The sequence below is a fragment of the Loxodonta africana genome, chromosome 21, assembly GCF_030014295.1.
Source record: "Loxodonta africana isolate mLoxAfr1 chromosome 21, mLoxAfr1.hap2, whole genome shotgun sequence".
Lineage (NCBI taxonomy): Eukaryota > Metazoa > Chordata > Mammalia > Proboscidea > Elephantidae > Loxodonta > Loxodonta africana.
The window spans coordinates 62,708,430-62,780,518 of record NC_087362.1 but is presented as its reverse complement, the minus strand read 5'-3'; positions in this window follow the sequence as shown (position 1 = coordinate 62,780,518).

The following is a 72,089-nucleotide window of genomic DNA, read 5'->3' as shown; positions in this document are numbered from 1 at the left end:
AGGATTGACCTGGATGTAAAGGAACAACTCAGGATACGGTTCTTCCATCAAGACAGCTTCTTCTCAGCTGCTGCTGCCAGGCCCTCCCTCTTGGCATGGGCCCTCACTCAGGCAAGTGTTACAAAGCTCTTTAGCTCTACCAATAAGTGTGCATAGGCACCCTACTCCACCAGCAAACCTGCTGCCCTAAGGTTCTCAATTCTCTCACTCCATGGGTCGGCACGCCTAGCTTCACCAGCAAGTGCCCAGAGGCACCTCACTCTGCCTGCAAGCCTCCTAGCTGAAGGTGCTCAGCTCTCTTGTTCCATTTGTTGGCGAGACCACTGTAGCTGCCTTGTTCCGCGGGCTTGGAAGCCTACCACATCATCTTTCACCAGTCTCCTGGTTCTGCTGCTGCTGTTTCTCTGCCACTGGACTCTGTTGTGCTTGCCACCATTTCTTGCCATCCCACACTGTCTCCAGTGTTACAGCTCTTTCTGGCCTCTGGGTCTAGGAGGTTCTCAGCACAGGAACCCTGGGTCTAAAGGACGCACACCTCTCCTGGCTTTTCTTCTTGACGGTAGTGAGGTCCCCCTTCAGCCTCAGAATTGGCTCATTTTAAGCCTTGCAGGGTGGTAAAACTGACCAATCCCCTTGCTAGGGTTCCATGCACCTTATATGCAAGGTCCTGCCCCTGCAGGGATTCCATACATGTTATTTACATTAGCAAAACTGTCCAATTCCCTTGGTGGGCTAAAAGCACCTTATTTGCATAGTCCCACCCAATCATTTCATGGAAGTTATGGCTAAAAGGGCTATATTAAGTAATTATTGCTCCACAAAGAAATAAATTAATTTTTTAAAACATGAAATAGCGAATACAAGGAAGGCGTCGCATGAACTAGTATCAGAGGCCAGAAATCCAAGTTTGTCTACTGAAGTATGCATCTCCCTGTGGCACACACAGGCCTTGGAACCTGGAAATAGCTGAAATCAGCTGCCCTGGAGGGCTGTGAGGAACATACCCCACTCTGCCAAATCTCCGCCCAGACAACATCTGCTGGCAAAGCAGAGGAATCAATGTTCGCAGTGAGTTGGACTTTATCTCCTGGCTACTTGCTTACGTCCTACCCATATCGGCCCTGAGGAGCAAAAAACCAGGAAGTCTCCATAGGACTCTGGATGCTGCCAGAGCTGCCCTGAGTGGCCCAGCCTCAGTTTCCCAATGAGGACTCTTGGGAACTTGGAATTACCACTGTGAACCAGGCCCAAGGTCCTCAAGGGGATTGCTCCTGTCCACACCCCTTCCACCGTTGTCCACAATAGCCTCGTGTGAACCCCACCGGGATTCCTCTGAATGACCGGGTGGCGCCTTCATTATCCTGCCCAATATGTCAGCTAGGGCTGTTTACAAATCCAAGGATTCTCTTGCCAAATGTACAGCCTGTTCCCTAGTCTTTCATGTTATAATGAAATGAATAACAAGCAAGACATCTTAATATCCTATTCTGCTGGAAAGTGAGGGTCTTTCTCTCTCTCTACTAACAGATAAATTAATGTCATCACACACTCTGAAAAGATCCTTTACAAAAACATCTCTCTTGCCAAAAAAAAAAAAAAAAGGCAAAAAACCAAAAAACAAAGTTGTCTTAGAAAATTGGAGAGATTTGTTGCAACTTGTTAAAAGCTCTATTCTCAGCTATAAATTCAGTTCCCTTTTCCCCCCCTTCAATTAATTTCACACTAATCCATTTCTTTATCAGGCGTTGGAGTGAATGCGTACGAATTGAGTGATGAGGATGAGGGGGCAATGGAGGTGTTTGGCTCTGTAATTTCATCCTTGAATTTTGTGATTACTAACAGGACAACTTTTTTAATTTGCTCTTTTGTCTGGATTCCCTGGCTGACAATCTGCTCGGTGAGCTGGGTTTTTTAATCAATCACCTAGATAATCAAATGTCACTGGCTATCTGCTCCGTGTAATTACTTTTGCAATTAAAAATCAACCTCAAGTTGCCTCATCTAATTAGAGGGATGGGCAGATTTTCATCTAGATTGATTTTTTAATAAATATTGACTTAAAATGCCATAATCTCATCATATTCTTTCATTTTCTTTGTACCAAAAATCAAACAAATGGAAGAATTAGCAAGCAGACGGAATCGTGGGACTTCAAAAGCTTCTGCTAGTTCAGACACACAAAACTATGCTGCACAGAAGCCCAGCTTCGCTGGCCTAATAACAGCACTCAATACCTTCCACCTTTCACTGGAAAAAAGAACAAAGCAATTCAATGATTATACTTCTCACTAACATTGTTGCAAGTCCACAATTCTAAGAGCGTCCAGTTTTATCTATCATGCTGCCAGGGACAATCCTTTCTATTAATGTTATTATTTCTTTTAAAGCAATCCCATAGAGGCTGCTTGAATTTTTAGCATTGGCAGGAAATACAGATGCTTCGTGCTGGAACCTCCCCAACTCAAGAGTTTTCTTAAACATACAAATGCCATTACAGGCAGATCGTTTCCTCGTCTTTGCTACCTTGTACCTTTTATGCATTGTAATTAAAACATTGTCAATAACACAGTTCATTGCTTTTCGGTTGTAGAGGCTGATGTTAAACACGGAAAATCCACAATCTGGTAAAGGATTACCTATAGGAAAATAACACACTTTGCTAGGAAATAAATTGTCCCAAAATGAAATGTAAAGGTATCTGGTGTGCCGGTTAAAAAAAAAAAAAAAGAATCATGTCAGTATCCCAGATGGAATTCCATTTAAACCTCATCTGACTGGGGTGATGATGAAGTAATAATACTTCTAGCTAGCACCCCTGCTTTATTCTGGCAGACAGAGAGGACTCATGCCTTCCTGTGAATTCACACCACTAGGGAAGAATGGCGAATTAGTCGCATTTGACTGCCCACTTCACATTAAGAACAGAGAAGAAAAGAAAAGTGGTAACCAAAGCAAGTTAAAATTTTGGTTCTTACTGGTGGCAAAACAAATACAGGAGCAAGGACAGACGGAAACTAAACAGAGAATGGTAAGAAAGAAAGCAACGAGTCCACCCCACACTTCCCTGGAGGAGGCAGAGAAGTTTGCATCTGTCCAGATGCTTCATCTGAGATTCCAGACACATTACCAGCTTGGGGTCCAATTCATCATTTCCCAAAAGGATATTCCATGGGCCCCATAAAATGCTGCTCCAAAAAATTGGGGCTTTTTGGGTTCAAATTACTTTGGAAAACACCATTCTCTACTTCCTTGCTGGAGAGAAACTACACACATTATCCTATAAAGTCTCTGAGAAGTCCTGCAACAGAGAAGCCTGTATGGCTCAGGATATATCAGATGTATCTGTTCATCTATCATCTTATTTAAATAATTAATTAAATTTAGGGAGGACTGTTGAGACTTTTCATGATGCTGAATGGGTTTCAGCAGTGTTTCCAGACTAAGACTAGGAATAAAGGCCTGGTGATCTACTTCCAAAAACCAGCCATGGAAAACCCTCTGGATCACAATCCTCCAATCCACAATCAATCACGGGGAGAGGCACAGGACTGGATTGCACTTTCTTCCACTGGGCATGTGGTCGCCATGAGCTGGGGGCTGATTACATGCAACTAACAGCAGCAACGATGATACAGAAATACCCTCGTAGTACTTATTTTGAAAAATACTGTTAGTCACACTAGACGAGGAATCTCATTTTTTTCTGCACTGTCTGGGGGACAAACCTTGTCTTCTGGAGTTGTCATTGATCATGTTTTTTAATTGCAAAGTAATGTCTAATTCTCTGAGTATGTTTTTGGGAATTATCAGTGACATATTGAAAATGAGAAAGGTAGTGGGGGACCCCAGCTTCTGGTAACTAGGTGCTGCTCGTAGTTCTTGCCAGAGGAAATTCTCCAAGTATGAGGTCTGGCATGATGGAGCATCAGGTAGGTTGAAAGAGTTGCCTGGGTGCCCACTGCTGTGCAGAAGAAGGAAGGAAACTCTACCAAGAGTTTGAGGAATTACTAGAAAGAGGAAAGGGGAAGGGATGAAAGTGTTAGTAGTTGATATTTATTGAACACTTTGTGGCAGGCACTGCGCTAAATACTCTACCTGCCTTTTTTTAGTCTAACCCTCACAACAACTCTATCAAAAAGGCATTGTTGATATTATTAATAACACCATTATACAGATGAGAAAACTGGGGCATCAAGAAATGCAGTGCTTACTGAAGGTCACAAAATTGGTAATTGGCAGAGTTAAAACTCAGACCCATGTCTGAAAGACACCAAATACTTTGGGCCCTGAACTGCTTCTGTCTTCTAGGAACGAGCCTGGGGATGAGAGGTGGGGTCGGCTGACATGTGGGAGATGGATGTGTTGTTGTAGAAGAAATGTCCACTGGGGCAAGGCTTATCAGTATCTGTTGCCACAATAATTCTGCACCCCAAACCACTTCAAAACTCCATGGCTTAAGCAATACGCATTTCTTGAGTTCCAAAGTCTGCAGAATGACTGGGCAGTTCTCCTAGTCTTGGATGGGCTCACTCATGAGTCTATGGTCAGCTGTGGGTTGGCTAGGGGGCTCTGCTGATGGTGGCTGGGCTCTTTCACATGTTTGGAGGTCAGCTGGCTGTTGCTGGTCTAGGTTGACCTTGGCTTGGGCAACTGGCTTGGGCTCCATTCCATGTGTCTCATCTGCCAACAGTTTGGCCTGGGTATGTTCTCCTGGAGAAGGAAGGGAGGAAGTAGAAACATGCCAGCACATTTCAAGCTCTGCTTGCCTCATGTTTGCTAACATCTTACTGACCAAAGTAAGTCACAAGACCAAGCTACAGTCAGGGGTTGGGCACTGTGAAGTTACATAGCAGAGGGCACAGATCCAGGGGAGAGGAAAGAATCTATCACAGGGGCAAGTGTCCTGGTTAGCAGAACAAAGCCATCATTTACCAGAACTTACACAGAAAGCCTCATGTATGCTGTGTCAAGGCCCCATTCCTGTCCTTCTTCCTGGACTACTGTGGGGTGGAAGTTATGTACCAAATGGATGATGGAGTTGCTCTTCCAGAAAGGCCATTCAGCAGCTGGGGGCCCTCTACACCCGAGGTGAGAGAGGGTCCAAGCAGCCTACCCTGCCATTGGAGGTGGCCTTGGTGACTGGCAGTCTGCTTCTCTTACTGGCCCTCTGCTGGACCTGTGTTGTGGGCGATGCCCCAACTCCCAGGCTCAGCAACATGCTCACTCAGGAGCCAGAGTGAAGCTTTAGAGACAGTCAAAGCCCAGAGTACAAGATCAGATACCACCAGGACCGTTAAATAAATGAAGTTAAATTCTTTTGACACAGGTACGCTTTTGTTCATATACAAAATACGTAGAAATATTCTTTAATTCAACACATGAATATGCCTTCTCCTATTCTTCTTAAAATGTGGTCAGTCCTTTGTTGGTCTAGATTTTTTCCCAGTATTGTTAGAATCGTGGTTACAGACTTGTAGTCGAAGAAACACACTAGTCAACAATGCAAATGAGGATAGCTGGCCTTTTGTAGTTGGTCTTGGTGTTAAGCGTTGTGATAGGGAGTGGTGGAGACTGCGGTGAATCAGAAGCACTGAGTCCGCTTCAGCGATGCACCTGCTTCTCAGCTCCAGCCACCTCTGACTGGCTGAGAATGTGAGTGCCATCTCTCAGAAAGTAACATGCGGATCAAATGAAACACACCCCAGGGCAAGACCCAGCCCGTGGGCTACTGGTTTTCAATCTCTCATCTAGGCTAACGACTGCATTGCATAGATGGAGAAGTTGAGGCCCAGAGATGGGAAGGGCTTTGCCTGAGATCACAAATTTCAAAGATTAAACCAGAGTCCAGCTCCTCAGCATGGCTCGTAGTATGGCCTCGAATACCTTCCCAGCCTCAGTTGCCTGTGCTTCTGTCCTCTCAGTTACCCAAGTACCCTACAATCCAGCTTTACCATATTTACTTCTTTAGGTTTCATCAGACTGTTCTCTCTGCCTTGAAGGCCCTTCGAGACTCATGTTAAATGTCAGACCCTCTTGCAGACCGCCCCAGGCAAAAGAGGACCCTGGGTGGCCCAAGCATTTTGCTGTCAGCTGCTAACCTCAAGGCAGGCAGTTCAAACCCACCCAGAAGCTCCACGGAAGAAAGGCCTGGAGAAGTATTTCCATAAAGATTACAGCCAAGAAAACCCTACAGAGCAGTTCTACTCTGTAATACATGGGGTCACCATGAGTTGGAACAGAATCGATAGCAACCATCTTAGTTTTTGACTTATACATTGGTATCATAGTGTTCCCTTCTCTGCATTTTAATGGTTAGTCATTGTCCGTTAACACTAGTCTGAGCTTCTTGAGGGCAAGCAACCTAGGGATTTTATGTGGGAATCCCTAGAGCCTAGTACAGTACCTGGCACATAGTAGGTGCTCAATAAATGTCAAATAGAGACATCAATGAGAAGATAATGAACGCAGCATGTGAATGGAAAAAAAAAAATAACCTTGTTTTCCCAGCCAGTAAGGAGCCCTGGTGGCGCAATGGTTAAGCACTTACTTGCTAACTGAAAGGTTAGTGGTTCAAACCCACCAGAGGCTCTGTGGGAGAAAAGACCTGGTGATCTGCTCCCACAAAAATTACAGGCTAGGAAATCCTATGGGCAGTTCTACTCCATCACTTGGGGTCCTGTGAGTCAGAACTGACTTCACCGGCAAACAATAATAACTCTTGACCAGGCATGTTATCAACGTGAATGAGAATAATGTTGATATAGAAACAGTAAGCAGCCAAACAATGAGTCTGAGGGAAGGATGGTCCTGGGGTCAAACGCTGGCTCTATCATTTATTAGCTGTGGGGACCTTAGATGTTTAACTCTGAAGCCCAAGTTTTCTGGTCTGTAAAATGGGTTCATAATGGTACCAACATCAAGTGGGCTGCAAGGACCAAGTGGAATAATAGTTGTAAAGCACTTAGCACAGTGGACTGGCGTGTGGTAGGTGCCTAGTAAATGTTAGCTAATACTATTATTAAAAACAGAAGCTGAATGGCTCTCTTTTTTCCTTTAGTTATGCCCAGCCTGCTTCATCTCCTCCCCCAAAGGTAGACAAGCTCAACAGCTGCAGTCCCATGGGACTCAGAAGCCCCAGCAGGATGGTGATGGGAACCCAGGGCTCTGGGCCCCTAGCCAGCTTTCAGCCCTCTGTCTTTCTCTCCCCCACCCTGGCTTTGAAGTAAGACTCCCTACAAAAGCAGCAGCTTCCCCAGCAGCAGGAGACGGAGAGAAATGCAGCCATGACTTGCTCAACGAGGCTTTTCCAACATAAGCCTCGGTAAACACGTCCCCGAGAGTACCTGAACCAACACTCAATATCAGCCCAGGCCTGAGGATTAGCAGGCAGAAGGGGCTGCAGAAGTGGGATCCTTTATACGTTTTCATATCTCTCCTCTCCAGGAAAACAAACAGAGCTTCTGTTCGGTCTCGATTGTCCATTACAGTGAAGTCTGTGATCATCACAAGCAGCCAGCCAGCCCCTCTGCCACGTAAGCTGTCAAGTGCTAACGGGAGATGCTCCTGGAGACCCAGACATTATAACTCAACTGTGGGGTTTAGTTAGGAAAAAAATACTCTCTTTCTAAGTCCCATCATGGGTCTTCGATAATAATAATCGTTATCATTATCAGTATTGTTGCCGTTATTCTTATTTCCACCTTATACATAATGCAGTCCTCAAGTTTAATTTATGACCAAATAAATGGGCCCGGGAAGAATGGCCTCGCATTTTTCAGTATATTTCAGTTGCATTTGCATTTGGAGAGGATTTGTGGCGAGCTGGAGGATTAAATCCCATGAAATCATTATACAAATTTCAAAATGTCAAGTACCCTGATAGACCTTATGATTTTATCTTCTTATTTTGACAGGAAACTGTGTGTGGCCACCTCTGTCTCAGAACAAGCGAGGAGGAGAGGCCAGGGAGACCAAATAAAGATAGAGGAGCTTGCAAGCTTCCTGATCAGCTGTCTTTTTATTCTGCTCGCTTGTACGACTGAGCGTAATAGACATTTTCCTTTGCACAAAATAATAAGAGCAGTACTTATCGCACGGTGCCTCCAGCCAGTGGCGAAAGGAAATTAGAAAAGTCCAATGAAGCTGAGAAGTAATTAATCATCATACAGTGGGGCCTGTCAAATCAGAAGGGTCCTTCCTGCTGATAATGCTCCCCAACTCAATTTAGACTGATAGAAATTAGAATTTTTTTCCCCCGCTGGCAAAAACAAAAAGACTAGAGTTAGCACAAACGTGGCCAACTGTTGGCTTTCTTGACTGCCTGACCCATTTACAGCGATGTTTGCATCCAGTTTAACTCGAGCCAAAATTGAAGCAACATTGTTTACTCCTCCAGGCAAAGGGAAATCATAACTATACTGTTTTAAGACATTCCCCCACCACTGTTCCTTCACCCCTCTGTCTCCACCAAACATGTAAGCCTTAGCTATAGAAAAATTAAAGTTTGGTTCTATTGATCCAGTTGACTGATCTCCCCACAGAGCTGTGGGGAGGGAAGCACTTACTAAGGTCTGTAATGAGTCTGGACTCTTTGGAGATCAAGTGAAATAAATAAAATGGGTTCTCTAGGAGCCATTGAGGGCTTCTGGCAGAGGGAAGGAGGATAACAAGCTCCTGTCAGAGATTCTTGAGCTCTTGTGGGGGTGGGGAGGTTGGGCAGGAGAAGATGGTGTCCTCTGGAAGAAAGGGATTTTCCTGTTGGAAAAACCTACATCACTTACTCTATAGCTCAGTGCTCTACCTCCTCCAATCGCCACCAGTTTTGAATTTTGGTCTCAGAGTGCTCTAAATGTCAAACTGATACTACTATTGCTTCCTCCAAGTTCTCCCTGAAGGTGGAGGTCCTCAAAGAGGTTGGAGCAAGGATCTTAATCTCAAATACTCATAGGTAACAGCAAAAAAAAAAAAAATGAGTGAAGTCAGCAGAGAATGGACGATAGGGAGTGGTGGGGCCTGTAGCCAATTGGAGTTGATTTACCTTTCCTAAAGAGGCAGCCTCTACTTGGCTCTAGGCAATTAACGCTGAGAGGGAATTCAGGCACTGTGTTGCTAGATCTTCTGATTTGCCATGATAAGCCCCGAGTCTTCAATTCAACACAAAATCTTCCCCACTTTTTCTTTTTTTAATTTTATTGCGTTTTAGGTGAAAGTTTACAGCACAAATTAGTTTTGCATTCAAAAAATAATGCAAAAATTATTTTGTGACATTGGTTGCAATCCCTGCAATGTGTCAGCATTCTCCCCTTTCCCTTTCCACCCTGGGTTCTCCTGTCCCTTCGTGCCTTCTTGTCTTTACTTTTGGGCAGGTGTTGTCCGTTTGTTTTCTTATACTTAATTGATCTAAGAAGGACGTTCCTTGTTATTGTTTGTTTTATAGGTCTGCGTAATCTTTGGCTGAAAAGTGGATTTTGAGACTGGCCTTAGGTCTGAGTTAGCAGGATGTCTGGAGGCCATAGTCTCAGACTTTCCTCCAGTCTCTGTCAGACCAGCAAGTCTGGTCTTTTGTGTGCGTGTGCGTGAATTTGAATTTTGCTCTACATTTTTCTCCAACTCTGTCTGGGACACTCTATTGTGATCTATATCAGAGTGGTTGTTGGTGGTAGATGGGCACCATCTAGCTCTTCTCCATCTCAGGCTGGTGGAGGTTGTGTTTCATGTGGTTCATTAGTCCTTTGGACTAATATTTTCCTTGTGTCTTTGGTTTCCTTCATTCTCGTTTGCTCTGAACGTGATGGGACCAATAGATGTAGCTTAGATGGCGGCTCACAAGCCTTTAAGACCCCAGGTGCTACCCACCAAAGTAGGGTGTAGAACATTTTCTTTATGAACTATATTATGCCAATTGACCTAGGCATGCCCTGAAACCACGGTTCTCAGCCCTCAGCCCTGGTAACTTGGTCCCTCAAAGTATTTGAATGTGTCTAAGAAGCTTCTATGACTTTGCCTTGGTCAAGTTGTGCTGACTTTTCCTATATTGTGTGTTGTCTTTTCCTTCACCAAAGCTAACACTTGTCTACTATCTAATTGGTGTTTTCCCCTCCAGCCGTCTCTTCCCTCCCATCAAATATTGTTTTCTTTCTGTGTGTAAACCTTTTCTTGAGTTTTCATAATAGTGGTCTCATACAATATTTGTCCTTTTGTGATTGACTTATTTCACTCAGCATGATGCCCTCCAGATTCATCCATGTGGTGAGATGTTTCGAGGATTCATCGTTGTTCTTTATCTTTGCATAATATTCCATTGTGTATATATACCATAATTTAGTTATCCATTCATCTGTTGATGGGCACTTAGGTTGTTTCCATCTTTTTGCTATTGTAAATAATACTGCAATGAACATGGGTATGCATATGTCTATTCATGTAACAGCTCTTATTTCTCTAGGATATATTCTTAGGAGTGGGATTGCTGGACAGCATGGTATTTGTATTTCTAGCTTTTTAAGGAGGTGCCATGTCAGTTTCCACAGTGGTTATATCAATTTACATTCCCACCAGCAGTGCATAAGAGTTCCAGTCTCCCCATAGCCTCTCCAACATTTGTTATTTTCTGTTTTTTTTTTTTGATTCGTGCCCAGTAATGTCAGGGTGAGATGGCATCTCACTGTAGTTTTGATTTGCATTTGTCTAATGGCTAGTGATCCAGCATTTCCTCATGCATCTGTTAGCTGCCTAAATATCTTCTTTGGTGAAGTGCCTGTTCATACCCTTTGCCCATTTTTTAATTGGATTATTTGTCTTTTTGTTATTGAGGTGTTGAAGCATTTTATATTTTAGAAATTAGATTCTTGTCGGATATGTTTTTCCCAGTTTGTAGGTTCTCTTATTACCCTTTTGGTGAAGTCTTTTGATGAGCATATAAGTGTTTAATTTTTAAGAGCTCCCAGTTATCTAGTTTATCTTTTGGTGTTTGTGCTTTGTTAGTTATGTTTGCATTCTCTTTATGCAGAATATTAGAGCCCCTAGTGTTGTCCCTATTTTTTTCTTCCATGATCTTTACTGTTATTTAGGTTTTATATTTAGGTCTTTGATCCATTTTGAGTTAGTTTTTGTGTATGGTGTGAAGTATGGGTCCTGTTTCATTTTTTTACAGATAAGCATCCAGTTTTGCCATCACCATTTGTTGAAAAGACTGTCTTTTCCCCATTTTAATGGACTTTGGTCCCTTTTCTAAGATCAGCTGACCACAGGTGAATGGATTTATGCCTGGGTTCTTGATTTTGTTCCACTGGTCTGTCGTTGTATCAGTACCAGGCTGTTTTGACTACTGTGGTGGTATATAAGTTCTGAGGTCAGGTAGGATGAGGACTCCTACTTTGTTCTTTTTCTTCAATAATGCTTTTCTTATCTGGGGCCTTTTTCCTTCCTGTATAGAGTTGGTGATTAGTTTTTCCATCTCAAAGAATGCTGTTGATCTTTGAATCGGGAGTGCACTATACCTGTAGATTGCTTCAGGTACAATTGACATTTTCACAATGCTGAGTCTTCCTATGCATGAGCATGGTATGTTTTTCCATTTATGTAGGTCTCATTTGGTTTCTTACAATAGTGTTTTGTAGTTTTCTTTGTATAGGTCTTTTGCATCCCTGGTTAGATTTATTCCTAAGTATTTTATCTTTTTAGGGGCTACTGATATGAATGGTATTGTTTTCCTGATTTCCTTTTGAAATCTTCCAATTTTTAATTGTAGAAAATAGATGAAATTTAATAATTGATATGTGAGTGTATCTATGATTGGCTACTATTTGTGGCTTTGGTCCACAGAGGATGCAGGCGCTTAGCAGATATTGTGTTTAAGACAAGGCTTTCGGTCATGTAGACCAGGGTTTGAGTCCTGACTCCACCATTTACTACTAGTGTGCTCCAAATCAAGTTGCTCAACTTCTTGAAGTCTCCATTTCCTCATCTGTAGAAAGTGATTAATAATCGGTATTTACTGTATCAGCTGGCTAAAAATGCAGAGCACCCACTGCAGTGCCTGGCACATAATCAACATTCAAGGCAGGTGTTAATTGGATTATCACATTGCAAGGCTCGATGTACATCTATTTTAACAGACCTTCCCCCTCTACCTGTCCTACTCTGCCCGCCCTCAATACCTTATCTTCCCAGTGCTCACACATATGTTTTCATCTCCTTACTTGCAACTAGCTATTATGACACCTGGTAATTTCCTCAGTTGGCAAGCCGAACCAGGACCCCAACAAGTTGTAAGAATTTCATAGAATGTCAGGTGGCAAATATGTTGCTCAAAGGCAATCTCATATGGGAAACATAACTGTTACCTCCAAATTGACATGGCTGCCTGACCATTAAGTGGCATTATCCTGCTTATAATATGAGGTCTGTAGATAGCAATTAATTTAGGGGACAGTCTGGTGACCCAGAAGGAGATAATCTCTTCAAAGTGGCACTTGCTTAGCAGGACTTGGATGCAAAGGTCTCAGGTAAACCTGTTCCTTTCACCCACTTCAAGTCTGATGGCAGAAAACCAACAACATTAATGACAATGCTATCATCCAACAATCATTTATTGAGAGACTATGTTCTATTTTCCACTTTTGTTAACTCTAATCTGACAACAGCACTGCATGTTAAATATTTCCACCTCCTTTTTACAGATGAAGAAACTAAGGCTCAGAGAGGTTGGGTAACTTGCTGAAGGTCACACAGCTAGTACTTTCCAGAAACAAGTCGCACTGTAGCCAACGTTATATCTGTACATAGATCAAGAAGCAGTCATTCCAACAGAACAAGGGCATACTGCATGGTTTAAAGTCAGGAAAAGTGTGCGTCAGGGTTGTATACTTTCACCATACCTGTTCGATCTGTATGCTGAGCAAATAATCCTAGAAGTTGAACTGTAGGAAGAAGAACAGGGCATCAAGATTGGAGGAAGACTCATAAACAACCTGCGTTATGCACATGACACAACCTTGCATGCTGAAAGTGAAGAGGACTTGAAGCACTTACTGATGAAGATCAAAGACCACAGCCTTCAGTATGGATTATACCTCAACATAAAGAAAACAAAAATCCTCACAACTGGACCAATAAGCAACGTTATGATTAATGGTGAAAAATTTGAGGTTGGCAAGGCTTTCATTTTACTTGGATCTATAATCAACACCCATGGAAGCAGCTGTCAAGAAATCAAAAGACACATTGCATTGGGCAAATTTGCTGCAAAAGACCTCTTTAAACTGTCGAAAAGCAAAGATGTCACCTTCAGGACTAAGCCATGATGTTTTCAATCACTTCACATGCGTGTGAAAGCTGGACAATGAATAAAGAAGACCGAAGAATTGATGCCTTTGAATTCTGGGGTTCGCAAAGAATATTGAATATTGACTGCCAAAAGGACGAACAAATCTATCTTGGAATAAGTACAACCAGAATGTTCCTTAGAAGCAAGGATGGCGAGACTATTTCTCACATACGTTGGACATATTATCGGAGAGATCAGTCCCTGGAGAAGGACATCATGCTTGGTAAAGTAGAGGGTCAGCGAAAAAGAGGAAGGCCCTCAAGGTGATAGATTGACACAGTGGCTGCAACGATAGACTCAAACAAAGCAACAATTTTGAGGATGGTGCAGGACCAAGCAGTGTTTCGTTCTGTTGTGTACAAGGTCACTATAAGTCAGAACTGACTCAACGATACCTAACAACAACTACAACAGTATGTGTGTGTGTTTGTGTGTGTGTGTGTGTGTATGTGTGTATGGGGGCAGTTCTACTCTGTCCTATAGGGTCACTATGAGTCATAATTGACTCCATGGCAACAGATTTGGTTTTGGAGCCCTGATAGCATGGTGGTTAAAAGCTACTGCTGCTAACCAAAAGATCGGCAGTTGGAATCCACCAGCCATTCCTTGGAAACCCTGTGAGGTAGTTCTACCTGTCCTATAGGGTCGCTAGAGTCAAACCCACTGCCGTTGAGTTGATTCTGACTCATAGCAACCCCACAGGAGAGGATAGAACTGTCCCATAGGGTTTCCAAGGAGCAACTGGTAGATTCCAGCCACCAATGTTTTTGGTTAGCAGTTGACCTCTTAACCACTCTGCCACCAGGGCTCCCCATATATCTTTATTTCACAATAGTTCTGATGTATGCAGCTCAGCTTTGCTCCATGTGATCATTCATGGATCCAGGTTCCTTTCTAGATGCTTTGTCATCCCCTAGGGGATGCATTCTCTCCCTGTGATGTGCCCCTGACAACCAAAATCTCCTGTCTGCGAGCCACTCCACAGGGCTCACAGTGACCAGCCTAATCACAGAATCTCCAAATTGGAAATACTGCCACCAGACAGGCACTGCCATCCTCTGAATGCTGGGAGATGGAAGTACGGAAGGAGCACACTGTTGGGCAACATGTCAGCTTTCACTGAGTGCAGAGATACAGCTCCCACTAAGCGCTTCCTTCGTCCTCGAGGGAGCAAAGGGCGCCAAGGACATGGCTGGGAATTCAGTCTTCGAAGGGGCCCATGCCCTCTCCATGGAGGTATTTGTCAAAGTACTCAGTAGTCTCCTTCACAGAATACTGGTAAACAAACCAAAACACTAGTTGCCATGAAGTTGACTCCGACTCATGGAAACCCCATGTGTGTCAGGGTAGAACTACAGGGCTTTCAAGGCTGTGGTCTTTCATAAGTAGATCACCAGGCCTTTTTCCCAAGGCACTTCTGGGTAGATTTGAACTTTCAACCTTTTGTTAGCAGGCCATGGGTGGTGGTTGTTGTTGGGACAGTGTACATGTAGAGATTGTTGAATAGATGTATGTTTTGTTACAGCATGGTGGTTAAAGACACAGACTCCACGCCAGGTTGCCTGGGTTTGGGTTGCAGTTATGTCAGTCCTAGCGGTGTTACCTTAGGCAATTTACACAACCTGTCTATGCCTTGGTTTTCTCAACAATAAAATGGGGATAATAATAGCACCTACCTCATTAAGTTATTAGGTGCCTTCAAGTCAATTTCAACTCATAGTGACCCCATGTGACATAGCTGAACAGCCCCATAGGGTCTTCTAGGCTATAATCTTTACAGGAGCAGATCACCAAGTCTTTCTCCCTCAGAGCCGCTCCCTTAAAAAAAATTTTTTTTTAAACCCATTGCCGTTGAGTTGATTCCGAATCATAGTGACCCTTTAATAAAGATTAGAACTGTCCCATAGAGTTTCCAAGGAGCGCCTGGTGGATTTGAACTGCCAACCTTTTGGTTAGCAGTCATAGCTCTTAACCACTATGCCACCAGAGCCGCTTGGTGGGTTCAAACCATCAAATTTTCAGTTAGCAGCAAACACTTAACCATTGCACCACCAGGGTGCCTTCATAGCATTTTTAATGCCATAAAAATAACCCTCAAAGTGTCCTGTATGTTAATACCAATAGAATTAATAATAATTGCTCTGGCCAAGACTTAGCACATACGATATGCCAAGACCAGTTCTATGTGCTTTACTTATATTAACACATTTAATCCTCACAGCTTAATGAGGTAGGTGCTATTATTAAACCCATTTTACTGATGAGAAAACCGAGGCACAGAGAGGTTATATAAATTGCCTAAGGTAACACAGCCAGGAATAACATAACCAGAACTCAAACCCAGGCAATCTGGCTCGGAGTCTGTGTTCTTAACCACCATGCTTTACTATTTCTTTCCATTTATTTATTTATTTTTGAAGGCAATATACACAACAAAACACACACCCATTCAACAATTTCTACATGAACTGTTCGACGACATTGGTTACATACTTCACATTGTGTCACATTCTCACTCTCTCGACTGTGTTTTGATAGATGAACTTAAGAAGTCTGGGTCAAAAACAGAGCCAATCAATTTTATTTTTATATTGTCATCTGTAAGTGCCTAAAGCAAAGGAAGGAAGGTAAGGACAAGAAGGTGAGGGAGGAGAAAGGGGGGAAAGGAAGCTAGAAGGAGCCTTGATGGCACAATGGTTATGTGCTCAGCTGCTAACTGGAAGGTTGGTAGTTTGAACCCACCAGCCGCTCTGCAGGAGAAAAGACCTGGTGATCTGCTCCAGTAAGGATCTCAGCCTAGAAAACCCTATGGGGCAGTTCTCCTCTGTGACATGGGGCCCTTTCAGTCAGAATCAACCCCATGGCACACAACAGAATGCAGAGGAGGGAAGAGGAGAGAGATCCAGAGAGTGAGAGAAATAACGAGAGAGGCGGAGAGAGGGAGAAACCATCCTGCCTGCATCAGAATGGCACTCCTACTCCTGCTGAAATCTAAATTTTCTCCTGGCTTGTTTACAGATTGGGTGTAAGATCCTAATAAATGGGAGGATTTTGAAAAGGTCCTTAGGATAGCAGAGCCAAGCTAAGCAAACGGCTAGTGTACACAGTTGGGGTGAGATGAAAGGGCCGAGCTGGCGAGACCACTCAGGCCCCTTATCTGTGCCTGGCCCTCTGTGGGGTTGAGAAAGCCCAAGTGGGCAGCCCTGGCGGAAAGTTCAAAGTCATTTTTTGAACAGATAGCGCCATCAAAAGTTTGTTTATCTGTTGAAATATTTAGGAGAACAAGATATCGCTTTGACCTGCCTACACCTGCGACCTTTGTCAATGCCGTTAAGATGTGTTTTAAGCTTGTTTGAGGTCTTAATCTTTAATGGGCTTCTGCATTTTTCAAAGGGTAGAATTTGGCACAGCAGAACCAAACCAAAAAAAAGGTACTTCTCCCCCATCAAGAGAGGTAACCTTAGCCATTCCTGTGCATTCTGGAAATGAAAAGAGAAACGTGTATGGTCCGACCTCAACCCCAGAGCCACATTTTAACAGCAGTAGCAGTTCACCTCCAGTCTCCTTTCTTCAATGCAAAGTGCTAGGATGTGGAGCTGAAGCCATCGCCTGATTCCCTGGGCACTGGCCCTATGGCCAGAGCTGAATTTGAAGACCTCCTTGAAAGAGATTAGGTAACCAGGCATGGAGTTTCCAGAGTATTCTTTATGCCATTGGGGCCCGGGCATTTGAAGTCAGATAGGATTATTTTGCAGAATCCATGGGTGATGGTGTAGAAGAAAATTAAATGAGTAATTTAAAGAAGGACAAGAGCCTGGGGCATAGAAACTCTAAAGTAAAAAATAGAGTATCTTGACCCTCACTACTCCTCAAACCAGGGTTCCCCTGAGCCAGCTGCAGGCCAAACCTAGATATTGGTAGATGTGAGAGATGCAAAACTTGTGGGAGATCCAACTCTCTAGGTGTAAATAGAGTTGATGTCAAGTAGACACAGCTGGGGGATTCTCCTGGAGAACATGGCTGTCCAGAAAGATGCCACAGCCTCAGAAAAGAACACTGGATGGAGAGTCAGAAGACTTGGGTTTAGGCCAGGGTGTGCACCTTACTATGTGAACTCTGAGCTTCAGTTTCCTCATCTGTAAAATGGAGGTAAAATATCTCATCAGAATCCTGACAATCAGAGGAGTTGATGGCTAATAAAGCTCATTGTAAAAAATAAGATTTTTATTGAGGAAATATTTTAACTAATAAAAGGCTCCAAAGGGAACCTGCATTAATTTATGGGTCCAGAGCATGGCTCAAGGTGAGGTCTCAAAAATATGTATGCTGTGACATAGACCGAGTCACTCAACTCAATCTATGGCAGGGCTTGAATGCAAGCATCTACTTAGGACAGGAATTCATGGACTTCTGAACTCAGGAGTGTTTGTGAACCTGGTACCAATGACAGCTTGTGGGCATTGTCCTCAAAGTTTACTAGTGCACCTCAGACTCCCCTCATTCCTTTCAGGTTTTGTCATTCTGCATTCAATATCTGACTCTAACATTTAGTAATGATGTGGCCTTGGAAATTTATTTAGACCCTCAGAGCTTCCGTTGCTCATTTGTAAATGGAGATAACACAACATTCTTAACAGAGTTATCATGAGTTCCAAATAGGACATAGAATTCCTGTAAGATGTTCACATGGTGCCTGGCATATAGGAGAAAAAAAAAAAAAAGAAGCTCTTCTCTTTCTTTTCCCCCTCCTCACCCCCTTCCTCATTATCTTCATCATCAAATCATTACTGTCAGTCATCAAGATGACTTACATTTGCCAAAAAATATCTTCAAGCTTGATGATAGGAAAATGAAACCAAACCCAAACCCGTTGCCTTCGAGTTGATTCTGACTTATAGTGACCCTATAGGACAGAGTAGAACTGCCCTGTAGAGTTTCCAGGGAGCCAGGGTTTCCAATGATAGGAAGGGAGACTCAAAATGGGGACTTAATTCAAGACTTTCAAGACTGGGTAAGGTGGCTATGGTCTCCACATGTGTTTGTAGGGGGCAGGCTGGAGGTGGAGAAGGAGATGTCCAAAAGCTTATTTCCGGTTGCTTCTGTGGAGACCCCAACTGCCTCTACCGCAGGGATGCACTGAGGTCAGGTTACTCAAGGGCCAGCTGTCCTTTCCCCAAGCCAACAAGCCACAGAGAAGAGCCCAATCTTTGACTTTTACCTTCTTGTGTTGGCTCTAGGCCCAGAGTGGGTCTAAAAGTAATTAGGAAAGATGGGAAGACTAATTCAAGACGGCAGCCCCAACTCAATCTTCCATGGGATGGTGATCCCAGCAAGTCTGTTATGAATCATGGGTCCTGCCCAATGTCTCCACTGCGTATGTATGTTTTTCTGGGTCCAGAATGTTTGAGCTAGTACATTTCCAGATTCTGGTCTCTCATCTGTAAAATGGGGATAATCACTGCTTTAATTACCTCACAGGACTACTGTGTGAAATAAGAATAACAGTAACTACCCTTAATAAAAAAAAAAAAAAATTTTTTTTTTAACTTTAATGAAGGAACTCTGGTGGCTCAGTAGTTGAAAGTCTTGGCTGCTAACCAAAAGGTTGGCAGTTCGAATCCACCAGCCACTCCATGGAAGAAAGATGTGGCAGTCTGTTCCATGAAAAGATTTACAGCCTTGGAAGCCCTATGGGGCATTTCCACTCTGTCCAAAAGGTCGCAATGAGTTGGAATTTGACTCAAAGGCAACGGGTTTTGGTAACATTAATGAAATACCATGTGTCAGGCTGTGATAATATTACTTTGTATCACTTCATTTCAACTTTGTTAGTAATCAGATAAATGAAAACTTGAAGTGCCGTGTGATACCATAGCATTCCCATTACACTGGCAAGATTGAAAATGTCTGACAATACCAAGCGTTGGTGAGAGTGTAAAACTGTACAACCACTTAGGCAAAGAGTTTGGTCATATCTAGCAAAATCGACAAGTACATCCCCTCTGAGTCAGCCATTCCACTCTCAGTTATGTTCCCTAGAGAAACACACACATGTGCCCCAGGAGACAGGTATAAGGGTTTTCATAAAGCATTGCTCATTATAGAAAAAAAGGTGACAATAATGTGACTGTGCATCCTGAAATGGAATATTCTATGGCAACGAAAATGAGTAGTTACCACTACTTCTCTCTTCATTCGTATACACACGGATGAAAAAAGCAAGTGGCTGAAGACTGTGAAGAACCTTGTCCAGGGAAATATACCTGAGTAAGGCATAAAAAAATACTTGGGAAAGAGCAACACCCAATTCAGGGTATTAGTTGTCTCTGGGAAACGGCTGTTGCTGTTGTGGGTAAAAAAAAAAAGTAGTTACTGTCAATTCTGATTCATGGCAATCCCAGATGTGTTGGGGTAGAACATATGTGCTTCATAGGGTTTTCAATAGCTAAGTTTTCAGAAGTAGATTGTCAGGCCTTTCTTCTGAGGTATCTCTGGGTAGACTCTGACTGCCAACCTTTCAGCTAGTGTTGCTGCTGTCAGGTGACTTTGAGTAGATTCTGACTCATTGCAACACAATGTGACAGAGCAGAGCTGCCGCATAGGGTTTTCTTGATTGTAATCTTTACAGAAGTAGGCCACCGAGTCTTTCTCTCATGAAGTTGCTGGGTGAGTTTGAACTGGCTGACCTTTTGGTTAGCAGTCAAGCGTTTAACTGTTGCACCACCAGGGGTCTTTAGTCAAGCGCTTAATCGTGTGTGCCACTTCGGGAATAGCTGGGGGCATGTAATTCAGGAGAAGGACACAGTGACCTTCTATAGTCTTCGTCATATTTTATTTTTTAACCGGGGATAGTGGGTCCAAAATCAAGCCCATTGCCATTGAGTCAATTCCAACTCATAGCGACCCTATAGGACAGAGTAGAACCCAGCCTCGTAGGGCTTCCAAGGCTTCTGTAAATGTTTTCGTGGAAGCAGACTGCCACATCTTTCTCCCATGGAGCGGCTGGTGGGTTTGAGTGGCAGACCTTATGGTTAGCGGCCAAGCGCTTAACCACTGTGCAACCAGGGCTCCTTGAGTGGTGGGTACATGGGTGTTTATTATATAATTTTTATGTACCTTTGGGATGTCCTAAATATTTCATAATTCATTGTTAAAAATAAATTAACTATACTAAAATAAAACAAAAAATTAAATAAAATTTAATTCTCTTGTAAGGGAGAACTGGTTGGGAAAGGGAACCCATTTGGAAGTGGCCATGGCAGCCCACTGAGGTCAGCCCAGACCTCTGGTCCCCCTCCAGGATGGGACAGCGGGACAGGAAGGCCGGCTCCATTCCAGCCCTGAGCGCCCCCCTGCTCCCAACCATACTCTCAGCACGCTCCCCCGCCCCTTCTGGCATGAATTCCAGGCAAAAAAAGGGTCGAGATGACAGGACAAGAATAGGCAGGGAGCATGAAGGCCTTGGATCAACAGAGGTCCCATTGCAAAGTGGGTAAAATGATGGATTTATATACTTAATGAAAAGGAGATTCTGCAAGAGTAATAAAAATATGGCCAAGCAGGCAGGTATGTTTGGTGGGTTTTTTTTTTTTTTTTAAATCTACACTTCTGCAGCTCTTGCTTGGGTACAATTCTTTTGTTAGATCAGGTAATATTTTTGAAAAACAGCATTACAAAAGGTTAAATGTAGAACAGATGTAAGTTATAAAATACAAGCTGATCAAAGCTGAGATTTTGAGACAGATATGTTAGCAAATGATGATAAATCCGTCCCAGTAGGACTGTAAGAAGCAGACAAATGTAACTATGGAAGAGTGAAAGTCAAGGGTTGAACCTGGGGGGAGGGAGAGAGAGTGAAAACAAATGTTGGAGTTAATCCCGGTGAACTCGCACAGAACATCAATGCATGTACGCTGAGATGGGACAAACATAAGGGACACAATATACACCATCTTCTTGAAAAGAACTATCAAATTCCTGGGTTGTGCATAATCCAATTACAGACTCCGATCCCAGAGCCTGAGCAGTCTCTCCTCATGCTGCTTTCTGACCCTGGATTTCAACGTTTTCAAGCAACAAACGCTGGGTTCTGGTTTAAAGCTTGAAAAATCAGCTTCAGAACTTGGGCCTCTAAACTTCTCATTAAAAAGCCAGATAATTTATGATCACATCATTAAACCGCTTCCTCAGTTGACCATGATAAACTTATCATTTCAGGGTGAGATTTCAGCAAAACATTACGACTCCTTTCTGGGAAGGCGGCAAAGAACCAGAATTAAATAAATCAAGGCTTTCTGTGTCAATAAATGAAGCCTATGAGAAGTAAACTATTTACTGAGGCTTAAGTGAAACAGAAAACATTGAAAGATCAAGAAAGAAGGAGGTAATTGTTCAGGCTGTCAGCAGGGGACCGTTGTGATAATTTGATCTGAACTCTGCTAACAAATGACCGAGCCGTTTTTCCAACTTTAGTATCTGTTTATGCTCGTACAAATTGAAACCCCACCGCTCGGCTGCCCAGAACAGGGCCCAGCACAACAGCACCTCAGCCCGCCAATTAGTTCAAGGTGGGGATGGATTAGCTGTCCATCCCAGGCCTCCAACCCCTCCAGAATATTTTGTCTTTCCCTGCTGAGGTAAAAGGGTGCGGACATATGCAACTAATAAAGCAACAGGCTTCTATGGACTGGAGTTTGAGTGGAAGGAATGCAGAACAAAACTATAAAATAATAATAAACAAAGGGGCAGTGAGGACCAGGGGAACTCAATACCTCCTCTGCTTACCCAGACAGGGCTATAGCACCAGCACACCGCAAGTTTTTCAAAAGGAAGGGGGCCTGGAAGATCACAGCACACGGTTGTGGGTCAGGCGTGCCAGTGTTCAGGACTGACGTGAGATCAAAAGGCTGATAAATGAGAGGAAAAGGACTGTTTGACCCACTAAACCATATTCTACAAGAATCCCAGGCTTTTAAAGTAATAAGAAAGGCCATAAATTACAATGTCTTGGCTATATTCTGATGCACATGAATGTTATTTGGATTTAATATTTTCAGAGAGGTTCCTGAGCGCCAGAATGCTTAGGGATCTGGTCCCCTATCGGGATCCTGCATCTAGAGGCAGAGTCCATATTGGGAGAATAGCAACTTACCATCCTGGTGTTTCAGGAGTGAGAAATGGTCATTAGGTGAAAAATATGTTTTAAATAAATGGGAGCAAATTCAAAATGACACCAGACACCCAGACACTGCTTCCTTAGATCAATAATGACTCACGTTTCAAAAAGAAACATTGCAACTGAATGGAAAAAAAAAGATGAATAAATGAATGTAGCCCTATAGCGCGGATTAACCACGTGGGGTATGGATCTGAGGCCTTTTTCCACCACTATGAGCTGTGTGATCTTAGCTCATTTAACCTCGTCAAGCCTTGGCTTCCCCATCTGTGGATAAGAATATTATTAATAACGGCTGTGCCATGGGGCTATTGAGAAGGCAAAAGGCAATGGCACACATAAAACACAGTAACTGCCAAGTGGTCAGTAAATGTTAGGCAAGGCTTTGTTGACGTGGTTATTACGGTTATCAACAAAAGACTTCGTGGATAGATGGAAGGACGGATGAACGAAAGGATGGAAAGGAAGTTTTGGTTAATCTATTAAAAAAATGGAAGCTTGGCTGAAGATTCAGAAAGTTCGTGGAAACAATTATTAAGTACAAAGGAAGCTTCTGTAGAAGTTTCCTAGTAACTGGATTGTTTCATTGGCTCTTCTTTTGTGCTCCTGCTGTTTTCCAAATTTTCAAAGCATCTACCCCAATCTACTCGGAGGGAAGGCTAACCAACTTTCCAGCAGAGGGCACTGGCCCCATTGAAAGTTGGGGGAGCCATTTTGAAAATGGTTGCCTTAACTGTCCCAAAGAAAACACTCACGTTAACCACTAAGACAAAAACATTTCTTTCAGGCTGGGCGAATTTGCTTTCAGACCAAAAGCATCTCAAGATGGCAAATGTTTTGCCTGCTAAGATGTTGCCAGATCAAACAATTACTTACTAGAACCAAAATAACTCCCAAAACCCATGCATTGAAGAAGGCCATGCTGAACGAAAAGAACACTTAACCTCAAGCCTTTCATCCTTCAGCTAGCCTAGTGATTCTCAGCCAGGGTGATTTTGTCCCACAGGGGACATTTGCCAATGTCTGGAGACATTTATAAAGAAAAATGTTATTGTATTTTTGGTGAAAGTATACACAGCAAAACAGGTTCCCATTCAATAATTTCTACACATGATGTTCAGTAACATTGGTTACATTCTTTGTATTGTATCAATATTCTCATTATTTCCAACCTAGTTGTTCCCTTCTCATTAGTCTCACTGCCCCCACCCCTACATCAACCTTCTCATCTATGCTTTAGAGCAACTCTTGTCCATTTTTTGAAAGAGCCCCATCCTCAAGAGTGACATTCATAACTTCGTGAGCTAACACGCTATTTAGTTAAAAGGTGACTTCAGGGGATAATTTCGTTCAAGGTTTAAAGAGTAACTCAGGGCAATAGTCTCGGGAATTCCTCTAGTCTTAGCGAGTCCAGTGAGTCTGGGTTCTTTGAGAATTTGAAGTCCTCTTCCACATTTTTCTGTCTGGAGATAGTTTTGATTGTCACGACAGGGGCGGTGTGACTGGCATCTGGTGAGTTGAGGCCAAGGATTGCTGCTAAATATTCTATATAATGTTTAGCACACCCCCACAAAAAGAATTATCTGGCTCAGAATGTCCGTAGAGCTGAGACAGGGAAAACCCTATCTAGGCACAGGCATGACACTGGTTTTCCACTTGGCTCGGCTTGGCCAGGGTATACATTCGTTCTTGAGATGTGATGTTGGTTGAGTCTGAGTCTCAGCAGGTTAAAAATAATAGTAATGAACAAAAGCTTCAATCAGGAAGGAAAGAAAACAGGTGCTGAGACTAGTACTCCAATTTCCTTGCCCTAAACTGCAGAGAAAACTGCATGACCAGAAAATTGTCTAGCTTCTTTTTATCTTCCCCAGATAGAGAAGCTGAGGGGCAGATGCTAATATTTGCAGCTGCATTTAGAATCGCTGGGGGATGCAGAATACACTGGAAATTGATTAGAGGTGGTAGGTATAATGGATTGGGTGGTACAGGCTCCCAGAACAGACCCAGTCTGATCTGAGTTTGAGTCCTGGCTCTGTCTCTTAATAGCTGCATCACTTTGAACAAGTTAATTAAGCTCTTTGGGTATCAGTTTTCCCATCTGCAAATTGGAGTTAATGCTATTCAATTTTCAAGCTTGTGGTGAGGATTAAATTAAAGAATATATCTAAAGTAACTTGGAGGTTGTCTGGCATATGGAAATCAGTCAATTTGGACATTCTTAGCTTTAAGAATGAGATCTGTGCCTCAAAGTGCTCGTGCAGATGTTACTTTAAATCTTTACTACACTTCTAAGTCCCTAGGTGGTGCAAACGGTTAACATACTCAGTTGCTAACGGAAAGGCTGGTAGATTGAGTCTACCCAGAGGCACCTTAGAAAAAAGGCCTGGCAATCTACTTCCAAAAAACCAGCCACTGAAAACCCTATGGAGCACACACAGTTCGACTCTGACACGTACGGGGTTGCCATGAGTTGGAATCGACTCAATAGCAACCAGTTAACTGGCTTTTATTGAGCGCTCACTGGGCACCGTGATTTGCATGGATTACCTCATTTTAGCCTTCTGTGGTTGTCATTAGGTGCCTTCAAACTGGTTCCAACTCACAGTGACCCCAGGTATAACAGAACGAAATGTCGTCCAGTCCTACACCATCCTCATAATCACTGCTATGTTTGAGCCCATTGTTGCAGGCACTGTGTCCATCCATCTCATGGAGGGTCTTCCTGTTTTTCGCTTATGCTCTATTTAGCTTTCCAATGTTCCATAATTATCCCCATTTTACAGGTGGGGAAACCGAGGCTCAATCATCACACATCTACTGAGTGTCAGAGGGCAGAGTTTGAAGCTGGAGCTTAACTATTCCTCTACACCAACTGACACATTTAAAGAGGTCAGGGCTAGGAGAAACATGAGCGATCATTTAGGCTAACCCTTTAATTTCTCAGATGGACAATTGAGTCCCAGAGGGATTAAGCAGTTTGCTTGTGATAAAACTGGCATGGAGTCTGGGGGTGGGGTGGGGCTGTGACTCCCATTTCTTCCAACAAAGAGCTGCTCTGCATTTTTTTTTTTTCAAAATCAGATACCATTTTCCCAGCACAGGGTAAACACAGGACAAATCACTTAGCATGTGTATCTTAATAACCTGACTTGACTGAGATGAATGAATTCACATTCAGTCATCATATAAGCCTATTAAATATTCTGGGAGGCTGCAATATACATTTTAATGGATGTTGAAACACTGAGCGTGTGTGTTTATGGCTCTTTTAATCTTGCCAGTTTTACTAATATGATTAGTTCGGGAACAATTCCATGCTGAGACATAGACGTCAAAATGGAACACTGAAGTTTCTAGAACATTTTGTTTCTTGATCTATTTATTTAATTTTTTTTGAATGGAATATTTGGATCTCACCTATGAGCTCAGTAAGGAAAGAAAAACACAAATGGCTGAACCCACGACTTCAGCAGCTCTGAGGGATCCATGGTGGTCATCTGCCTTTGTTCACTGTGAAGCACCCGGCATTGTGGTTACTGATTGTGCTACCTCCCTTTTGGGGGACCCCAGGTCCTCAGAGATTGATATCCTTGGTGACACCAAGTTTCCAGGAATGAAGATCCACAGGGCGCAAAGTGAGGTGCCCCAACCCTGCCTTTATCAGAACATGCATGGTGCAATTGTGAACAGCTGCCAAATGAGAAGATCAGGGTCTGGGAAAATGATTGAACATGGCCAAGTGCCACAGTAAGAGCTGTTTGTTCTGGGAATGGAAGGAGGAAATTGTCAGAGGAAGTGAAATAGGAAATGAAGAGATCAAAGAGAAGAGGAAATGAGATTGAATTGGGCCCTTTTTGGATTCAACTTTGCACTCTTAACCCATGTGAGGCAGAAAGATTAGCCTTTCAACAGCTGGGTCAGGGAGAAACACTTTCCAACGGGTGCATCCTGACAACTGGCAGCTCCCACATCCCAGCCCACAAGTGGACTGCTGAGAGGCAGCTGAGGGAAGTCAGATCCATTTCCCACAGAAAGTCCAGATATCGGTGTCCCAAGCAAGCACCCAATTGTCTATCTAACCTATTGTTGTTAGGTGCCATCAAGTCAGCTCTTCTGGCTCAGGGCGACCCCATGTACAGCAGAAAAAAATGTTGCCAGGTCTTGCACCATCTTCATGATTGTAGATACACTCAAGCCCATTGTTGTGGACACTGTATTTTGGGTGTCTTCCAACCTAGGGGACTTGTTTCCCAGCAAGTATCGGACGATGCTCTGCTGTGATCCATAGGTTTTCACTGTCTAATTTTTCAAAGCAGATCACCAGGTCTTTCTTCCTAGTCTGTCTTAGTCTGGAAACTCTACTGAAACGGGTCCACCATGGGCGACCCTGTTAGTATTTGAAATACTGGTGGCATAGCTTCCAGTATCACAGTGACTTGCAGGCCACCACAGTACAACAAACTGACAAATGGGTGGTGGATTCAACCCATAACACCCTTAAATTATAGGATATGATGACTATGTAGAACCCAACCCAGAACTCTTGCCACCAGAGGGAAGTGAGTCCTCATTCAAAATCAGCCACCTTTGCACTATCAAGCGTTGGAAATGGGGCTTCTAAAAGTTCAGAGTTTGTGATGGGAGAGTTGAGAGCAGGGATGGAAATTTGAGTCCACTCAGAGGTGCCTCGTAAGAAGGTCCTAGTGGCCTACTTCCAAAAAAATCAGCCACTGAAAACCCTATGGAGCACAGCGCTATTCTGACACATGTGGGATTGCCGTGACTCAGAGTCAACATGGCCTCAACAGGCTTACTGGTTTAAGGTTATACCTACATTGTGTACTTTTTTTATTAAAAGGGAAGCTGGCAAAATATTAAAGGCCTATTAGCACCAAATTGGGACTTTCTCTTGCCCCTACGAGACTGATTGAGAAAGGATTGAAAGAGTTAAATTTCTCACTAATTCGTCAATTAATGCCCTGCTCACATACCGTTTAAAATCACTTGAGTTCCCCCAGAACTTTGGGAAACAGTCAGCCAAGCAATAACCAATATTTATGCCTTTAAATTTCATCTTACCTTCTCCTACATTCCCTTCGTTTCTCCAACTGGACTGCAAGTCCCTCAATGTGGAGGCCAGCCTTGTCCTTAATAATTCCACCCAAGAACCTACCCTTGTGGGGTCTATAATAGCCAGCTGATGTCCAATCACTTTCTCAGAAATACTCAACTTCTCTCCAAAAATTCCAGAGAAGGTACTTTTGGAGGAAGCATCTGAGTTAGTTCCTGCTCAGGTCTCCATGTGCTCCAGCCTGTACTATTTATATTTCCTTTTAGGCCTGCAGTAAGGCAGAAAGCTCTCTACACTGACCTCACCAGTCATTATCAAACAATCCAACTTTTTCCCTACGATGAAATTGATGTCTAATACGGCTCTTACTCTCAGAATGACAAATGCTGGAATTCTGAATTGGATCTTGAGGTCAATCTTTTTTTTTTTTTTCCTTGAGTATTTTGTGATGAGATCAAGTTTCAGAAAAGGTGGTACACAAAGACTCATGAGTAATTTTAGGTCAAGCCTAGAAGACTCCCTAGCTTCTCTTCACTGACCTTTCTGATTTGTTTCATGGTGAGAGTGGGCAGAAGAAAAAAGGGCAATAAAAATTATACTTGAAAGCATAAATAAAACATAAACATAAGAGAACAAAGTGTTGGTTTGTCCCAGGATAGGTGTCTAGCCTCCTTGGATTAGAAATCTAGTTTGTTTGTTTGTTTTTAAATTAGCCTGATATTTAGCATTACACAACAATGCCGCATATTGTTATAGTTAAGATCTGAGAAGACTCTCAATGAATCCCCAACAGAAGTGATTTCTTAGCAGGTACTTGAGATCACCAGCGACAATTCATTTCTGTAGAGTTATGTAAACTAATTACCTACAATGCAGAAGCAAGGACTGTGTCTACATGATAAATTGAAGAATACTGCATCATAAAAGGAAATATTAATTCACATAACAGAAAATTAAAATTGATGACAAACTTTTCCCTTTTTTAATTGTTTAATTTATTAATTACTATTGTCCTAAAGCAGCAGACATCACCTACCTCAAGAGACACAAAAATGTATTTGCCTGAAAGCTCATTCTTTGCAAGGAAAAAAAAAATTGTGGGTATTCAGAAAACCAGTGTCTATTAGTTCTTTCTTTCTCTCCATGGAAATTTGTTTTCTCTCCTGGGAAATAAATTTTAATATGCTGTTATTCTGTTGGAGGCTTTTTTTCTTCACGTATTTTTTGATGAGAGGAATTCTTGAGCTTTTAATAAAACGGAAGAAGTATAAATCACCAAGACAAACACAAAATTCTAAGGATTGACATTCTGACTGGGGGTTGTACTTTATATTTCCTCTCAACCACTAATTGTTGTTTGCCACCATTTTCTGTCCTTGGGTCCTTAAGATAAAATTGACAACTTAATGGAGAGATTTCTGTCACTGCTTGATTTCCATAGGTATAACAGAAAAATACCTGATTCAATTATTTCTTTGGTGTCCCAAATGAAATTAAAGTGTAGGACCAGAATAAGTGGATCTTTTCAAGAATGCCGGAGCCCTGGTGGTGCAGTGGTAAGAGCAGTTCGAATCTACCAGCCACTCCTTGGAAACCCTATAGGGCAGTTCTACTCTGTCCTATAGAGTTGCTGTGAGTCAGAATCAACTTCACGGCACTGGGTTTGGTTTGGGTTTTCCAATAATGTCAATTAACCTGGTGCATCTCAGGTCATTACACTTAGATTGGATTGGGGAGGAGGGGTTGGCTTTTTCAGGGCACCAAGTTGTCAGCTTGAGAGGCTGGTTCTTCATTCAAACTACCAAACTACTCATCCCCGGATTTTCCACAGTTTACAGTTGTGGCATCCTGGAACCTTTGAGGATTTGGGCATTAAGACCCATAGCCCCAAAGGAGTGGGCTTGGACCTCATGGACTATGTGACCCTGGTCCCTTAGGTCCCTAGCCACAGCAGATTAGAGCAGAGGTCTTGACCCAAGGGCAACAAATCTCTAGACAGCTCTATGGCATAGTCTGTTGCCAAGAGCTCTGCCTAAATTGAGGGGAGGGGGTCAATTAGAGTCCTCTCCTGGGAATATAGGCTGAGAGACTGAGTTAGGGTTGTGCAAACATGGAAAGATTGTGGACTGGTGGCCATGTTCGGTCAGATGGAAGTCAAGGAGGAATGAGAAAGAGATAGAAAAATAGATAAGACAAGAAAAAGCAAAGATAAGAAATGGTGTGGTCCATGAGGGAGAAGTGAAGAGTATTGATTCTTTGGTCCCTAGTGGCCAATGCAGCCCTGAGACCTGACTGTATTGTCCATAAATTCTAGGAGACCTCATTATCCTTACAATAATCCATATTTTTACTTGCACTCACTTGTATGGGTTAATGTGTCTTACTACCAAAATCACCATGACCGGAACATTCCTTGAAGATGCATATTGGCTGTTTCTCAACATTCATGTCCTCTTTCCTCTGGACCTCTGCACACAGTGTTCTCTCTGTCTGGAACACCTCTTCTCTGCCTTCTTTACCATCAACGATTTCCCTTCCTTTAAGTCTTACTTGGGTACTCCTCCTCCAGAAGACTTCCTGACTTACCATGAGTTATGTGCCCGTCTTCTCTGTTCTCACAGCCCCTGTGCCATGGCCTTCACCACACTCGGAGGTAACCCACATCTTGCATATCTGATTGTGAGCTCTGTAAGTGCAAGGCCATAACTTCCATCTCTTATTCGAAGGGCTGGGACACCAGTGGGGCTCTACACCTTTTACTCATAAGATTGAAAGTCTGAAAATCAACTAATAACCTTGCATACTCCCAAATGAGCTACAAATTCTTTGGCTTAGCACTCAAAATCCTTTATAATATGACCCTTATCACATTTTCTGCACTTATGTCTCACTACTGACCCTATATCCTATTCTTTTCAATAAAACAAAGATGTCAAGAGCCTATTTATGATGCACGAAACACATGGTTGCCAAGGTAGAGGCTGGCTGTTTTTTAATCGTATACAGTAATTTTCTCACTTCAAGACTTTACTTGTAGAATTATTTCTATCACAAATGTCTCTCCTCAACCAGCTCCAATTCTCAAGATCTTACCTCTTCCCTGAAATCCAACTCAGAAACAAGTTCCTTCCCAAGGTGGTCTCTGACCCGCCCAACCCACTTTCTATCCCCAGCAGATGGGGAAGTAATCTTTCCAGGAACTGGTTTATGCTTTATGCTCCTCAGTAGTAAGGCAAGGAGCCCTGGTGGCACAGTGGTTAAGTGCTCTGCTGCTATTCGGAACATCGGTGGTTTGAACCCACCTGCTGGGAGAAAGATGTCTGCTTCTGTAAAGATTTCAGCTTTGGAAACCCTATGAGGCAGTTCTACTCTGTCCTGTAGGGTCACTATGCGTCGGCATAGGGTCAATGGCAATGGGTTTTTTTAGTCTTAAGACAGAACAGTCTGATGTAGATCCTGGCTCATGCCCTTCACTAAAATCATAATCTCAAGGGCAGGAGTCATGCCTTATCCAGGATACCCCCACACTAAATGAAGGATTTTCCCCCATAAAGCATTCTTGGGATAGGCCAGCATTAACCTTCCAGGGCATTTTTAGTATCTCTTCAGAAAGAAGCAAATGATAACAAAACACCTCGTATTGTGGATTAAGGAAAAATCCTCCAAAATTAATACCAGGGACAGGCCACCTAGTATGTTACCACTCTTGATCCATGGGTTAAGATGTTAAGGGCAGATCTTGTTGTTAGGTGCCATCGAGTTGCTTCTGACTCATAGTGACCTCGTTTAACAGATCGAAACATTGCCCTGTCCTGCTCCTTCCTCATGATTGTTGTTATGCTTGCGCCCATTGTTGCAGCCACTGTGACAATACATCTCTTTGAAGGTCTTCCTCTTTTTTGCTGACCCTCTCCTTTACTAAGCATAAAGTCCTTCTCCAGGGAATTGTCCCTCCTGATAGCATGTCCAAAGTATGTGAGACGACGTCTTGCCACCCTTGCTTCTAAGGAGCATTCTGGCTATACTTCTTCCAAGGCAGATTTGTTTATTCTTCTGGCAGTCCATGGTATCTTCAATATTCTTTGCAGATGCCGTAATTCAAAGGCATCAATTCTTCTTCAGTCTTCTTTATTCGTTGTCTAGCTTTTGCATGTATATGAGGTGATTGAAAACACCATGGCTAAGGGCACACCCTAGCACCAGTGAATCTCAGGTCACTCAAGGCTTTCAGCTCCCAAGGGAAGTTTCATCTATGTTCGCTACTTTATGTTTCCAAACGGACTGGTCCCTCTTAGAAAATATTTCAACAGATATTAGAACTAAAACAGAGTTCTGATTTGATCAGTTAACCAGAACCTCGATTACTGAAGTACCTACCATGCCTTCTGGCCTGAGGAGGATTCACTGTGGTTAAGAAAAGCTGGAGAAGAAAGATCTTTCCCTGTTCAATTTTTTTTTTTTTTTAATGCATAAGCATTAGTACTTACAATTGCTGTCTTAGTCATCTAGTGCTGCTATAACAGAAATACCACAGTGGGTGGCTTTAAGTCAACAAAGAGAAATTTATTCCTTCTCAGTAAAGTAGGCTAAAAGTCCCAATTCGGGGTGTCAGCTCCAAGGGAAAGCTTTCTCTCTCTGTCAGCTTTCTCATCAATCTTCTCCCAGACTAGGAGTTTCTCCACTCAGGGATCCCGGGTCCAAAGGGCGCAGTCTGCTCCTGGCACTGTTTTCTTAGTGGTATAAGGTCCCCACTCTCTGCTAGCTTCCCTTTCCTTTTATCTCTTGAGAGATAAAAGGTGGTGCAGGCCACATCCCAGGGAAACTCCCTTTACATTGGATCAGGGATGTGACCTGGTAAGGGTGTTACAATCCCATTCTAATCCTCTTTAACATAAATTATAATCACAAAATGGAGGACAACCACAGAATACTGGGAATCATGGCCTAACCAACTTGATACACACATTTTTGAGGAGATGTGGCTCAATCCATGAGGGTTACTTATGCACCAAAGAAAGAAGGGAGACATCTCTGCAAAAAAAAAGGAAAACAGAATTATAATAGCTCATTACTATGAAACAATTATCGAGCGCTTACTACATGCCACAGCATTCCTATGAGGTAGGAACTTCCACGTCCCAAATTTGTAGATTAGTAAAATGAGGCTTAATTAAGTGACTTGCCCTGTATCAGACGGGTAGCAAGTGATGAAGCTGGGACTCCACCCCTAGCTGTGTGAGTCCGTAAGCTGTTAGCTCTCAACCACTGTGTTCTATTTTACAGGCGTGTGAGTGAGCTGGGTTGCATAGTGCAGGGGTTTGAAGTTAAGCCTTCGCCTGCTAATAACTTATTGCTTGGCTTTGAACTGCAGTTCAAAATTAGTGTAAAAATTTCAGAAGCGAATTTCCTTCATCTTTTCTGTCCACCAATGAATCAAACAATGTAATAAAGCAGGTAAAGGATATGTGATCCATGGAGAATACAGGGTAGAATCTCAAAAGTCAATTCCCTTTCCCCAAATCTACATTTCACCCTTCTCTTACAGCCCTGACAGGGTCTCCCAATTTTCAGTCACTTAAGCACCACTCTTCTGGCCGTTCTCCATTTCCCAGCCCCAACTCCCTACCCACCTGCCACCCTCCTGCCCTGCTCTGTGCCCCAGGAGGCTGGCCTCTGAGGATTGTATTACGCAGACTCCCTTGACCTTGGCTTCTGGTTGGGTTGAGCTTATGGGTAGCACCAGCAGGAGATTGTAAGATGGGAAGAGAGAGAGGTCAGGTTACATCCCAGTGAGGCAGCTGTGTCCTTCCTCCAAAACTCCAGCTTTTACTGGGCTCTGGGAAAACCATTTCATTTTCTTACCATTCAAACCCATGGGGCTAACGGCTTCCTGCTGTTACTAGTTCCCCAGTGCCTCACCATCCATCACTGATTCCCTTAACCCTATCTGTTCCTTAATGACTAGTTCTTTCATTAACCTCCTTCCATTAAAAACCGTTTGAGCAACAGAGTCCTGCTCGATACAACAACCTCCACGATTTTGCCTTATCCAAGTACTGTTTATACACTCACTCCTCACTTATCAACATGGTTAGATTCCAAAGACCAAGTTGTTGTGTGAAAATCGGTGTTATGTAAAAATGAAGGATCACCATATCAGATCACAAAATGGAGGGTGATCACATAATTGCCACATTACATCGTTACATAACTGACATATCGCTGCGAATCATGGCTCAGCCAAGTTGACACATAACCTTAACCATCACAGCCAGCTTTACTCTCGCCTCGCACTTCAGCGTTTGTCACCACCAGGGGCATGTCATTAATGCGCACAATAGTGAGACAGTAGATTTTTTAGTATTGTTGTAAATGCGAAATGTCAGATAACGAGACAGCCGATAAGTGAGGAGTAGATGCATACTATTATTTGCCCAATAGTTTTTCTTTAAATAAACTCACTTATTTTGTGCCTAGAAATTATTTTTAAAGTAAATGCTTAATCTCTGTCATAAAGGAAAAACCCCTGTCACTTAGCATAAATCGAATACAGCCATAAAATAAAAGCAGGGCAAGCAATTCAATATCATTAAAATCTAGCAAGGTGCTGTTGTTTCCCAAGATGAACAAGAGTTTAAAAAGTGCTAAGGAGTCCCTGGGTGGCATAAACGGCTAACAAGCTCAGCTGTTAACCAAAAAGTTGGAGATTTGAGTCTACCCAGAGGTGCCTTGAGAGAAAGGCCTGGCAATCTACTTCCAAAAAATCAATCATTGAAAACCCTATGGAGCACAGTTCTCTGACACACATGGGGCCACCATGAGTCAGAATCGACTCAATGGCAACAGGTTTTTAACCGCCAAACTGAGACTTTCTGTTTGATACAACCAGAAGGAACTTGAGAGGACTGTAAAGGGAATAACTTTCTCATTGTGTGAACCTATATTATTCGATACACTGTCCAAAAGGTGCTTCGTGTCCCAACTTTTAGACAACACTGACTTGCGGCAATAGCTACTGACTCAGTTTATAACCTCAGATTACGTCTTCGAGATGATATCTTGAAATAAAAAGCAAAGAAGGAAGCATAATATATAGTCATATCACGGCAGGAAACAATTAGCTCTGTCTCAACAATAATAACACTAATGACACGAACAAAGGCACACTCTCTTTGCTTCCAAGAGAAGTTGGTCTTTCTCTGCTGATACTCTTACAACACAAACCCGACAAACAGGAACAAGTGGTAAGCCAACCATGAGTGGCAGGGCCAACATGCAGGCACACATAGGTGTATGCTTCTCTGAGGTTGTAAGCATGTAAGTTAAACTTTACCAAAGCCAACAGTTAAAGACACGCACACAGTTATGCTTCTTATGGCAGGTGCAAATGACATAAACAACATCAACACCTTTCTCTTTCACAGTCTGATGACCATGGTGACCAATTCGCAATGGTGGCGACAACATTATCCATCAGAGACAAGCATTTCTTGTGGGTGCTCCAGCTAGGTTGAAAACCCTGGCTTAAAGCATGTCCAAGGGCTCTCTTTTGTTACATTCACACAGCCCTGTTGCTCCTGCTGGGTTTTATTAGGCAAATATAAAATTAACAACATAGCAATAATTATTTCCTAACCTGGTTCCAACATTTCCAATTTGAGGTCAGATGCATTGCCTAATAAAACTTTTACAGCTGCAGTCAAATGGTGGTAGTTAATTCCTGGAAAATACAATTCTTAATTCGCCAGAATTAGTTTTAAGTCTGGATTCATCCCATAAAGACGAATGTGTATTACTGCAGTTTATACAAAATGTTCAAACAGTAATATCCAATATAATAGCTTGCATAATTTCAGCTAATTCTGTTAGAGGTATTTGACCTACTTATACTTTCACTGAACCATACATCACGGCTTTAAGATCATTGGGTCTGATCTTTCTAAATTGCCCTTTCCCGAACTGCGTAAGTATTGCTTAATGCTATGCAGCTAAACACGGAATCATGTCAAAGAGGAAGGAATAATTAGAATATCCATGAAGCAGGACTCTATTTATATTCCTATGGCTACCAGTCATTTGTTACTTCAAGACCTATGCCTCAGTTACAGACTTAGCCGCAGCTCTCAACTGCAAAATTCACGGGCACATACTGAATTCAAAACTCATTTCGTCTGCTCAAGTGCCTATAAAAAAAATTAAAATAATCAATTAAGGAATGATATTAAGAGCAAATATTTAAAGTGCCTACTATGTGGCACTGGGGTTTACTATGTGTCAGCACCCTGGTGGTGCACTGGTTAAGCTGCGAACCAAAAGGTCGGCAGTTGGAATCCACCAACCACTCCTTGGAACCCCTACCAGCCAGTTCTACTCTGTCCTATAGGGCCACTGTAAGTCGGAGGGAACTCACTGGCAATGGGTTCTTGTTTTTTTTTGTGATGCGACAGGCCCTTTCTAAGGGTTTTACGTATCTTAACTTTTTAATCCTTACTATAATCCCAGGAATGAGGAGGTTTTATTATTATGCCCATTTTGAAGATGAGGATATGGGCAGAGAGATGGTAAGTAACCTATCACACACAACAAAGTTGCCTCATAGCTGGTAGAGCTGAGATTCACACCCAGGAAATCTGGTTCTACTGCCTCTGCTTTTGACCATTATGCAATATTGTGTAAGACAGAGAATCATACCTAAAACAAGCAAATGACCAATAGTCACCAGAGATGGTAGGGCAGTGTGTGTGTGTGTGTGTGTGTGTCTGTGTGTGTGTGTGTGTGTGTGGGGTGTGAAGGCAGTGGAAGAGGAATGGGACACACTTGAAATATTTAGAGGCGTGTACGGCAAATGGGAGAATAATGCTTGGGGTTCTCTTTCACGATTTGTCTCTTGTAAACATATTTTTTTCGTAAGTGTTTGAGACATGACATTGGATCAGTATAAACCTAGCAAATTCTCCAAGGGTAAAACCTACAGACGTCTGGAAGAGGCCATCTTCTGCAAAACACAAGCAGACCGACTTCTTGGTGAGAACCATGCAAGTTCAGTCATGCTTTTTTGGCTTCTAGAAGTAATTTGGTCTTCTGCCGGAGTCTTGGCACCTGGCTGCAGGGTGGTGGAAAGGGCCAAACATTTGTACTTGGACCCAATAACTTGGACAGATCTGAGTTAATTCCTGTTTGGCCACTCCCTAGCTTTGTGGCCTGAAGCAAAGTTCTCAAGTGGTCTGTGCCTCCATTCTCCTCATTTGTAAAATGGAGGTAATATCTGTTTTATTCCTGCCCAGTCCATTCACCCATATTTTGATGCCCTAATTTCACTGTTACTTAAGGTTCTAGAGTTGCAAGCAACAGAAGCCAACGTGGAGAACATAAGCAGAATTAATTCACTGGAGAAACACGGGGTAGCCACATAACGAAATGAAAAGCTGAAGAACCAGCTGGAGAAGGGACAAGAGGAGGAGCTGCTCAGAGTTACCGTGATGACTAAAGGAGATAAAGCATGTCAAGTTCACGGGACTTTGAAAGCGCTCAGTAGAGGTTCACTCTTTTCTCTTCTGTCCTGGGCCTCTTTTCACCAAATTATTTATCCTTTCCAACACATACTGTGCGCCTACTCTGTGCATAGCACAGTGAACGTTTTGAAGAATGTGAACATGAATAACTCAGTCGCTGCCAAAAAGTCAGTCATGCCCTCACCCAGGGTATTATTTTATGTTGTTGAGAAATACCCAAATGAATCATTCATCTCCGAAATAAATGGCTGATGTCAAAACATTTACTAATGCAGACAAAGCTGACTGAAACAAATGGTTGAATAACCCATTGTTTGAAACCTACAAGAGCAATATATATTACAATCAGATAAATCAAAATTACAAAGGATTTTCTGCTGCTTTTCAAAACGCTTGCCAGAAATTGGTCAAAAGACAGTAAGAAGGATAATAAGTTTAACAAGTGGTTGCCAGTTACCTCTGGGGAGTAAAATCGGGTAAGGGGGGAGGCTGAGGGAGTGTGGGGAAAAGAAGACTTTTTCATTTTAGGCTCTCCTGGAGTGTTTGAGTTTTTAAACTAATTATGTATTTATATCAGGGTCCTTTTGGTTGATAAAAACTCAGCTTCAGTTAGCTTAGGCAAAAAGGGGGGATTTTTATTTTAAATTGTACTTTAGATGAAGGTTTACAGAACCAACTAGGTTCTCATTAAACAGTTAGTACACATACTGTTTTATGACATTGGTTAACAACCCCATGACATGTCAACACTCTCCCTTCTCGATATTTGAGTTCCTTATTACCAGCTTTCCAGTCCCCTGCTGCCTTCTAGTCCTTGGCCCTGGCCTGGTGTGCCCCTTTTTGTTTTATGGGCCTGTCTAATCTTTGGCTGAAGGGCGAACCTTGGGAGTGACTTCATTACTGGGCTAAAAGGGTGCCTAGCGGTTATACTCTCGGGTTTCTCCAGTCTCTGACAGGCCAGTAAGTCTGGTCTTTTTTTGTGAGTTAGAATTTGGTTCTACATTTTTCTCCAGCTCTGTCCAGGACCCTCTATTGTGATCCCTGTCAGAGCAGTCAGTGGTGATAGCCAGGCACCATTTAGTTGTACTGGACTCAGTCTGGTGGAGACCGTGGTAGATGTGGTCCATTAGTCTTTTGGACTAATCTTCCCCTTGTAACTTTAGTTTTCTTCATTCTTCCTTGCTCCCAAAGGGGTGATACCAGTGGAGTATCTTGGATGGCTGCTCACAGGCTTTTAAGACCCCAGAGGCTACTCACCAAAGTAGAATGTAGAACATTTTCTTTATAAACTCTGTTATGCCAATTGAGCTGGATGTTCCCCGAGACCTTGGTCCCCATAGCCCCCATGCCAGTAATTTAGTCCCTCAGGGAGTTTGGATATGTCTATGGAGCTTCCATGACCTTGCCTTGTACAAGTTGTGCTGGCTTCCCCAGTATTGTGTACTGGCTTACCCTTCACCAAAGTTACCACTTACCTGTTGTCTACTTAGTGTTAAAAAGTGGGGACTTAGTGGCTTCTGATTCCAGGCCCCTGGGTAGTGCAAAAGGTTTGTGCTCGACCACTAATCTAAAAGTTGGTGGTTTGAACCTGGCCAGCAGGGCTGTGGAAGAAAGGCCTGGTGATCTACTTCTGTAAAGATTACAGCCAAGAAACCCTTATGCAGCAGTTCTACTCTGTACCATATGGGGTCATTATGAGTGAGAATCAACTCCACAGCAACAAGTTTGGGTTTTTGGTTTTTTTGTTTGACTCCAGGCAGTGGGAAGGGAAGGGAAAAGAGTGGAGGTAGACCCAGGGCCTGGATGTTCTCTTTATCTCTCCATCACTATCTTTTGTGTCTGCATCTCTCCTCCCTGTTAGCTTTATTCTCTCTCCTAGAACCTACTAGAACCTAGAACCACAGCTCCTGACTGTTTCTGGCTCTACATTCAGATCTATAGCTTTGTAGCTCCAAAGGAAAGCAGTCTCTTCAGTTTCAGCTGAAAAAACCCCAGTGGAGGACTCTGACTGGCCAGGTTTAAGGCTCCTGGCCACCCTTAGATTAGGGTCCAGGGAATATAATTGGCTCAGCTTGGGTTAGGCGATCACTCTTCCACCGGTCACTGAGGTAGAAAGGAGGCACCACACAGCTTCCATCGGATCCACACAGAGGGAGGTCGAAGAGAGGTTGGTAGCACCAACATAGCCGTGGAGGCAGTTGTTGGGCTCTGGGCGGCCCTCCCAATGTGTGTCCACCCCCGGAAGCTTCCGACCTGGCTCTCTGAACCCTGGTGCTCATATGTCTCACGCTAAGACTCCTGGTTCAAAGAAACCCTTAGAAACGGTATCCTCCATCTTTGGCAAGTCTTCTTGTGAAAAAGAAGTAACTTGAGTGTCTGAGTCTATCACACCAAGTCACAAAGCAAACATGGAGTTATTAATCATTCTTGCTCCCCTTTTGAGCCAAATCCCATCAGATTCCTTCTCATCTTTGCATCCTCAGAGCTTTGCACCCATTCCGTGCATTTGTATTTAGCACCTACTCTGTCCGAGGTAGTGTGCTAGGTAGGGCATTGGTTTTTCAGTGGTAGAATTCTTGTCTTCCACGAGGTAGACCCAGGTTCGGTTCCTGGCCGACGAACCTCATGTGAGGCCACCACCCATCCATCAGTGGAATCTCAAATGTTACTATGATGGTGAAGAGGTTTCAACAGAGCTTCCAGACTAAAATAGATTAGGAAGAAAGTCTTGGCAAACCACTTTTGAAAAATCAGCCAGTGTAAACCCTATGGGTCACAAGGTCCAATCTGCAACCAATCATAGGGATTGCATAGGGCTGGGTAGCATTTTGTTGTGTAGCGCATGGGGCTGCCAGGAGTCGGGGGACAACTCAAAGGCAGCTGACGACATCACCAACAACAAATGTACCAGGAAGTATTCTAGGTGCTGAGTGGGCCAAATACTCCTTATAGAGCATGTATTCTGGTTGAGAGACAGGCAACAAACTACACACACAGATATTCACATTAATAATGTCAGGTTGCATTGAGGGCAATGAAGGCCCTTAAAGCAGGGTAAGAGGGTAGAGTATAGGGCACCGTGGGGAGCGTTGCTGAGAGTGTGGTTGAGGACGACTTCTTGGGGGAGGTGACATTAGCACAGGGACCTGAGGGGCGTGAAAGAGAGAGAGTGTATCCCAGCAGAAGCAATTGCACACACAAAGGCCTTAGGGTGAAAATCAAGTTGACATGTTTGAGGACACACAAGGAGGGTGCCAGGGCTGGAGCAGATGTGGCAGAGGGTGAATTGAAGAAACGAAGAGGGGAGGCCTCCATGACGGGATCATGAACGGCACCACCCGCCATACTGAAGAGTTTGAATGTTACTGTCGGTGTAATGAGGAGCTTGGGAGAGTTTCAAGCACGGAAGTGACATGATCTGATTTATGTTTTTAAAGTGCCTGGGCAGTGGTAGGCTCTCAATAAATATTTGTTAACAATCAAAAAAAAAAAAAAACTTGTACCAAAAAAATGTTAACAGCCTGCAGGAGAGGGGTTGTGCTACCAACTAATAATGAAAACAGACTGACATTTGCCCAGTGCTTTACAGTTGACAAAGCTCTTTCACCCCGATGATCTCATCTGACCTCTCAACGGGATGAAGATATATGACCACAGGACATGAAGGCCGATGCGCGGCAGAGAGCAGCCCGCCGTGGCTCTGCCCACCTGTGTCAGAAGAACACACGGTTAGGAGCTGAGAGGCCAGAAGGACCCCCTGCACGGCCCGAGCGCAGGCTTGGGGCCCTGAAGATGCCACAGGGACTCCCTCCTTAGCCCACTCTCTCAGACAGAACCAGATAGACCCTCCAACTCATCTTCCTAGCGCCTTCCTGCAGGCTTAGCTCTGCAAGCCAAGGGCCTGGGGAGACCAGGCCAAGAGATTATGTATTCTCTGGGAGATTTGCTTGTTTCCCCTTCTACTCAAACATGGGGGTTTCTTTAGTGGTTAAAAAGAAAAAATTCTTTAGCTTGCCCCTCAGGCCTCGAATAGAGGCCATTAGAAACAACAGTACCAGGGAGCCCCTAAAGGAGGCCCTGATTTAAAGAGCTGGTGTCAAGCCCCTCAGTGACATCATGGGGCCACTCTCTGGAGCAGGGCTAGACAGACTCACGGCGCCTCATGCCATGGCTCCAGAAATCACATTGTCCTCTGGGTTCCTCAGCGTCAGTTTGGCCATCTTTCCTGTGCTCTGACCTCAGCCTTATGGGAAAGGTGGCCTCTCGCCCGCCCTCCCTTCTGAGGAACAATCCTAACGTCCTCCCCAGGCAGGTCAGGGTGTGGTTCTCAGTTCTTCCACTAACAATCTTTGTGACCCTGGGCAAAACATGCTGCAGCTGCCCAGTGGGGCAATACCAGGTTCAAAACTCAAAAGTTCCCTGATTCAAAACCAAAGTAATCAAACCTGTTGACTCAGTTCCGACTCATGGTAACCCCATGTGTTACAGAATAGAACTGCTCCATAGTGTTTTCTTGGCTGTTAGCTTGATGGAAACAGATGACCGGGCCTTTCTTCCGTGGTGCTGCTGAGTGAGTTTGAACCACCAACTTTTAGGAAGGCCGTGGTAAAATATGGAAGCATTTCTAGCCCAAACCCCTTAATGTAGCCCAGTGACTGGAGCCACAGAGTTCAGAGTGTTGGTCTTGGAGGTTGGTCTTTACCGTCAAAATGCCATTTCCATCCTGGCATTTCACTTTAGACAAAAACCCAAAAACCCACTGCCATTGAGTCAATTTCTGACTCATAGTAACACAATAGGACAGAGTAGAACTGCCCCATACAGCTTCCAAGAAGCGCCTGGCAGATTTGAACTGTTGACCTCTTGGTTAGCAGCCTTAGCACTTAACCACTATCCCACCAGGGTTTCCAGAGAGTCTTATAAAGAGCGCAAGCTATCTCGACTGCGAGCCGAACTCGGATCTCTCAGTCGGCAGGTACAAACTCTACCACCAAACCACAAGAGCTCATTCAATTTACACAGGGTGCTTAAAATGTCCTTAGTCTCCAAGCATTTTAAAACATTTCTTCATACCACTTTCAAGGGACTTCTTACAAGAGTCGTAAGATGGGGCCCTTCGAATCTCTGGAATGAACGCAGTTGTGAATGGGCTGTCGTGTAATCATCATCAAAATACGTGTGTGTGTTCTGGACTCAAATATACAGTCATAATAAGAACAAAGTAAATCTACATTTTCTGTTGTCAATCATGTTTATTAAATTGAAAAAAAAAAAAAAAACCAGTCTTCTCTCCCAGGCACTATGAAAAGTGGGGAGAAAATGAATTTATTTTGTGTTGGAGGACTGGTGAAAAACGTAATTAACAGATGCGATTAGGCATTCTGACTCAAAGCGCTCTGAGCTGACCGTGGAAGCTGACCGTGGAACCTTGCAGGCCACAGGCTGCAAATTCCTGAACAACTTTGTCCGTAGACACCGGCCTGCAGTTCAATCGTTCTTCCTTTGAGTATCTCCTGCAAATAAAGGGCTCCATTCTCTGGCTTTCCCCAGCTTTATTCAGAGGGAAAACACCACTTTGTGCTCACGTTGTGTTAAAATAACAGATTTGTGTTCGTTCCTGCAGGTTTCTGCAGGGAGGAGGGAGGCCGGCTATCTTCACGAAGGATGGTGAGGCGCCTTTTGGAGGAGGAGGGTGGAGAGAAAGGGTCTCCAACAGGGAACCTTTGTCCTGGAATGCAAATGAGGCTCGGGCAAAACAGCCCACAGACAATGCCAGCCTAGTCCTCGCAGCGAACAGATCCGTCCGCAGCTATTTTGTTAACCCAATGTTTCGGACATTCTTTCTGGCACACAAAACACTTGATGTTGACAGCTGTGAATTTTAAACAACCATTCTGTGTATGTTTTTCTAATTTTGTGTATTCAGGTTGTTTTTCCATATTAGGGGGTTGGAAGCCAAGTACCTTTAAAAAAAAAAAGTCCTTCATTTAGAGATTTCATGCTTCTTGCAAGTCGTGGTGATTCTGATTGCTAAACAAAGTCGAAATGAAGTGTGCTCACCAGCAGCATTTGGAATGAGCGGGAGGTACAGAAGCATTTTGGAAACAGGCAAGATTGCACAAGGTTACAAGCCAAAGGGCTGGAGGGACGGCTGTCTGCCCCCCTCTATCCCTCTCCCAAGCTGAGTCCTCCTTCACATTTGCCCTCAATTATCTGTAAAATGGGCCTGCAACAACATTTTCAAAAGGTGAAAAGAAAGGCCTCATATATTCAGGCCATGGGCCCAGCTTTATTCTCCCTTTTCAGCTCCAATTACATTGTCTGGCAGTCAATTTTCTTTTAAGATAACGTGCAAAGTCGGGGGCATACGTTTTTCATCATGAAGGAAAAGCAAAGAGCTCTCAGAGGAGATCTGTGTTGATAAGACACCAGATTGTACGGTATTTTAATTAATTAATTTTTACTCCTGCCTCCTTGGTATGAGAGAGCTCACAACTATAAACACACTTTATGGAAACAGTTAACTCTAGACAAGAAAAAAGGAAATTGGAAATAGAGCAACTACAAGGCTCAGTGTGTTTGCTGCGACAGAGCTCAGGTCTGTCTTAAAGCCTCCTGGCAGCAAGAGTGAAAAGGGAATGATGACTAACGACAAAGCCTCACTTCCCTGAGACATTCAGTTTGTCAGTGGAGAAAAACATTCCAGGTGCTTCATTTAAAAAAAAAAAAATTTTTTTTTTTTAACACTCAGAGCTCCTCATAAGGGGGGCAATGAGAAGCGAAGTACAGTGTCAACATGGAGAGCAAATGCAGTCGCAGAATTCTCAAGGGTATAAAATGAAGGCAAATAGGCGCCTGTCTAGTGCCCACTTCAGTTGCCTGGTGGTGAGTTCTCAGGGTCCTGTCTTGGGAAGGATACCTTGCTGGGCAGAGAAGAGGCCACACTAGCTTGGAGATGACTGCCATGGTCAGAGGGCAGATGATCGACCACGCGAGTGCTGTATAACTCCTGACCTTGAGCTAAATAAATACAGCACAAATGAACAGGTTTCTGGTGTCCAACTTGATCCAAAGATAGAACTCTGAGGGCCCAGTAGAGTGGATGGCTATCATGATCCTGTTGGTCCCTAAATAACACTTTTCTCAGCTGGCCCTTTGAGATGAGACGGATGGTTGACTGAAGCTTCTATCAACGCTTTGAAGACAAAGTAAGCAGATGGTGGGTTGACAGCTTAAACTCTGGAAGCCTGACCTATAATTCAAGGCTGCACAGCCACCTCCACATGAGGCCAGATACCTTTTGAATAACTGTAAAGTATTTATCCCTGCAGAATAGAACTTAGGGAACTTTTGCCTTCTGTCTTTTACATTTCTGTTTTGGTTGAGTTTATCACAACACATTTTACTTTTAAAATCAGAAAACAATATATAATTTTAAATTAATTGTTTTTTCTTTCTTTTATTCTTTGACACAGGTTATATCAATATTCTGCAAGCGCTACCCTTACAGTCTGCCTTAGTTACCTGGTGCTGCTATAACAGAAATACCACAGTGGGTGGCTTTGACAAACAGAAATTTATTTTCTCACAGTTTAGGAGGCTAGAAGTCTGAATTCAGGGTGTCGGCTCTAGGAGAAGGCTTTTTTCTGGAGGAAAGTCCTTCTGAGCTTCTGCTCCTGGGCAGTCTTCATGTGGCTTGGGGTCTCTCTTCCCCCATCTCTGCTTCTCTCAATTGCTTGTTTAATTTCTTTCATATCTCAAAAGAGATTGATTCAAGATACATCCTGCACTAATCCTGTCGCACTGACATAGCAAAGATAACCCATTCCCCAAAACCTAACGGGCATAGAGGTTAGGATTTATAACACATATTTTGGAGGGGCACAATTCAATCAGTAACACTGTGCAAAAAGTCTGTCATTGTTAGGTACCATCGAGTTGGTTCTGACTCACAGCTACACTATATACCACAGGGTGAAACACTGCCCAGTCCTGCACCATGCTCACAGTTGTTGTTATGCTTGAGTCCATTGTTGCAGCCACTGTGTCAATCCATCTCGTTGAGGGTCTTCCTCAAAAAGTCTAGAAATTGATTAACAGGAACTCCTGTAACTGGGTTCTCAATAATCGGGAATTGTTTTGTTCAGCCCACCCTTGGAAAGCGGCAGATTACAAGAAGACTAGTTTGCAGAGTCTATGAGGACAATTGTGGATGCCACCAAAGCTCATCCAGTCTCCAGGGCCTCCATGCCTCTAGGACAGGGGCCAGCACAGCCGCCTGAAGCTCTGCAGGCTCCCCTGTTCATCAAGAAAACAATTTTTAAAAACATTCACTGGATTTCACTGATAATCAAGGCAGAAGACATAAAAAGGAAATGGCCAAGAACAAAAGACATTCTAGAATGGAATGGTCTGCCGTAGACGAAGCATCCAGGTAGCTTGACTGGTTCCACAGACTCTGTACCTCCACCCCGTAGGGATCTGTGCACCCAGAAGTCATTTGAATCATTTGTTGTTGTTAGGTGCCATTGAGTCGATTTTCGACTCAGAGCGACCCAGTGTGACAGGGCAGAACTGCCTCATAGCATTTCCTAGACTTCCTAATCTTTACGGAAGCAGATCGCCAGGTCTTTCTCCCGCAAAGTCCCTGGGTGGCTGCATATGAACTGCCAACCTTCTGGTTAGCAGCCGAGCACTTAACCGTTGTGCCACCAGGGCTCACGCGACCCCTGATCCTCTACACTTCCAGGTTCTACTTCTCTGAAAGTGCCTGAACACATTTTCACAAGACTTTCTAAAAAGTGTGGACATCTCAAAGTGGTTTTCTGGTTAGTCTTCAATTAACCAGAAAATCCGATTAATTGTGCATGAATTTCCCCTTCCAGGACACAGTCTGACCCATGGAATATGCAAATCTGAGTAAAAATAAGACCAGTTAAAATGGAACTCTCCTGTATTTGTTTTAGAGCATGGACGAATGGAAAAACAAGACAGAGAGAGCCTGGGGCCAAAGAAAATGCTATATTTAGATGCGAAGGACTTTGTTTGGCCCCAAGGCCAGTGTAGATATAGCCAGTCAGAAACAAGGGAACCATTCAATCAATCCACCTGACACGCTGTCCCTGGCCCGCGTGTAACACAGGCCCCAAGCTCAAAACAATCCTGAAAGAGGCTGTCGGCTGAGGCGAGGTAACAGCTGCTCTGTGGCAATTAACCAGCAGTTTCTGTTGCTGAAGGACATTATTTTGGATGGCGTAAAGAGATTCAAATAAAAATGTCAACGTGCCCATTGTGGATGAAAGTTAAAAAAAAGAAAAAGAAAAACTTAAGTGGCCCTGAATTAATCACTATTTGACAGGAAGGCACGTAAAGGAGTAAGTACTAAAAACCCTCCACAAATCTATTTTCCGGCCTTTTTGGTCACGGTAAAGAAGTGCCTTGGGCGGGGGGGTGGGGAGGCATTCCTTGCCTGCACCCTTAATTCATGTCAGAGTGAAAATTTAATGACAAAGTTACAAGCCCTTAAAGTAGCATTTATTGAGGGGCTAATGAGTAATGAGGGTTCCTAAGAACCCTGTAAAAAAAAAAAAGCCACCAACACAAGAGGCCTTTGAAAAACATCGAAGAGAGGGGAGTGAAATAGTCTTTTCTTTTTTTGGTGGGGGGTCCCTTTTTTCAACAATGATATTTCGGTTGCCAAACCTTCAGGAATAGGGCTGGTTTCCTTTCGAGTAATCGATGCAGACTTTGCTCCCTCGTGGAGGCCAGACAACTTCTCCACCAAGAAGCAGGAAATCACACCGTCAAAGGGAAGCTGTGCATTCCTTCCTCTGCCGGCCGGCCCCTCGCCAACCCTGGATTTATGCTGCCCTTGCCAAAACGCGGCTGATTTCCATGCCCTCCCGTGGCTCAGAAAACGGATGCTGCGCTCGGCCTGAGAGCGGCACTTATTTCAAACTCCAGCTATGCTGTAACAAAACCAGCTGCTGTCACCCCAAATCGAGCAAATGAGCCCCTGTCCTCCAGCATAAAGGAGAAGAGAGTTATTGAATGTCCCCTGCAGAGCAAGCCCCATTCGCCCTTACCCTCTCTTGGCATTTCCTCCTGGAATCCACAAGGCCCTCTCTCCTCCACTCCTTGTCTGGGCAGCACAGGAAGGAATAGCTGGGGCCATTCTCTTCCAAAAGGATCAAGTTTTCTTAAGTCAGGATTTTTTAAAGAAAAAACAGAAGCAGAAAGGAATGCTGCAAAAAAAAAAAGGAAACTGGCAAAGTGCTTTGACTTCAAATAATCTCCTGATCAGTGCTGAGGTGAACGAAAGGCTCTTTTGTAAATGTAAGAAGGAGCCATGGTGGTGTAGGGGTTAACTGCTAGGCAGATTACTGAAAGGTTGGCAGGTTGAACCCACCAGCAGCTCCACGGAAGAAAGACCTGGCAGTCTGCTCCCATAGAGATTTCAGTCTAAGAAACCCTATGGAGCAGTTCAACTCTGTCGTGTGGGGTCGCCATGAGTCAGAATTGACTTGAGGGCACACAACACCAATAATAAATGTAGATACAACTGAACAGTTATAGGAAGTGGGTAAGAAAGGAGGGACACTGTGAACCCCCAAATGTAAAACAGGTATTGGGGACTTCTGATCACTCAAGATGGAGAAGGGCATTTCTTTGGGAAGCTCTCATCCCAAGGAGTCTCTAAAATCATCTGTAACCTGCAATCATGCAGCTGAACTGACACTCAGAAAACACACGTATTTGTAAAATACTCTGGGCTATTGTTGATGCCTAGCCAGACAACATTCCATTTCTCTCAGGATGGAAAAGAAAGGCTTTGCAATAGAAGGGCCTCCATCTGAAGAATGCACTTATTAAAATGCTATTTTCCACAGTTGCATTAATCCGAGATCTGGGAGATGTTTCCTATTTGTACAATACCCCCCTGCTCGTGAAGGTTTATGCCCTGTGGCACAATACCAGTGGTTTCGTAGCAGATTTCCTCATTCTGAAAGAACAGTCTGCTTGACACCACCTGGGGAAGGACGCAGACTAATTCACCCCTCATTGGGGCACATGTATCTCTGAGAACATCTCCTTAAACACAGTCACCCCCTGCAGGCGGCACATCACGTGTCTTCCCTCCTAAGCTTGGCAAAATCCAATTGGCATCGTTTAAATGGATTTTTTTCAGTATCATATAGTCTTCAGTTCCAAAGGGGAATCTAGAATGGGGGCCATCAGCTAAAGTGACAAGGGAGAAAATACACTTTGCTTTCTCCTCTCTCTGTCAGGATTCCTGCTGCTGGGACCGAGAATTCTCAGGGTGACTAATGATAAGAAGAATATTAATAATAATGCATACTATAGTATTATCACTGTAGCTTTCACCTACATAAAACCGGTTGCCATTGAGTCGATTCCAATCCATGGTGACCCCATGTATGTCAGAGTAGAACTGTGCTCCATAGGTTTTTCAATGGCTGATTTTTCAAAATAGATTGCCAGGCCTTTCTTCCGAGGCACCAACCTTTCAGTTAGCAGCTGAGGTCGTTAACCTTTCCACCACCCAGGGACTCCAACTGTTACCTATGTCCCAAGTAATGGGCTAATATTTTATGTCCATTTTTCTCAGTTAAACCAGGCAACATCATTTTGAGAGAGTTATTATGATCATCACTGCCTAGATGAGAATTCAAAAGCTCAGAGAGGTTAATTAATGTTCTAAGGTCACACAGCTAGTATATGAACGAAGCAGAATTCAAATCAGGACTGGCTTGAATTCACAAGTCCACAGCCTTTGTTTGCTTGTTTTTTGTGTTATTTTCTCTTAACAGGTTATTATTTTTTTTATTTTAAATTTTTTATTGTGATGAAAACACAGTGCTTTTAATCACTATGCTAGTCTGTTGCCTATCTGTTACCCACACTTGGCTAACTTTGAAGCCACGCTTTCTTCTTCTACCAGCTCTGGTCTGCCCAACACGTAACCTGTGCTCCACAAGGGAGGTAGTGTGGTCCAGTGGCTAAAAGTACATGAGCTGGAGTCAGAGCTGCCTGGATTGGAAACCTGGCTCTGTCACTGACCAACTATGTGACCGTGTGCACATTTTCTAGGTGTGCCGAGCCTTCATCTGTAAAACGGGACTACTGAACGTTTCTAATATGATTGTCGTGAGAATATTTAAAAAAAAAAAAAAAACTTGTGAGAATATAAAGGGATACTGTATTTAACCTATAGCATAGTTTCTGGCACACAGTAATCACTCAGTTGTTGTTAGGTGCTGTCGAGTCATTTTGACTCATACCAACCCTATGTGACAGAGTGGAACTGCCCCACAGGGTTTTCTAGGCTGTAATCTTTATGTGGGAAACCCTGGTGGCATAGTGGTTAAGTGCTACAGCTGCTAGCCAAGAGGATGGCAGTTCAAATCCATCAGGTGCTCCTTGGAAACTCTGTGGGGCAGTTCTACTCTGTCCTATAGGGTCTCTATGTGTCAAAATTGGCTCGACAGCAGTGGGTTTGGTTTTTTTGAGGGGGGGGAATCTTTATGGGAGGGAACAGATTGCCAGATCTTTCTCCCATGGAGCCACCAAACTTTGGGTCAGTAGCCAAGTGCTTAGTCAGGTCAAAGAAAAAAAAGGAAAGAAAAAGGGAGAAAAAAGGGGAGGAGAGGAACCAAAGGAAAGGCCATGTTCTCAACCATAGACAGAAGCTGTTACTCATAGAAGGTGATGGAGTATGGAGCACCACAAGGCTTCAGACAAGCCTACTAGGCAGGGCCTCTCACACAATTTAATGGCTTTACTTTTTTGGTATTGGCCCTACTCTCAGGCAGGCTCACCTAACCTCTCCAGTTTCCCAAGATAATACCAGCAGCTTCCCAGCCTCCATATCCGGCAGGAGAACTGAGGCTATCTTGTTCCAGCATTCTCAGGTCAAACTGGGTCTCATGCTCATTCCTGTTCCTAAGAAGGTGATCCAACCAAATGTGGAAATTATCGAACAATACCGTTAATATCACACGCAAGTACAATTTTGCTGAAGGTCATTCAAAAGCGGCTGCAGCCGTATATCCACAGGCAACTGCCAGAAATTCAGGCTGGATTCAGAAGAGGACGTGGAGCCAGGAATATCATTGCTGATGTCAGATGGATCCTGGCTGAAAGCAGAGAATACCAGGAAAATGTTTACCTCTGTTTTATTGACTGCGCAAAGGCATTCGACTGAGTGGATCATAACAAATTATGGATACCATTGTGAAGAATGAGAGTTCCAGAACATTTAATTGTGCTCATGAGGAGTTGTTCAGACAGAACCATGAGATACTGCGTGGTTTAAAGTCAGGAAAGGTGTGCATCGGGGTTGTATCCTTTCACCATACCTATTCAATCTGTGTGCTGAGCCACTAACCCGAGAAGTTGGACTAACGAAGAAGAACGGGGCGTCAGGATTGGATGGAGACTCATTAACAACCTGTGTCATGCAGATGACACAACCTTACTTGCTGAAAGTGAAGAGGACTCGAAGCACCTACTAATGAAGATCAAAGACCTCAGCCTTCAGTCTGGATTGCACCTCAACATAAAGAAAACAAAAATCCTCACAACTGGACCAATGAGCAACATCATGATAAATGGAGAAAAGATTGAAGTCGTCAAGGATTTCTTTTTACTTGGATCCACAATCAACATCCATGGAAGCAGTAGTCAAGAAATCAAACAATGCATTGCATTGGGCAAATTTGCTGCAAAAGACCTCCTTAAAGTGTTGAAAAGCAAAAATGTCACCTTGAAGACTAAGGTGTGCCTGACCCAAGCCACGGTATTTTCAATCACATCATATGCATTTGAAAGCTGGACAATGAATAAGAAGACTGAAGAAGGACGGAAGAAGAATTGATGCCTTTGAATTGTGGTGTTGGCGAAGAATATTGAATATACCATGGACTGCCAAAAGGACGAACAAATCGGTCTTGGAAGAAGTACAACCAGAATGCTCCTTAGAAGCAAGGATGGTGCGACTAGGTTTCACATACTTTGGACATGTTGTCAGGAAGGATCAGTCCCTGCAGAAGGACATCATGCTTGGTAAAGTAGAGGGTCGGTGAAAAAGAGGAAGACCCTCAATGAGGTGGTTTGACACAGTGGCTACAACAATGGGCTCAAGTATGACAACTATTGTGAGCACGGCACAGGACTGGGCAGTGTTTCACTGTGGTACATAGGGTCGCTATGAGTCGGAACTGACTTGACAGCACCTAACAACTACAGCAGCACTTAAGAACTAGAGGGATAGGACCTGAGTGCTTGGGTCTGAATCCCAGCAACACCATTTATTACCTGTGTGACCCTTGGGAGGTTTATTCACTTTTATCTGCTTCAGTTTCTTCATTTGTACGTGTGGCTAATAATACTATCTTTCTCTTGTATTGTTAAGTATTACATGTGTAATAACAGCACGTAGAAGCACCCAACAAATTTTAGCCCTTCAACATTCAGCAAATATTTGTTGAGGACCTAATATAGGCCAGACTCTGTATTAGGTACTTGTGATACATCAATGAACAAAATAGAACAAAGGAATCCCTGCCCTTGTGGAACTGACATCCTAGTGGGGAGAGACAGACAATAAACAATAAGCATAATGAACAAGACCATCACCTGTCTGTCAGTTTGTCCTACTGTGGTGGTTTGCGTGTTCCTATGATGTTGGAAGCTTTGCCATTGGTGTTTCAAATACCAGCAGGGTCACTCATGGAAGACAGGTTTCAGCAACGCTTCCAAACTAAGAGAGACTTATTACAGACATAGAGCAAAGTTATGGACCTCAGAAGGCAAACCAAGTGTCTTCTCTTGGTGACTCCTTACAAAGCACAACAATAAAAAACAAAAAAGCCATGTTGCCTTCTAGTTGATTCTGACTCATGGCAACCTCATGTGTTACAGGGTAGAACTGCTCCATAGTGTTTTCTGGGCTGTACGCTTTATGAGGACAGATTGCCAGGCCTTTCTTCCATAATGTCACTAGGTAGGTTCCAACTCTTTAGGCTAATCATCAGGTACAAACCATTCATGTCACACAGGAACCTTGAAAAATATAATAGCTGTTATTATTGTGATGTGATGGTTATATTTCAAGTTACCAGTTGAAGAAGCAAGTGCATTGTAAAGCTTACAGGTAGTGCTCTCAGAGCAAACATGCCTAGGGGGCTGTCTTGCTCTTACCTGAAGGATGCGGTGCACCTCAGATCATCCTTGGTGCATCTTCTCTTCTAGAGCTTCCAAAGAGATAAGACCAAGAAACTTGCAGATTCTTGATATTTCAGCCACATTTGATATTGTACGTCTCTCCTCCACAGAGGCCTCCTTTATCCAGATGTCTGTTAGGAACACCACCGGTCTCAGGGAAAGCATGGTTTTCTGAATCAACAGCCATAATGAGAGCTTGCTGAAGGTTGAAATAGCTTGTGATTTCAGCCTGATAATTCCATGTTAACACTGTGAGCTGACGGTACTGGCACTCAGCTTGCTTAGCATATCTTATGTCATCGGAGGTTATAAGAACCGGCAGACGGAGCCTAAAAGATAAGCCCAAGGAAGTAGCTTAAGAGTGTCTATGTCTATGTGTCTATGGTGATTCTCCGCAAAGAATGGACAGGGAGGGGCTCCAGTGGGGTGGGGTCAGCTGGAAGGTAGATGATATGATAGGTTCTTTTATGAGATGTTTATGCAATCTCCTCATAACTCACTCTGCCCTTGGTAAATTTGGGCTTTCTTTGCAAAGACAGGGAAACAGGCCCCCTCTACTGAACACTCAGCTAGGGGTGCAGGACAGAGTGATTGTAACACTGGTAAGACTTGCAGATGGCCCAGTCTATTATATGGTAGTGGTGGTTGGGGTGAAGGCACCCCGGAGGACCATTTGGGGAGAAAGGCGTCCATTTAAATATTTAACATCCCCGGTCTCTTAAAAGCCATTAAAGTGACACATTTCCAAATTGTCTAAAACCTTTTTTGATCCACTGAAGGTTCCAGCTAGTGTCATCTGTTAGGACTAATAAATTCCCTATGTTTGTGTGTCTATCTTTTTGTCTTGTCTAAAAAAAAAATTTTTTTAATAAAGTCTACCATTTATACAGTAATGTGCACAAGTTATATGGTATAGTTAGATGACTTTTCAGAATATCAGCACCCTGGTGTAACCAATGCCTCAAGCAGATAGAATGTTAACAGAATCTCCCAGGCTGTCCAAAGGAAACCACTGTCCTGGCTTCTAACGCCACAGAGTAGGGTAAGCTGTTTATTTATTTATTTTAACTTTATGTAAATGGAATTCTACAGGGTATCCTCTTTCATATCTGACTTCTTTCATTCACTATTATGTCTGTAAAATTCATCCATATTGCTGTGTTTAGCAATAATTCATTTTTATTGTGATTAGTCTGTTTTATGAATATACTACAATTTATAATTTCTATATTCAATTAACTGGTGGACATATGAATTTTTTCTAACTTTTTACTATTATAACTAAAGCTGCTATACATATATTTTGGTGAACATATATGCATTTCTCTTGGATATACACCTAGGAGGGAAATTTCTGAGCCTTAAAGGATAGAAAGCTTGGGGTTAGTACTTCCAAATAGTTTTCCTAAGTAGTTGTGCCAATTTTTATCCCCAACAGCGATGTTCAAAATTCTACTTGCTCCACAGACCTGACAACACTGCCATTTTTGGCTTTTTGCACTTTAGCCATTCTGGTGGGCGTGTCGTGGCTTTAATTTGCAGCATATTATTTCATATGCAAGTGAAAGCTGGGCAATGAAAAGGAAGACAGAGGCAGCATTGATGTATTTGAACCGTGGTACTGGTGAACTGAGCTGCAAGAAGATGAATAAATCAGCCCTAGAAGAAATACAACCAGGATGCTCCTTAGAAACAAGGATGGCAAGACTTTGGCTTGCTTACTTTGTACATGTCATCAGAAAAGATCAATTGGTAGAAAAGTACATCATAGCATAGTTGATACAGTAGAGGGTCAGCAAAAATGAGGGAAACCCTCAATGAAATGGATAGATGCGATAGGCTCAACAATGGACTAAACCATACCAGCTATCATGAAGATGGCGCAGGACCCGACACTGTTTCAGTCTGTTATACATAAGGCAGCCATGTGTTGGAGCAGAATCAAACAGTAACAGCATCTTATCATTCAACTAGCAAGGAATATTTGGACCCCTACTCGGTCCAAGGTTACTGTATCAAGCATCTGCATACATACTGATTTTCCCAAGAAGCTTACCAGGCTCAGAGATTTTATCTGACTTATCTATGATCACACATAGGGTGACCAACTATTCCAGTTTCTAAGGACATGGGACTTTCAGTGCCAAAACCTGGAGAGTCCCAGACAAACCGGGATGGTCATGTATCCTACAGCTAGGAAATGCGAGAGCAAGTATTCAAACAGTAATCCCCTCATTTCATGTTCTATTTTCTGCTTTCTGTGCTTTTGCTACCCAAAATAAGGCCCCTGGGCCAGCAGTAACTCTTCTCCTGAGAGCTTTTTTTTTTTTTAATTTTGTAAAGTTTTTGATAAAAGTTTACACAGCAAGTTAGGTTCCATTTGACAATTTCCACACGAATTGTTCAGTGACATTAGTTACATCTATCACAGTGTGTCAACATTCTTTTTAGTTGTGTTCTGTTTGTTCCATGTCCAGTACTCTAGTTTCCCTACGTACTTATCTTCTCTCATCTTTGCTTTTGAGTAATTGTTGACTTTTTTGGTCTCATTCTGATGGTTTTTAAGTAGAGCACTAATCTTATGGGTAATATCCTTTATTTTGTGTGTCACTCTGCTATTTCGATAAAAGGTGATCTCAGGAGGTAGGCTTGGTTCTAGGTTGAAAGAGTGTCTCAGGGTGATAGTCTTAGGGAGTTTTCTGTTCTCTACTGTTGCAGTTTGTCTGGATTTTTTTTTTTTAAATAGTAATTTGAGTTCCACTCCATATTTCTCTCCCATTCTATCTGGTACCATCTATTGTGACCCTGGTCAGAACGGTCAGTGGTGGTAGCTGGGCACCATCTAGTTCTTCTGGTCTCAGGGTAGATGAGGTTCTGACTTGCATAGACTTGTTTCTTCTCTGAGATTTTGTAACCTTCTCACTGTTTTGCTCCTGGAAAGTAGAGACTCATAGTTGTGCTCTCCAGGGAGCTTGCTAGAAATGCAGAACCTCAGGCCTTACTCCAGACTTGTTGAATCAGGATAGTTGTTTTAGTAAGATCCCAGGGGCTATGTTGTGTTCCCATTAAGGTCTGAGAGGCAGTACTCTCAGCCATTGGATCTCAGCCTTGGCTGCACGTTGGACTCACTTGAGGAGCTTTGAAAGTTATGGTTGCCTGGATCCCGCCTTCTGAGATTCTGATTTAATTGGCCTGGGATTTGGCTTGGACAGTGGGATTTTTAAAAGCTCCTGGGTAATTCTAGTGTGCAGCCAAGTTCGAGAACCAACACTCTTACGTGTGTCATGCAACCTTGGATGGTATCCCTTCATTGTACTTTTTTTAGAATTTTATGAACAAGATTATTTGCACAGTTTAAAGATTTGGGTATAGTCTCTTTAGACATACCCTCCCAGGGTGGAGCTTCCAGCAATGTCTTTGCTCTTCTCTCACTCTTTGACCTCTAATGAATCTTCTCTGATGTCATTGGATCTAATGTACTCACAGCACCTCCTGGAGAAAGTATCCCACATAGAGAACAATGTTCACCTCATACACCAAGGCCATATTCTAGAATCTTCCAGACAATAAGAATTATTATCATGCCTGTTGCTAGTATCGAGCCCTGGTAGCACAGTGGTTAAGCATTCAGCTGCTAACCAGAAGGTCAGCTGTTCGAATCTACCAGTTGCTCTTTGGAAAACGTATGGGGTAGTTCTACTCTGTCCTATAGGGTCGCTATGAGTCAAAATTGACTCAGCAACAAAGGGTTTGGGTTTTGGGTTTGGTTGCTAGTATACAAGTTTGTCCTAAACCAGTGCTGATTTTATACAGGCTTCACTCATCCGTTAGAAATGGTTAAAAAAAAAAAAAAATTCCCGCTGCTTCTGGGCTTAAGCTTCTCGCCAACGTCTAGTTCAAGCCACAGCCTGGAGAGCCTACAGGAGCTTCCTCAGGTCTCCCCACTTCCACTCTGTGTCTAGACATGGACCAGGAGCTTGCATTGCTTCTGAAATTAGAGGGTGCTGAGAGACCAAAGAAAGAGGCAGACAACTCCAGTGTGGTGATAAAGGAGTCTTTATTAGGGAGATTTACATACCGATGCAGTGGTCCCTTGCAGCAGAAGGACCAAATTAGATCTCCAAACCCAGCAGCCAGGGGGTGAGAGGGGGAATTTTTATAGTGGTCAAGAACATAGGTGGCTCCACACCAGTGCATTACATAAGACTGCCTCAGCAAGGTTACATAATGGGCTTGGAAAATAGCAGTAAACTACAGAAACAACAGTGAACTAACAGAAAGCATGAGGGCAGCCATGCTCAGTCTTGCAAAGCCTGTTTTCCCCTTCACTCTGCCACACCCCTTTCACAGTAGCCAGAGTGATCTTTAAGAACATAAATCAGATCACTTCTCTTCCTTATTGGAAACACCCCAATGGCTTCCACCTTACTTAGAGTAAAATTACTGCCACAGCTAATAAGGCCCTACATGACTCATCCCCTGCCCGGCTCGACAATCACAGCTTGTGCCACACCCCTGTTCACTCCACTACGGCCACATGGCCCTCCTTACAGTTCCTTGCCCACACTAAGCATGCTTCTGCCCAAGGACTTTGCACAGGCTCTTCCTTCTTCCTAAAATGTTTTTCTTCCAGATGTACATTTAAAATTCTCTTCCTTTATTCATTCTGGCCTTTGCTCAGATGGCACCTCCTCAGAGAGGCCTGCCCTGACCACTTTATCAAAAATAGAACCTTCACTTCCACCACTCTCCAGTCCCTTACTTATTTCATTTTCTTCACAGCATTCTTTGTTCCTGATATTATTTATATACTTATGTGTTTAACTTTTTGTTATCCAGCTCCCCTATCACTCCTTGAGGGAGAGGATTTTGTCTCCTGATCCACAAGGTTTAGCACAAATTAATAGATGCTGAATAAATATTTGTTGGATGGATCAATGAGTGGATAGAAGGATGGATGGATGGATGGAGGGATAGATGGATGGACAGATGGACGGATGGACAGAAGGATGGTTGGATGGATGGAGAGATGGCTAGATGGAAGAAATAACTACACTGACTCTTCAAAAGTGGAGGAATAGGTCAGTGGCTCCTAAACTTAGGCTGTTTCTGTACTACTTCCATGATTTTTGTCATATCCATACACTCAATTGCACAATAATACTTGATAAACAGCTTCCTTTAAATAGCCATAAACTCTGCTGCTGTTAAGTCAATTCCAACTCATAGTGACCCTATAGGACAGAGTAGAACTGCCCCATAAGGTTTCCAAGGAGCAGCTGGTAGATTTGAACTGCTGATTTTTTGCTTAGCAGCTGGGCTCTTAACCACTGTGCCACCAGGGGCCCTAAATAGACAACTTCTACTTAAAAAGAAAACTTCCTGCACCGTAATAAGTGAAAAAGAAGGCAATTATTAAAATTAAATAAAAAGCAAACAAAATAGTGTTATTAAATTCTAGCTAGATTTCAAATTGTCTGCTGAAAACTCTGAACCTGAGGCTGCTGATCTTTGCTGAAGAGGAGTTAAAGACATACCAGCACATACAAGCACCCAAATGAGACTTTCTCCTAGAAGTAAGCCGAAAAATTAAAAGGCCTAGAAAAACACAGCATGGGAGTCACTGTTATTTAATGTCTCACCTAAAATCATTTCACCTACCCCCAATGGCATGTGGCCTTACACTTGGAAACACCAGTATAGGTAACACTTACAGATCCCAGTCCATATCATATTTTTTTAAACCTCTTTTTAACTGAAGCTTTATATTAACTTGCTTTGTGTTGCTTTGGTTCTTTCTTCTAAAAATCAGGAAGAAACAAGAAAACACTGTAGCTACCTTACGGTTCTAGGAGTTTAAAGCACCCTGAGTGGATCTTACTGACATAGTTGAAAGAGAATGAAGAAGGATTCAGGGCTGTATGACAGAAATTCAGACCGTAGCCATACAGACGTTCCCCAATGCCCAGATATTTGACAGCACAGACAAAACACTCACTGGCCATTTCTTCTTTTCATCCCAATGATCTGAGCTCACATAGCTAAAACCCAAGGAAAAGCAAGGCCTGGCTAACAGCAAGTGGGCTGCACTGGCTCAGAGAAATACTAGATCAGAGAGCCGGCAAGGCTTTGTTTTGCAGACCACAGTTATTCCTCCATGGTTTAGCTTTTCAGCACATGCCCTGGTTTCCATGTAAGATGATAAGGCCTCTATGTTCTCGAGCATGTGGACCAAAGACTTCTGAACACTTAGATGAAGAAATCAGGTTCGAGTGATGGCAAAATATTTACACATTGATTTCAGCTTGTCCGTGAAATCAGGCAGAAGGAACGTTTGACCGGAGAGGGGGTGAAATCAAAGTAACCAGCGCTGCAGTGACATTTCAAAGGTATTTATTTAGGTAGAAGAGGCTTTTCCTGCCCTCCTCCCTTTCCTTTTCTTTTCCCTGGAATAGTGTTGGGAAACCCTCAAGCTTCCAGTCCAAAAACAAACTACCTTGTGTTGGGGTAAGTGGGTGTGTGAGGAAGCGTGCTTGAACGGAAGGCAAGAGTGAGACACTGCAACAGCCACCTAAAAAAACAGAATTCTATTGCTCATCTCAGACACTTTTTCCCACACCTACAAATCTTTTCAACGCCATTATAACATGCTGCCATTACACAAAGGAATTTCCAATTTGACTTCTTAGTTGCCAGTGTCTGCAAAGGCTGATTTGTTCTATTTCAAAATACCATTGTTCTAGAACAAACTCTCTACTGTTTTAACTTCACAACACACAATATTTTAGAAAGACTTACAAATGTGAAAAGGGATATTGGCAGAACCATCTTTTGGTCTCTGGTAGGAAACAGTATAATCGGTCATGTATCATCATTTATTAATTGTCAACATTCACCAAGCATTATTATGGCCTGAGACTGTCCTGAATACTGCACATCTATTAAAAAAAAATTGCTGTCAAGCCAATTCTGACTCATGCCGATCCCATGTGTTTCAGAGTGGAACTGCTCCATAAGGTTTTCTTAGCTATAAGCTTTACATAAGCAGATCGCCAGACCTCTCATTCATGGTGCCACTGGGTGGGTTTGAACCACCAACCTTCAGGTTAGCAACTTACTGCAAGCCATTTTCACCACCCCGAGACTTAAACATATTAGCATATTTATTATCAAGGTCCAATGATAAATATATTATTGGTCACTTGTTACAAGTAGAAAACTGAGTCATGCAGCTAAGTGGGGGAGCCAGGACTCAGATGCAGGTTGTCTGGCCCCCAAGCCTGTGACTTTCCTGGTTTTAGCACTGTAAATCCTGTGTCCCAGACACCCCCTCAGTCTCAGGCAAATGAGTGCAGTTTGTCACCCAACCTGTGACGCTAACCACTTTACTTGACCTCCTACTGCATACAAGTTCTTAGAAGTAGAACATACTCATATACTTGCAATTCCAGCCCTCACTGTCCAATTCGATAAGCATTTCAACCATCAACTATGACCAAAGCTCTAGGCCAGGTGCAGTGGGGACACAGAAATGAATAAAGATGCAATCCGTACTTTTTAGGTCACTAATAAGTAACCAAAAGGGAAGAAAATACATGTTATTTCATCCAGAAAGCATGTGGCATCTTCTGGAAAGCATTATAACTGTACAAACACTAGATTTCTGTGTTACTGTGTGTATAACACAGGTATTGATTTTCAGCTGGCAGTACAGTGTGGGGCTGGGGTGCTCGGAGCTGCTCATCCATGCAAAGAATTCTTGTCAAATATTTTAATGAGAAGAAAAGCATGGCAGCCAAGATGAAAATCCAAGGTGACCTTTAGCTGTGCAACACATTGTAGATCACCTTGCAGCTTTTCCAAGGTCTTTCGTGATGATGATGATGATGATTTCTTTATAGAGTTACTGTCTAGTGAGTGAAAGGAGAAGAAACAGATTTAGAGAGCAGCGTAGAGAAAGTACCACTGGCTCATCATTAAACCCTCATTCTCATGGACTTTGAAAACCTAACACCCAAAATCTGTAACAAAAAGTAATGCCAGTCCAACATCCCCTCCCCTCCCCCAGGACTGGGCATCATGAGTGATGACTCAAAGACGATGAAGGGTTCACTCACAGCGGTGAAGTCCCGATTCAGTTGACAGTGGCATCTGTTGTGGGTTGAATGAGTGCCTCCAATTTATGTGATGAAATCTTAACCCCTGTACCTATAAATATGACCCTGTCTGAAAATAGAGGTTTGTTATGTTAATGAGGTCATACCAGAGTAGAGTAGATGGTAAACTCAATCACTTCTGAATTTTAAAAAGAACAGAATTGACAGCCACCTAAAGATACATCTACCGGTCCCATCCTGGCTGGAGCAAAGGAGAATGAAGAAAACGAAAGACACAAGGAAAAGATTAGTCCAAAGGACTAATGGACTGCAACTATCACAACCTCAGCCAGACTGAAATTAGAACAACTAGATGATGCCCAGTTACCACCACTGACTGCTCTGGCAGGGATCACAATGGAGAGTCCCAGACAGAGGGAGAGAAAAATGTAGAATAAAATTCAAATTCACAAAAACAGAGACTAGAGAAACCCTGGGAGCACGGCCCCCAGACACACTATTAACTCAGTACTGAAGTCACTCCTGAGGTACGACCTTCAGTCAAAGATTAGGGCCTATAGGGCCTATAGGGCGAGCAACAACACAGGTGAGCAAAGTGCTTTGTAGTTGAGACTAATGTACATGAGACTAATGAGCACACCAGCCCACAAGCAAAGACGAGAAAGCAGCAAGTGACAGGAAAGCTGGATGAATAGAAACAGGGAACCTGGGGTGAAGAAGAGGGGAGTGTTGACACATCGTGGGTTGGCAAACAATGTCACAAAACAATTTGTGTATTAACTGTTTAATGAGAAACTAATTTGCTCTGTAAACTTCCACCTAAAGCACACTTAAAAATAAAATAAAATAGACACAGAGACATACACAGGGGTAAGAGGAAGATAGATGACCAAGACAGATGCACCTCCATGCTCAGGAACATCATGGATTCTACTAGAAGCTGAAATAGATAAGGAGAAGCCTGCCCCTAGTTCACACTCTGAATTTGGACTTCTAACCTCCTGAACTGTGAGAAAATAAATTTCAGTTCTTTAAATCCACTCACTTGTAGTGTTTTTGTTACAGCAGCAGTAGGTAACTAAGGCAGCGTCTTTCCCAGAAGATTTCATAAAAGGTGGTGGACATGTCGTCCTCACTATCTGGGTTTCTGAATGCTTCTCCAGCCTGTTTCTTCAGTGTCTCCCCTAGCCAGGATTGATGTTTGATAGGTCTGCACCAGCGAGTCCATATTTGGGGTTTACAATAAACTTTTACCAAAAGCAATTGGTCTTTGTCCTTAGTTCCTGGAAGATAATCTAAAAAACCTTGGAATTTCTTCAGTGAGTGGTGTCTTTATTGTCCATGAGGGATTCAGATCACATCTAAGGTTGTATTCTAATGATGTGCAGTTGGGTGGGGGCTGGATATGCCAGAAAGATCCACTGCATGATATCAGAGAAGTGGTGGAATTTCTGATCTTGCCAGGCAGGGCAGTTCTGTATTCCTCAGCCACAGAGGAACAGCTCACCCGGGGAAGAAACAAAGTACAGTTCTTGCTAAAAGGCAGGGGACTGTACAATATAGGGTATTATTAATTCTGAGATATTATTAACACAGACTTCAGGGAGGCTGAAAAGGCCAGTGACTCCAAAAGCACGTTGATACTCATGGAGCATTAAGGTAAGGAAAACCGTTAAGAGATTTTTACGATATTTTGAAGAGAGGTCACTTGCAGCCTTGACTTTTGTGGGTGAGGTTTAAAAAAGGGGAATTTATAGACATAGTCTCAAAAAATGTATATTCCATGAACCCACAGCCGGAAGCTACTAGATAATGTCCACCAAAAGATAGGGAAAAACATAGCTCCAGGAAACAGGGACCCAACCTAATAAAGAGCCTAAGGGGACCTCCAGGATAATGGTGAAGAAAATTACCAGGAAGACAAGCTAGAGGACAGCAATCCAAATTAAGCAAGAGAATGGGGGTGGTGCTGGAATTCAGAAGGGATGCCCCCTAGAAGAACCCAAAATGGATCAAATACCAGACATGTTTGAAAACGGTGGGAGGAGATTCACAGTTCTGATAGAGAATATAGAAGTGAATTAGTCAGAGGTCGATAGAAAACAAGGCTATTAGCAACTCCAGGAAAAACAAAAAGGAAATAGAATCATAGCATAATCTATGGCTCAGCTGCAAATAATACTTACCAGGTCCTAACAGGGTTAATGGAGCCCTGGTGGTGCAGTGATTAAGAGCTCAGGTGCTAACCAAAGGTCGGCAGGTCGAATCCACCAGCAGCTCCTTGGAAACCCTATGAGGTAGTTCTGCTCTGTCCTGTAGGGTCACTATTAGTCAGAATTGACTAAACGGCAATGGATTTGTTTTTTTTTTTTTAAACAGAGTTAACACTGAGTATTAGGCTAAATACAGATTATTGTGCTAAATATAGATTGTGACATAACTTGACTGGGAGAAATGTGGCAGAAAGTAGGGCTGTGTGTTGTAAGGCATGTGTGCATGGGGCGGGGGGTGGCGGTAGAGAAAGTGCATTAAGAGACAGAGCCTCATGTAGGAAGTTAACAGACAACACCTACATTTAAAAATCAAGAAATGGCTACCCAGCACATTATTTAGAAACTAGGGAATAAATGCCCAAAGATACATCAGAGAGAAATAAAAGCCATCACCTCCAGAGAATGAAGCTGGGGTGGGTGGAATGGGAACTAGGAAGACAAGAAGAAGCCTCCCTGAACTCATTTTTAGAACTAGAGAGATACGTATAACTTTGGGGAAAGGTTTTTAACTCTAAATGAAAAGAGGGGAGAATCTAGGCCAAGCTGACAACCAGACAGGACAGAGATCGGCCCTCTTCTGCTGCAGACAAGGAGGAATTAAAGCCAAAAGTGCAGTGGCGGGATCGTGACTCTGTCTTCGCAGTGGGAAGTCATAGATTACCATGAACATCTCCACCTGGAAAAGGCCCGGCTGGGGCGCCGGGTCAGTGCTTCACAAACACGGACAACAGCAATAATGACGCTGTCAATCCCAGGGGCACGCAGGAGACACAGCTACCACAAGCCGGCCTTGAGAGCTGTCTGCTTTCTCAAATGCAGATTGCCAGGCCTCACAAAGATGTCACTGTCTCTTCCCGGTGTACCCTCGCTGGTTACTGTACCGTCCCATTTTCACAAATGAGGTCCCAGTATATCCAAAATGGGTTTCAGTTTTTCTGAGAAGAAGGTGCCTCTCTGAATTATGCCAGAATTCTTGGAAAGCCCACATACTGGCCTAGAAACAGGTTCTTAATCTGGGGGTCCAAGAAATGAGGTCCTGGTGGATTCTGTGAACCCCTTGAAAACCTGTGCAAAGTTGTATAAAGATGCAGATGTGTACTTATGTTGCGGAAGCCCAGTACTTAGCTTTCATTAGACAGTAGAACCTGTGAGAGCCGGAACTTGGCAGGACAGCCTTGTTTTCCCAGGTCTTGCAAGTTTTCCACCTTTGACAGGGTGCAGTCTTACTGCTTTTCTATCACTATTTGGTGGACAGTATTTGAATTTTTCTTCTCTGACAGGTTTCCACCGTACATAGGCTCCAGCTTTTGCAGGTTTTACTGCGCAAAGGAGTGGGCCTGTGATTCAAAGCACCAGACTCAAAGGACTGGCAACCAGACCAGGATACAGTGATGTCACCGTTTTAGGGCATCTCCTCTGTAGAGATGATAAAGAAAGGGAAAAGCATTGCAGGTGCCTCAGAGGTTCTAGATAATTCCTAGTGCCGTTATTTCAGGAGAAGGCCTGGTGGTATAGTGGTTAAGAGCTTGGCTGCTAAACAAAAGGCTGGCAGTTTGACTCCATCAGCTACTCCTTGGAAACCCTCTGGGGCAGCTCTACCTTGTCCTGTAGGATCACTATGAGTTAGAATCGGCTCACTGGTAATGGGTTTGGATTGGTTTGGCTATTTTTATGTCTTCCAGGAGTGGGCCCAGGCAGCAGCTGCATTTGGAGGCAGGAGGAGAGTTTCACGTAGCAAGAGGAGCAAGTTGTCACGGTGAGCAGAGCAATGCTCCACTCTTGAGCAAGGCCCTGGGGTTTACAAGGCACCCCCTCACTCCATTGCCTGGTTGCCCTTCAACAGCCTGGGGAGGAAGCAGAGCCTCAGAGATCTTTTTAGGCGCTCTGAGGGGAAACTGAGATTCGCCAAACAAAGGAGAGGACCAGGACACAGCGCAGGTATTTGTAATGAAGGCCTCAGTGCCAGGGACATGCCGTGGTGGTTAAGAGAACTGCCATCAGAGCCGCTGGGCTTAGCTTTAAATCCCATTTCTGCCGTATTGGCAGGTATACCTCTGGCAATTGGTTGACCATCCATAAGCCTCAGTTTTCCTCATCTGTTCAATGGTAATCACTCTATTCAATTCCTCAGGTTTTTCTGAGGACGTAGAATCATGTTCAAGCATTTGGTGACCAGTAATGGTTAACATTCAATCGTTGGTAGCTAGTATTAATACTTTTTAAAAATGTGTAAATAAATGTCATGGAATCTGACTTTTTGTTTTCAGGAGAAAATAATTTAACATTGTTGTTGTTGTTAGGTCCCCTTGAGTAGATTTCAACTCATAGTGACACTGTGTGACAAAGTAGAACTGCCTCATAAGGTTTTCTTGGCTACAATTTTAACAGAAGCAGATTGCCAGGTTTCCCTCCTGCAGAGCCACTGAGTGGGTTTGAACTGGAAACCCTTCTGTTAGGAGCTGAGCACTTAATCATTTGTGCTCCAGGGCTCTTTAATTTAACATTTTATATATATATATATATATATATAAAATCTTTAAATCCATTGCCATCAAGTCGATTCTGACTTATAGTGACCCTATAGGACAGAGTAGAACTGCCCCATAGGGTTTCCAAGGAGCTGGTGGATTCAAACAGCCGACATTTTGGTTAGCAGCAGAGCTCTTAACCCCTGCACCATCAGGGCTCTGTGTGTGTGTGTATATATATATATGCCACTTGTTGTCAAGTAGATTTCAACTCATGGTGACCCCACATGCATCAGTGTAGAACTGTGCTCCATAGGGTTTTCATTGACTAATACTTTGGAAGTAGATCCTCAGGCCTCTCTTCCAAGGCACCTCTGGGTGGACTCGAACCCAGGTTAGCAGCCGAGCATATTAACCATTTACACCACCCAAGGACATTATATATATATATATATATATATATGTATGTATGTATGTATGTATATAAAACTCACGATCACCTTTCCGCGCCTTTAGCCCAGTGCTTTTACCCCCTTCTCCCCCGGGACCTTTTGCAGTATCTGGAGGCATTTTTGGTGTTGGACTTGGAGTGGAGTATGCTGGCGTCATGCAGTAGTGGAGGCCAGAGATGCTGTTTATCAACCTACAACGCACAGGACAGCCCCTGAGACAAAGAATTCTCTCACCCAAAATGTCAGTGGTGCCCAGTTGCGGAAGCCTGCTCGACCGGCAAAATATGAAGCTTAAACAGGAAAAATATAAGGACGCTATTGAGCACTTCTTTGTCCTTGGAAGCGACAATGGCCTGATTTTAAGAGCAGGGTTTCCGGCTGTCCCTCCTGTCATTTCTATTCCAGTGACAGTGAGGATGAATGTCAGCCATACAGGCTTGCCGACACTGTGTGTGCACCACCGGGGGGCAAGGGAGCCAGCTCTTGCTGAGGGTTTATGTGGAAACAAAAAAGTTTTATCAGCCTTCATTTTGCAATGAATTTGAAGTTTCATTAGGAAATATATTTCTAAAGGTGGACTAATGCTTACTTAAGATGTTTTGAAAGCACTCAGGTGGAATTTTGCAAACATCACTTTTTAATATCTACAACACCTTTCCAGCATGGTTCTAAAATTAAGTTTGCTGTGATTGAGTTTGTCAACAACAGTCTAAAACAACCATTTTCATATCACGGTTTTTAAACCATCAGACAATCCTTGCAAATGACCATCTTGGAAACCATTGGGCACAGACCAAAATCTCAGTACGAGAGAGCTCTGTCGTATATACCAACAACCCCCTGCTTGTTTTCCAATCGGGCTTTTAGAGATGGCAAAGCTAAATTATGGAAATAGGAGCTTCTCACCCACAGTTTCTTCTCTCTTTTATTATAAATCCATATTCAGATATGTTAATATAAAGATGTACAATATTAGCCAAAGGGCATGCCAAATGGCATGGGGACCCCGGTGGGTGGGTGGGGGGTTTGGTGGTGGGTTTTTGTTCCAGCTCTCAGAGCCAGCATCTTTCCTACCCTTCACCGTCTTTTGTGTGAAAGTCTTTGCAAAAAGTCAAGTCTCAACTGATAAGGCCTTGGAGACATAATCATTTCCCTTTGACAGCGCCTTGCAACCAATTCACAAACATTTTCATATTAATATTGAGCAATTCCCCTACATTCTAATCCATCAAAGTGGGCTATTAATCCTTCCTGTACCATTCTCTATTCAAATGCTAACAATTTTCTTCTCACAAGCTAAAACATTTGTCCGACAGCCCCTCACACAAAAGACCCGGCATTGTTAGCGATGATGGATCAGTGTTAATATGAGGGATGCAATGTAAATTATATCATTGATACTATACATACGGAGAGGGGGAAGAAAATCTTTTTAAAAGATCATTTGTATGCTAAAGATAATGAAAGCGATCCCATGGTACAGCAACCTTAATTTTCCTTTCGAAGAGGAAAAAAAAAAAGCATTCTTTATGGTGGAAAATACGGAAATCCGTCATGACTTATAACAGCACTGATGCCATCATTTAGTTGCTGAAAAAAAATACACTGTTTCTTTTAAAGAACGTACTGACATAACTCATAAGATACCTTGTTATAATAGCTCTTAAGAATTGCCTACCCCTTGGTTACCATGAGGACGAGGACGATGTGGATAACAGAGTTCAATCTGAGATGAAAAACATATGAATACCGTCATTGGAGGTGATGAGTAGACTTTAAATTTATATTCATTATCCAAAGTCGTTGAATGGAATAGAAACTTGGGAGATGAATATAATTACCCCATAATGAGAAATGGGAAGAAAGCAGCTATTAAGGGGTAGGATGTAACTGCTAATACCAAGACCACAAGTGATGCTGCCAATCGTGTTTGGGTTTGACATCATTGTAAACTGCAGAGTACGAGAGCTGTCCTGTCTGAAATGCCTGGAGTCCCTGGGTGGGGCAAACGACTAACAAGCTTGGCTGCTAACCAAAGGGTTAGATGTCGGAGTCCACTCAGAGGCACCTCCGAAGAAAGACCGAGTGATCTACTCCCTAAATGTCAGCCACTGAAAACCCAATGGAGCACAGTCCTACCTGACACGTACGGAGTCACTGTGAGTCAGAATTTACTCAATGGCAGCTGGTTCTTATATTCCCAGAATGCCTAGCAAATAAAAGATCTTAACTAGGTACTAAAGGAATCATTTTAACACTTCTTAAAGATAAACATTTCAAATGTTTATCTTCCACCTCCAAGTTTCCTGGTCTTCAGTGTTTTCCTTCTATGTTAATGGCTGCTTGAAGCCAGACATTCAGAATTCACGCTTCATATCGTCCTCTCCTTCATCAGCCTCTCCCCCCACCCAGTTTTCCAAGACTTGCCAATTCTCCCTGCAAAATATCTTCCGTATCTGTCTCTCCTGCAGATCCCACCAACACCTTGGTCTCAGACACCACCGTCTTTCATGTGAACTCCAATAAGGCTGAGCTCCTTTCCCCACCACCTCTTTCTTTATAATGAGTTCCAAAATATCCTGAAATAAAATTGGATCATATCACTTCCCTGCTTTAAAAAAAGCAAAACAAAAACCAATGTTTTCCCTCTGTTGTCAGGATAAGGCTCCAAGTCCTTCTCACTACCTGGCAAAGTCCCCCTTGCCTGGCCACTGCCTATCTGTTTGACCTCCTCCCCTGCCACTTAAGATGGACAGGTCTTCAGTTCCACCAGTTGTCCGATGTCTGCCCTTCCAAGAGTCCTTGCATAGGCTACCGTTTGCCTGGAAAACGACTTCTCTTTCTCTTTGCTGGGTTAAGTTCTATATGAATCCTTCAGACATCAACAGGGACAACATCCCTTACAGAAACCTCCCCTGCTCACTCCTCCTGGCACCACCCTGCTCCCACCCCAAATCTACATCAAGTCCCCAGGCACATCCTTCACTTTGCACTCATAGCACTCACTAGGGGTGATAGTAATTCTTCCACTAGACTGGATTCTCCAAGAGGCCAGGGATGTTGTCGATTTGGTTCATTCTTGTACCCCCATCACCCAGCACAGTACTTGGCATATAGTTGTTGTTCTCGCTGGGTTCCTTAGAGTCAATTTCCACTCACAGGGACCCCATGTGACAGAATAGAACTGGTCCTTAGGGTTTTCTTGACTGTAATCTTTATGGAAGCAGACTGCCAAGTCTTTCTCCCGCAGAGAGTCTGGGTGGGTTCAAACTACCAATCTTTCAGTTAGCAGCTGAGCGCTTCGCCATAACTCCACCAGGGCTCCTTGGGGACATAGCAGTTGCTCAATAAATAGGTGATGAATAGATGAGCGGTTACATTTAGTACGTGCAGGGCATTTTACAAGCTTCCCGCCTGCTCACCCCACCTTACCACAGCCCTGTGTTCCCCAGGTCGGGGTTTCTAATCATCTCCAGCAACCTTTCCTAAATTGATCAAAGTACACAGCCAAGCTAGTCAACTTCTCTTGAAGCAACCATGATAACTAGTGGAATTGTGGGTGTCCAGGCCATTTTGAACTTAAAGAAATGTTTTACAAGGCTTTCCAAAAAGCCCGATAGCTATTTTGGAAATGAAAGCGAGAGGCAAGTTAAGTTGGCAGCTTATCCTGAAGCATTAGCAGGGGCCTCATCCAACTCGTCTTTGCACAGTCTCGTCTGAGAACATGCCGTCCCAACAGCCACTGACTTGTTAACGGGCTTTCACTCAGTGGTTCTGTCCACACACATCCGAAGAGCGGCACTGCTGCTCCTCTTGCTGAAAGCCAGGGGGTAGAAAATTATTCAAGGTCAGACTGTTAGACTTGGATGCCACGGGAAAAAAAGGCAAACATTAAGAGTGAGCCAATACTTTGCAAACACTTGTTTAAGGATTTCCTAATTACTCTAAGTGGTTCCTCCAGCCCTTGCACTTAAAAGGCTGCTATTTTGTATGATGTCATCCTTTGCCCATTATCTCTGCAGTCAATTTGCAGTATTAGGAGAGACGGCAAGAAAATATTTGCAAACATCAACATGCTCAAGTCTTAAAAGATAATCCCCCTTTCAACTCCCTACGAGCATATCAGCAGCACAGTCAGGTTTTCAGATTCCTCTAAGCAGTAACATCACCAGCTGGATTGCACAGAAAACCTTTCTTCTGAGGAACTCAAAGAAATTTCTAAGTGGTGTCACATCAATCACCGAGCCAAGTCCTCAGAGGGCTGGCCAGGCAGGTAGTTGGAGAGTAATTAGAAATGCAAATTGATAAGCCCCTTTCAAACAGCTCCCAGAGGCAGCTCCTATCTGGGTAAATCTGGTGTAAGATTTTAGTTGGAGGATAGCTAGCGCAGTGGTTAAGAGCTCAGCTGCTAACCGAAAGGTTGGCAGTTCAAATCCACTAGCCATTCCTTGGAAACACTCTGGGACAGTTCTACTCTGTCCTGTAGGGTCTCTATGAGTTGGAATGAACTCAGTGGCATAGGACGGCAGCTGCAACAATGCTCAGTATGTATTGAGCCACTGGGCATCATATCCTTTCATTAATTCTGCACGAGTATGATATTATCGTTACTATCTCCATATCGCAGATGGGGAAACTGAGGCAGACAGTGAGTAAGCAATTTCTGTGAGGTCACACATGCTATTAAATGATAACCCCAGAGATGGAGCTCAGCTAACCAGTTGCCATCAAGTTGACTCCAACTCATGGCAACCCCAAGTGTGTCAGAGTAGAACTGTGTACCACAGGGTTTTCAACGGATGATTTTGGGGAAGGAGATCTCCAGGCCTTTCTTCCGAGGCACCTCTGGGTAGACTGGAAGCTTCAACCTAGCAGTCAAATGCATTAACTCTTTACACCACCCAGAGACTCCAGGCTCAGCTTTGTTGTTGTTAGTTGCCTTTGAGTGGATTCTGGCTCATGACGACCCCATGTGTGCGGAGCAGAACTGCTCCGTAGGGTTTTTAAGGCTGTGACCTTTTGGAAGCAGATCACCAGGCCTATCTTCGAAGGCGACTTTGGGTGGGCTCAAAACCCTAACCTTTTCGTATTAATCAAGCACTTAACAATTTGCACCACCCAAGCTCATAGTGACCCTGTGGGACAGAGTAGAAATGTCCTAGAACTGCACGCAGCAGCTGATGGATTCCAACTGCCGACCTTTTGGTTAGCAGCCGAGTTCTTCACCGCTGCGCCACCAGGGCTCCACTAAGCTCTGCTGGGTCTGCCTAATTTTAAGGTCAGATTGCTTAACTACAACGTGGCTGCACAATTTTCTTTCCCTTGGGTAGCAAGGGAGGTTGTGGGGATTTAACAAATATTGTACAAGAAAGCATTTTTCTACAGGTGGAAATCTTTCTAGAGTAGTATGTTTTCAAAGTAAAGAATGCTTTGAGGCCAGGCTGGCTTGGAATCTTGGTCCTCCCCTTCTTAGCTGGGTGACCTGGCCAAATTACTTAACCTCTCTGAGCCTGTTTATCTGTATAATGGAGATTGTTGTTAACCGCCATCTAGTTGACCCCTAACTCATGGTGACCCCATGTGTTACATAGTAGAACTTCTCCATAGGATTGTCTTGGCTGTAATCTTTATGGAAGCAGTTCACCACGCCTTTCTTCCACGGCACCACAGTGGTTCTTACCCCAGAAGTTTGTTGTGGAGGTTAAATGAGATAATGCATGTCAGCTATGTAGCATAGTGACTAGAATACAGTAAGCACTCAAGGAACATTAGCTGTTGTTGTGTGCTGTCAAGTCGATTTCAACTTGTTTCAATCCTACAGGACAGAGTGGAACTGCCCTATAGAGTATCTAAGGCTGCAAGCTTTACAAAAGTATATTGTCTGGTCTTTTCTCCCACGGAGCCTTTGGGTTAGCTGCCAAGCTTCTGAACCACTGCACCACCAAATGTTAGCATTAGCGTTATCATTGTTTTTAAGAATTTTCTGGCCTGTGGAAAGAAAGCTACCATTGTCCCTAATCTCAATCTCGCTCTCCTACGGACCCTGCCCAATTAATCCCCAAAGTAACAATTCGTGCAGAAGGCTTTGTGAGCCAACCCCATTGCTGGGATCTGCCCACCCTGAGCACCTGCCTGCCTGAGTGCTGTTTGCTCCTCCCTCCGGCCTGGCCCTCCCATTGCAATCCCAGGCCCAGTATTTGCCAAGGAGATCCTCAATCTACCTTCAAAGCAAGGAAACTGCAGTTAATTTCACATGCAAAAACAGAGCCTAGGGCTCAACATTAGTATCCTAATTTATGAAGAGTGAAGTAAATTCCCGACTTGGCTTGGTTCAGGTAATGGCATAATAGAATACCAAGCGACACCAAGCAAAGTCCCTCAACTTGCATAAAATGAAATTCAGCAATATTTAAAAGTCATTCAGCTCATTTGAATCTTCTAGACATTC